The sequence below is a fragment of the Piliocolobus tephrosceles genome, chromosome 14 (genome assembly GCF_002776525.5).
Source record: "Piliocolobus tephrosceles isolate RC106 chromosome 14, ASM277652v3, whole genome shotgun sequence".
Taxonomy (NCBI): Eukaryota; Metazoa; Chordata; class Mammalia; order Primates; family Cercopithecidae; genus Piliocolobus; species Piliocolobus tephrosceles.
This window is the reverse complement of record NC_045447.1, coordinates 83,085,319-83,157,256: the sequence shown is the minus strand read 5'-3', so window position 1 is coordinate 83,157,256 and position 71,938 is coordinate 83,085,319. Positions and strand designations below refer to the sequence as shown.

Genomic DNA, 71,938 nt, shown 5'->3' with positions numbered 1-71,938 from the left:
CCCACCTCAGCCTCCCAACGTGCTGGGATTACAGGTGTGAGTTACTGCACCCAGCCAGAAGAAAGTATTCTCTGTATCACTGCATTCACCTATTGGAGACTTCTTTCCTCAGGTAGCCAAGACCCAGAAGCAAAATGACTGGAAATCAAAGGTGGACATTAAGGGCACATCCATCTTCTTCATCAACTGCTGACAACTATTACTCAGGTGTGTAACATGTAGGCAAAAGATCTCTGCTATACCGGGGGCATGTGAGCAATTCGGTCCTGCCCAGATCCGGATTCTTTTTTTTTTGAGACAGAGTCTCACTCTGTTGCCCAGGCTGGAGTGCAGCAGCACGATCTCAGCTCACTGCAGCCTCCACCTCCCGGGTTCGAGCAATTCTCCTGCCTCAGTCTCCCCAGTAGCTGGGATTACAGGCACTTGCCACCATGCCCAGCTAATTTCAGATCCGGATTATTGATTCCTAGAATCGCAGCTACTCATGAGACTGGATTCATGCAATTGTTTGCTTTTAGGAATTATGGAGAGGAGGGTTACATGGGTCCACAACTCCATAATATAATTCTAAAATTTCACAGTTTTGTCTCTGAAACCAAAAGTTTGATGCCCAAAGTAATTTGGCAGCAAAATCTGACCTGAAGTAATGTAAGTCTATTTATGATTCTTATTTCTTTTAGTTAGTATAAATAGTCATACATTTCACTGGGATATATTCATGTGTTTGTTTATAGGATGTGATTCCAAGTCTCTCTTGGAGGTATTATGTCATAATATACATTATATGCAATGTATTTCTGAAAAAATTCTAAATTCCATAACACATAGCCCAAGAGTTTCAGATAAAGAGCTGTGGAACTGTAAACTTCAACCTCAGGGAGATGAACAGTTACCAGTGAACTATCCTGAATGTCAAATTGCAATTGTAGCACCTTAGAGTCTCTGCATTTCCTGCCCAAACATACTTGACAATATATTTAATCCTAGCCCCAATTGGATACTGTGTCAGCCTTGTAGAAAATTTTGCAAATCATTATACACACCTCAACATTCTAACACTGTGAATTTGCACTGAGCTGTGTTTACAGTGGCTGCCCCTACTTAACAGGCCAAATAACTCCATTTCCTCTTACTGCTTTTCATATCAATAAAAAAACAAGCATCCACCTAAGGCAAACATACTCAAGTTTCTCTGCAAGTTTTCAGGGAAAGAAAATTAGGAGAGTCATTAAAAGGACGACAATATGGTCAATTTCTTTTGTATATCAGCGAATTTTCTTTAGGTGGCTGTGGCAGGGTAGGGCTTGATTTTGTGACTGTAGTATGGTATCACCACAGCAAGTTAATCTTTCAAATATCCAGGTAAGTCAGAGATCATGATTTGGCTCTTTAACTGAGCAGGAATTAGGTGCAGGATGTCGAATTCAGAACACCTGAAGGTTTTACAGATGGCAAAATTATTAGATTGGATGAATGGATTACGGCCTAGAGGTATTTCTGTTGACTGAATAGAGGAAATATAGGCATTTCCCTTTTGTCCTCTGTACCCAGAAAAATGGAATGTGCTCAATGATTTATGGGTAATTGCATTCATCACAGGCAAAACATGTACCAACAGGTTAAAGGACATTCCAAAGGAAACTCATGACTCCGTATTCATATCTAATGGAAGAAAGCCATACAACTCAGAAAGGAAACTTGGTAGGGTTCACAGTCTCGTACATCTGTGTTCACAATCACCACGTGCTCTTTGATGTAGGATCCCAGGACAGATACAAAAATCCTCTCCATGCTTAAAGCACAGTTCTTGTGCAAAGCACTGAATTGTCTGTCTCATGGATCTGGGTTGGCTTTTCTGCTGCATGAATTACTTCTGGGAGGAACATGACTTCCCATCTGTTCTCCTTTACTTTCTGAAGATGGGGTTTCAGCTATTGTATCATCTTTCTCCTGGGCTATTATGATAGTCTTAACTATTTCCAGGACCAGGAACATACTTCCCTAAACTATGCACAAGTCTTCTTCTCTCACTTCATTCAAGCTTCTGCTCAGATGCTACTGTGTCACAGAGGCCTTCAATTACTCTATTAAAAAGAGCTCCACTCAAAAAAATTCTGGAGACGGATAGTGGTGATGGCTGCATAACAATGCAAGTGTACTTAATGCTACTGAGTTATATTATTATTATTATTATTTGAGACAGAGTCTTGCTCTGTTGCCCAGGCTGGAATACAGTGGTGTAATCTCAGCTTACTGCAACCTCTGCCTTGCAGGTTCCAGTGATTCTTCTGCCTCAGCCTCCTGAGTAGCTGGGACTACAGGCATGTGCCACCATGCCTGGCTACTTTTTGTATTTTTTGGTAGAGACAGGGTTTCACCATATTGGCCAGACTGGCCTCGAACTCCTGACCTTGTGATCCGCCCGCCTCAGCCTCCCAAAATGCTGGGATTACAGGCATGAGCCACCATGCCCGGCCTTCAATTGTATTCTTAAAAATGGTTAAGAAGGTAAATTTTATGTTATATACATTTTAAGACAATAAAAAAAAAGGGAGAAAGGAAGAAAGAGAAAAGAAGAGAGGAAGGAAGGAAGGAGGGAGGGAGGGAAGGAAGGAAGGAAGGAAGGAAGGAAGGAAGGAAGGAAGGAAGGAAGGAAGGAAGGAAAAGCAAATAGGTTTTACTCAGCATGATCCATCTCACCTGCTTCATTTCTCTATTAGCACTTACCAATACTGTGGATGCATGTGTCTACTATCTGCATTCCCCCAGTGAAAAGTGAGCTCCAGGAGAGCAAGTGCTTTACTTTATTCAATCCTGTATTTGTGACTCCCAGAACAGTGCCTGAGCTTTGTAGAACCACTAAATGTTTTCTAAACGAGAGCAAGCAACCAAGCGAAGTCCCAAACTAGTATTCCCATCTTTAGTTTTTCTCCCTTGGTCTAATCTTAAACACTGACCTTAGGGTTATCTGGGTTATCTTTTTAAAACAGATCCAGCCAGGTGTAGCGTCTCTTCCTTTAATTCTTTTAATTCTGTGAGGCTGAGGTGGGAGGATCGCTTAAGAAAGATATTACTCCTAATATCGCAGTAGGTGTACACCCTGTGATATTATTTGTAATATCTAAGGGAGGTATCACTTGTAATATCACAGTGGGTATACACACTGTAATATTATTTGTAACATCATAGGGAGGTATTACTCCTAACACCACAGAGGGTGTACACCCTGTGATATTATTCGTTATATCGAAGGGAGGTATTACGCCTGTAGTCTCAGCTACTCGGGAGGCTGAGGCAGAAGAATCACTTGAACCCAGGAGGTGGAAGTTGCAGCGAGCTGAGATCGTGCCACTGCACTCCAGCCTGGATGACAGAGCAAGACTCCGTCTCAAAAAAAAAAAAAAAAGATATGTAGGCCTGGTGCAGTGTCTCATGCCTGTAATCCTAGCACTTTGGGATACTGAGGCAGGAGGATTGCTTGAGCCCAGGAGTTTGAGACTAGTCTGGGCAACATAGCAAGACTTCATCTCTACGAATTTTTTATTTTTCTTTTTTTAGGCTATGTCCTGCTCTGTCACCCAGGCTGGAGTGCAGTGGTGTGATCTTGGCTGACTGTAATCTCCACCCCCTGAGGGATTCTCCAGCCTCAGCCTTGTGAGTAGCTGGTATTACAGGTACCTACCACCACATCGGCTAATTTTTGTATTTTTTTTAGTAGAGATAGGATTTCACCAAGTTGGCCAAGCTGGTCTCAAACTCTTGACCTGAAGTGATCCACCCACCTCAGCGTACCAAAGTGTTGGGATTACAGGTGTGAGCCAACGGGCCCAGCCCCTACAAAAAATCTTAAAAATTAGCTAGGCATGGTGATATGTACCTGTAATCTTACCTATTTGGGAGGCTGAGATGGGAGGACTGCTCAAGCCCAGGAGTTCAAAGTTACATTGAGCTGTGATTGCACCACTGCACTCCAGCCTGAGTGACAGAGACCCTGTCTCAAAAAAACAACCAAAAAAAAGATGTGTTGAAGTACTAACCCCCAGTACCTCAGAATGTGACCTCATTTGGAAATAAGGTTGTTGTAGATGTTTTAGTTAAATTAAGACAATGAGGTCATACTGGAATAAGGTAGGCCTCTAATCCAATATGACTGATTTCTTACAAGAAGTCAATGAAGACAAAGACACCAAAAGAAGAATGCCATGAGCTCACACTTGTAATCCCAGCAGTTTAGAAGGCCGAGGCAGGCTGATCACCTGAGGTCAGGTTTTCAAGACCAGCCTAGCTAACATGGTAAAACCCCATCTCTACTAAAACTACAAAAATTAGCTGGGCGTAGGGGCGCACACCAGTAATCCCAGCTACTCAGGAGCCTGAGGCAAGAAAATCGCCTGAACCTGGAAGGCAGAGGTTGCAGTGAGCCCAGATCATGCCACTGCACTCCAGCCTGGGTGACAGAGCGAAACTCTGTCTCAAAAAGAAAGGGGAAAAAAAGAATGCCACAGGATGATGGAGGTAGAGATTGGAGTTACACAGATGCAAGCCAAGGATCGCCACAGATTACCCGTGAAACCAGAAGCTAAGGAAAAGACATGCAACAGATTATCTAGAGCCATCAAAGGAGCAGAGTTTTGCTTATACCTTAATTTTCTATTTCTGCCCTCCAGGACTGTGAGATAACAGATTTCTGTGTTTAAGACCCCAGTTTGTGGAACTTTGTTACAGCGGCTCCAGGAAACTAATACAGGGTTGGTGATAAATTGAGAGCTAATACGAACAACAGCCTGGCCCTGCTAACCCTCCTCTACTGGGCCAAGGACTCCCAGACAGTGGGGTGCTGGAGGCCGCTGCTCCTGGCATGAGCTGGTACCATGTGCACATCTCTGCCCAACTCCTCGTCTAGTGCTGTCATATCGGGAGCTTGCAACCAGCCATTAGGGCCACCAATCAACCTATTTCCTAGGGAATGAGGAATTTTCTGGGATTCAGGACTTTCAGGCCTAAAAATGGGAAAGTCCCTGGCAAACTAGAACAAGTTGATCCCCCTACCAGCCATGGGGTATTTATACCATGGAAACCAACAAATCCTACAAATCAGGGCTTTTCCCCTTTGGAGAACTTCTTAAATATTGACCAGTACACCACTCTGCCGGTATGCTCTTGCAGTTTCAATTAGTCAAAGCCAAAAAAAAAAAAAAAAAAAAAAAGCTAAGTTTTTGCCAGGTAAGTACTATAGCTACAACCGCAGCATTATGAATCACCTTTTGTTTTGTTTTGCTTTTGAGACAGAGTCTGACTCTGTCACCCAGGCTGGAGTGCAGTGGCACAGTCTCAGCTCACTGCAACCTCCGCCTCCCAGGTTCAAGTGATTTCCCTGCCTCAGCCTCCCGAGTAGCTGGGATTACATAGGTGTGCTGCCACACCTGGCTAATTTTTGTATTTTCACTAGAAATGGGGTTTTACCATGTTGGGCGGGCTGCTTTCAAACTCCTGGCCTCAAGTGATCCACCTGCATTGGCCTCTGAAAGTGCTGGGATTAGAGGTGTGAGCCACCAGGCCCGGCCCATGAATCACATTTATAAAAAATTTTCAATATAAAGCTAAGAAATGGCCTCTCCCTAAACTTGACCTTCTCTTCCAGATCAATGGTATTTATTTATTTAGAGCTACCAATATCAAAGTTCTTCTCAACTGGAAACATATAATTGTAAAATCTTAGAATTGAACACAAGTTAGGAAATGTTAAAAATGGCCATTTTTAAGGCCCCAACATCCTTTTTCCTAATAACTACATAACAGAAATACAGATGCTTCACACCCTCCTATGGACTTACACACCTAGGTCTAAGCCTTACAATCAATTGTACTTGTCACAATAACTTATGGAGAATCAGCAGTGACTCATTGAACATTGGCACAGCGCTTAGCCCACCACATCTATGGCATAAATAAAATAACTTCTAGGTTGCACCCTAGCGGCAATAACACCACCCTTCTCTTCCATGAGAGAAACTGTAGAGGAATTTGAGAGACTGAGTGAATCTCCACTAGATGCAGCAGCAGCCTAGAGGTCTCCCTTTCTCAAGGAGGCACAGGCATGAAGATGTTCTTGTCAGAGGTGTGTGAACCAGAGCAACTTTATCTTAAATAGGAGCTGGGTAAAATAAGGCTGAAACCTACTGGGCTGCATTCCCAGACAGTTAAGGCATTCTAAGTCACAGGATGAGACAGGAGGTGGGCACAAGATACGGGTCATAAAGACCTTGCTGATAAAACGACAAATCGGTTTTGGAGCCAACCAAAACCTACCAATAGTAAGATGGCCACGAGACTGACCTCTGGTGATCCTCACTACTACACCCCCACCAGCGCCATGACAGTTTACAAATGCCATGGCAATGTCACGAAGTTACCCTATATGGTCTAAAAAGGGGAGGCATGAAAAATCCACCCATTGTTTAGCATATCATCAAGAAATAACCATAAAAATGGGCAACCAGAAGCCCTCAGGGCTACTCTGTCTATGGAGTAGCCATTCTTTTATTTCTCTACTTTCTTAATAAACTTGCTTTCACTTTACTGTGTGGACTCGCCCTGAATTCTTTCTTGTGCGAGATCCAAGAACCCTCTCTTGGGGTGTGGATCGGGACCCCTTTCCAGTAACACTCCGACAGCACCCTCCCTCCCTAACTCTCTAACTCACTCATCACTCTCCCAGTTCATCCTACTCACTACTTGTAGCCAGAGGATCTGTTTAAAATGTTCAGCTACTGGATGGCATGATCTCCAAGGTATATGGTACAGTAAAACAAAAACAACGAAACCCAAGCAGTTTGTACTATGTACTGCCTTTTTTATTTCTGAGATGGAGTTTTGCTCTTGTTACCTAGGCTGGAGTGGAATGGTGCCATCTCAGTTTACTGCAACCTCCGCCTCCTGGGTTCAAGTGATTCTCCTGCCTCAGCATCCCAAGTAGCTAGGATGAGGCGCCCACCACCACATCTGGCTCATTTTTTAAATATATTTTTAGTAGAAACAGGATTTCACCATGTTGGCCAGGCTGGTCTCAAACTCCTGGCCTCAGATGATCCACCCGCCTTGGCCTCCCAAAGTGCTGGGATTACAGGTGTGAGCCACCGTACCTGGCCTATGTACTGCATTTTACAATTTAAAAAGCAGTCTTATGTATGTTTGTACAAAGGCAGCCTCTATAAGCTTATAGTATACCTATGACCATAACTCTTTCCACAATGCATTTTATCGATGTACTTTTCTATTTCTTTTCTATCTCTGTATTTCACTAGGCCATGAATTCCTTGAGGTGAGGGAATGTGTTTGTCAACCTTTGTATCCTAGCACGTGGCCTGGTTCAAAATAGGCAATCAATAACAGTTGGTTGAATATATGAATTATTAAATAAAGGCAAAAATACAGTCCTTCACAGTTTCTTTGTCCCAGTTAAATTTACGAAGCCAATTCTTTAATATAAACACAGATCCATCAAGGGTGTGTGCCACTTCCTACCATTTTAAGTATTTTTTTTTAATCAGGAAGAGCCAGAGGCAAAAGTCAAGAAATTAACCACATGCGAGCGCTCACGCGCACACACATACACACACATACACAGATAGGCCCAAACATCTCATTAGGAAAACCAAAACAAAACCAATTTACAAGCCTTGGCTCATCATCTCAATAGCTACTTGCACTAATCCTATAATTTATGTCTACTAAACACTGTGATTTTCCTTCTCTGGGCATTAGGCAACTTGGGAAAGGATTCCAGAAAAATTTCAACACTACTGACACTCATGATTATTAATGTTATTAATACTGTTTTTTATTTTTAATGGCCAGTCTTCTAAATGCTTGTATCCAACCTTAGAAAAGAATGTATTTTATAGGATTGCTGCCAAATGCAGCCCTGAACGCTATCTACTGGGAGTCTCCAGCCTTCCCAGTACTAACCTGACTTCCCAAAGCCCCTGGAGATCTCCCTTCTTTCCAAAGGAAGCCTTAAGATTCCTTCTTTTTCACATATCCTTGTAACTGACGCACCCCTGGAACAGGACAAGGGAAGTGTCCACCTACCCTACCTTCCTCCTTTCTCAGGCCAAGTGTCATTCTCGGAGGGGTGGGAGGCAGGAGAGGAGGGGAGGGGAGGGGTACGGGAAAAGGATGTAGTGGAGGGAGAGTTAAGGCCCGGTTCTGCCTTCCTGCCTCCCCCTAGCCCAGCGGATTTCCTTCCCAGGGCAGTAGCCAGTGGCTCCAGGAAATAATTGTCCTTATCAGCCCTCACTCTGAATAGTAAGAAAGGAAAGGTCTCAATTCTTCCCTGAAAAGGAAGGGAATCTCAGTCTACTTTTTGGTTTTTCAAATAACCCTTCTTAGCACCTCTAGGGCTCATCCTAACATCCCCAGGGCTCTTGATTTCTCTCCTGATGCAGTTCCTGAATCTTAGTTTACATAAGACTGCCCCAGTGGAGTTAGTCAAGAATGCAGCTTTTTCTTCTGCCCTGGAGTTTATCAGGTGTTTGTATGGTTAAATGACACTCTCTAGGAGTCTGATGAGTGTCTACCTTTTCGTACCACTTATACTTTTTACCTTGGGCATGGAGTGGTCCTGACAAATCTTTCTGAAACTCTGGTGAAAAATTCTAAGCAAGAGAAGGGGAGCCTGAACAGAAGCTGGGGTTTTCCTCCTGAGTGGTGAGGGGGCAGTGGACCACAAAGATGAAGACTGGATCTGGTTTGAAGGGATGGAGGCTGAGCTCCATGTACGTTCCAAAGGGCATCTAGAAAGGTGTTTGTTTTACTGGGATGTTTTTATGGCACCCTGCAATCTTTTAATTTTTCCCTTATTCATTCTTTTCTAAAACCCTTGAAAGATCCCACTAGGGCTGTTCTTGCCTTTAGAACTGTGAGCCTAGTGAAGCAGGAAAGCTTCTTTGGGAGTAAATAGCAGACTAGAACACCCCCACTCCACCTCAACCCATCCAGACGCTGCTAACACAGAGAGGAAGGCTGGGTTGAATGTCCCCCTCCCTATTCTTCCTCTCAGGATTGGGCACACACCTGGCTGGGATAAAGGAGTCAGGTCATTTGAAAGGCCCATCTCTCTCTTACCAGGGGAGGGCATCCAGGTTCTTGGCGTCTTGAACAAAGAATTGGATAAAACGCACAAACAAAGCAAGGACAAACAAAGCAATGAAGGGATTTACTGAAAATCAAAGTACACTCCACAGTGTGGGAGTGGCCCGAGCACAGGGGCTCAAGGGCCCTGTTACGGAATTTTTGGGAGTTCAAATACCCTCTAGACGATTCCATTGGTTACTTGGGGTACATCCTATGTAAATGAAGAGGATGAAGTAAAGTTACAGGCATACACCCTATGGAAAGGATATTTTCTGTCATACCTGAAGTGTGAATTGGCCTGTGTTTCCTGCCTTCAGATGCTATTTTCCTGCCTCATCTCTTTGTTTCTTCCGTTCCCTGTGCCACATAAAAGGGTTCCTTTGGGTTTCCAGGGACTGTCAGGTGTCCTAACCAGAGTGACTCCATCTTGAATAAAGGCTAAATAAAGCCAAACCTGCTGGGTTACATTCCCCAGGAACTGGGCACTCTTGGTCATGAGATGTTTATGATTGAGGGAATGAGTTAAAGTTGCTAACTAAAGACCCAGAACTTATGGAAATGCCCCAATATTTTAAGAACAAAAAGCATTCTTAGTTTAAGAATAGGTTCTGCTTTAAAGATAACAGTGTACTCATAAATTCTTGCTGAAATCAATAGTAACAGGAAAATAACAGTACCAGTAGCCTGTCACAAGCTGATCACAAGCCTTTGTAATTAAGTACACAATTGTTATACAAACTACATAAGCAAACACTACATTTAAAGTAGTGCTTTCCTCCTCTTTTTTTCTGAGGATGCCCTACTCTGTAATTGAGTAGTCTCTAATTAACTATCTTAACTTCATTATACTCTGCAACTTACCCTGAATTCTTTCCCGGGCAAGATCCAAGAACACTCTTGGGGTCTGGAACAAGACCCCTTTTCTGGTGTCAGGACTGAGCACCAGATCTGGAAGAAGCAGGACTCAGGCCAGGTGCGTTGGCTCATGCCTGTAATCCCAACACTTTGGGAGGCCAAGGCAGGCGGATCACCTGAGGTCAGGAGTTCAAGACCAGTGTAGCCAACATGGCAAAACCCTGTCTCTACTAAAAATACAAAAATTAGTCACTGGGCACGGTGGCTCACGCCTGTAATCCCAGCACTTTGGGAGGCCGAGGCAGGCGGATCCCGAGGTCAGGAGATGGAGACCATCCTGGCTAACACGGTGAAACCCCATCTCTACTAAAAATACAAAAAATTAGTCGGTCATGGTGGCAGGCGCCCGTAGTCCCAGCTACCCAGGAGGCTGAGGCAGGAGAATCACTGGAACCCAGAGGGCAGAGGCTGCAGTGAGCCGAGATTGCGCCACTGCAATCCAGCCTGGGCAACAGAGCAAGACTGTCTCAAAAAAAGGAGAAGAAGAAGGAGAAGGAGAGGAGGAGGAGGAAGAAGAAGGAGGAGGAGGAGGGGGAGGAGAAGGAGGAGGAAGAGGGAAGAGAAGAGAAGAAGAAGGAAGAAGGACTTTGCAGGTGGCACACAAAATTAGATGAAAAGAATAAGGGGCCCTTAAAGGGGGAAGAAAAAAATGGGAAGTCCAGATGGAGAAAGATTCCTTAGATGATAGCTAGGGGATGCTGTGAGGGGTCCCTGAGGGTCTAGAACAGGACACTTCTGCCCAAGGGGAGAACCAGGATGGATTGCGGAGGGCTAGTAGGCTAGGAGAGTGCAGTGGTTCTCTTTAAAGAAAAATCTCAGGACCCTTTATATTCTGGAGTTATAGAGGACTCCAAAGAGCTTTTGTTTGTGTGTTATATATATCCTTTTAATCATATTTAAAATTAAAACTGAGAAATGTTGAAAATGTTCATCTGTTCATTAATTTAGAAATAATAACTGGATGTGGTGGCTCATGCCTGTGGTCCCAGCACTTTGGAAGGCTGAGGCAAGAGAATCGCTTGAGCTCGGGAGTTCGAGATCAGCCTGGGCAACATGGCAAAACCCCATCTCTACAAGAAATACAAAAAAAATTAGCCAGGCATGGTTGCATGCGCTTGTACTCCCAACTACTCAGGAGGCTGAGGATCGCTTGAGCCTGGGAGTGCGAGACTACAGTGAGCCATGATCATGCCTCATGCCACTGTATTCCAGCCTGGGCGACAGAGTGGGACCTTGTCTCAAAAAAAAAAGAAAAGAAAAGAAAAGAAAAAAGACATAACAATCATAAACTCATCTGTTTATATGGTTAAAAGAAAACCTTACACAAATTAAATTTAACAGAGTTTAATTGGACAGTTTGAGAATCAGGCAGCCTCCTTAGCCAGAGTAGGCTCAGAAACTCCAGCACAGCCATGTGGTGGAAGAAGATTTATGGACAGAGAAAGAAAAGTGGCATACAGAAAACAGAAGTGAGGTATAGAAACAGCCAGATTGGTTACAGCTCCATATTTGCCTTATTTGAAAGCAGTGTCAAGAGTTGACCTCCTTTGATTGGCCAAAAGCCAATGATTGTCATAAGAGTAGGTCACAGTCTTGTTTACACATGTAGGTAGGTTACAATTCACTAAGTACGGAATAACCTTTAGGTCAAGCTTAAACTATGTAAGGAGGTGGCTTTAGGCTAAATTTGATTTAACAATATTAATGACATATTTATGATAAATAACTATATTTTTGAAACAAAACATATTTGGTGGGAAGAATGGAATCATTGCAGGACTTTTCCTTAGTTCAGCTAAAGATAAGGCTCTTGTCCATCCCACAGCCACAAAAATTTAGGCTTGCAGATGGTTTAAAGGGTGAGTAAAGCAGGGTTTTATTAAGTGAAAAGGGGAAATAAAGGGTTGGGGGGAACAGGGATCCTCTGCAAAGCCAGAGTCCCCTGCTAGAGTGCTTCCCACCAGGCTGCTCGAATCCCAGGCTCACATAGGAAAAGGAGGCCCCAGGTTCTTCCCTGCTGCAAACTCCCGAGGCTCCACCCCAGTGGGCAGGCTGGTTGGAGTTTCTCCAGGGACCCCCTCCCCTCTGGCTGTCTAAGAATTATTTTAGAGTTTTATAAAACTCTGATAAATAAAAATGACATCCTAAGTTGCCCAGCTGACTAAATGGATGCACCACTTCTTGGCCAAGGGGACCCCAGAGAAATCTTGAAAAATGAGTTCCTGCCATGATGTGTTGTTATACCCTCTCCATTGCTAAACACCATTAGGATTTCCTTCCTACAGGTTAAACAGAAATCAGCCCTTTGGAAGGACGAGCTGCACCGCTGATATCAACCCCTTCTGACACTGCCCCTTCCTTTTGCAGTTTCTGCACAACTAACCAGCATTCCTTCCTGATAATAGACTGCCCACAATGGAGTGGTTCTGGCCAGTTTACAGAGGATGCGCAGTGAGGGTTTCTGTGTCCTCTGTTTCACCTTTTGATGTCAGAGGACAGAAAACTCCACCCTCTGATCATGCTAATGCTGCCAATTTTTGCACATGCGTCCCATGGAGAGGCATGAAGCTCAACTGAGCATGTGCATGTTTCTCCTTTCATGACTATTCATGACTCTTCCTATAGTTTATTGAATACATATATTTGGCCATTCTATTCAACATAAATGCCCGTCTTATTCTTCTGACCCTCAGTGTCTGTTTTTGGCTTCTGGCCAGAGACTACATTTCTCAGCTTGTCAGAATGACCACCCTGTAGGCTGCAATCTTTTAGGAGAAATAAAGCTCTTCTTTGCAAATTTATTAATCTCAGAATTCTTCAGCTGACAACTGTAACGTTTGGCTTAATAGAAAACAGCTGGATTCTTCTACTTGTCTCTTCATTCCATCTGTTGCAATATGTTGTTTTCATTGGAGTATATGAAGAAAACCCAGGCTCACAGAGTTATATATTTGGAAAAAGGAGAACATTACATATCTCTGAAGAGATCTGGGGGACCCAGAGGTTCACTTTTTTTTTTTTTTTTTTTTTTTTTTGAGACAGAGTCTTGCCCTGTTACCCAGGCTGGAGTGCAGTGGCACAATCTTGGCTCACTCCAACCTCCACCTTACGGGCTCAAGTGATTCTCCTGCCTCAGCTTCCTGAGTAACTGGGATTACAGGTGTGCGCCACCATGCCCAGCTAATTTTTGTATTTTTAGTAGAGACGAGGTTTCATCATGTTGGCCAGGCTGGTCTCAAACTCCTGACCTCAAGTGAACCACCCACCTCGGCCTACCAAAGTGCTGAGATTATAGGCATGAGCCGCCGCTTCATTCTGAAAGCTGTTGGGATGAAGACATGCTTCTCATACTCCAGCAACTCCATATAATATCTGTAATAATGGGTGAAAATGTGTAACTCAAAATTAATGCATAAATAATATTTTATAAATTTGTATTCAGTGAGCTATCAATAAAATGTTGTTTTCTTTTTAAAGTTTTGAATTTATTGTTTATAATTTATCAAATAATAAACATATGTTGTTTAGCAAGGTTTTTTTTTTTTTTTTGAGACAGAGTCTCACTCTGTTGCCCAGGCTGGAGTACAGTGGCACAATCTCAGCTCACTGCCACCTCTGCCTCCCAGATTCAAGAAATTCTCCTGCCTCAGCTTCCTGAGTAGCTGCGACTATAGACACATGCTACATGCCCGTCTAACTTTTGTATTTTTAGTAGGGACAGGGTTTGACCATGTTGGCCAGGCTGGTCTCGAACTCCGGACCTCAGGTGATCCACCCACCTCAGCCTCCCAAAGTGCTGGGATTACAGGTGTGAGCTACTGCGCCCAGCCCATTGTTTAGCAAGTACTACAAGGCTTGTTTACAAATGTCAAAAGACAAAATTACAACAAATTTAATTAAATGATCTAATTGGCTTTCATTTCCAATTCATGGATCAGGGCAACATGTCTTCTAAAAATTCAGAAAAAGTACTCCAGTGAGGTGGGCAGAAGAGGTTAGAAGAAAACAGAAACAGAGACCAAAAAGTGGATTGGTCTTTTCAGAGTTACTCTCCTAATACAGTTAAAACAGAGAGGACTTCCTTGTTATGCCAGCGAAAACTGGTCCGTTTGGGGATTTGTCTATTATTTCTCTCCCCTTATTTCCCAGAAGGTAAGATAAACTACTTAGCTTTGGCTTGGTGACATGGAACTTCAGCAAGAGTGACTCCATTTGGTTTGGTCTATTGGGGCCTAGTGCAGGAACACAGTGCAAATCAGTGGCCTCCAACAAATTTTATTTGACATAAATACTAACAGTTCTCCCCTCCTCATGGGCAACCATTTTCAATTTTTCTAGCTGATTATTCTGAGATTTCACTTAATGTATCTAAACAAAATGAGTTTTCGGGCCAGATGCAATGGCTCACGTCTGTAATCCCAGCACTTTGGGGGGCCGAGGCAGACAGATTACCTGAGGTCAGGAATTCCAGACCAGCCTGGACAACATGGCGAAACCCCATCTCTACTAAAAATACAAAACTTAGCCAGACATAATGGTGTGCACCTGTAGTCCCAAATACTCAGGAGGTTGAGGCAGGAGAATCTCTTGAACCTGGGAGGCAGAGGTTGCATTGAGCTGAGATCATGCCACTGTACTCCAGCCTGGGCAAGAGATTGAGACCCCATCTCAAAAAAAAAGAGAAAGTTTGAGTGTTTTGGGTTCATATTAGGAATGATCAGTATCCTTCCCACTCTAGATGATGAGATTTTTTTTCCTTAACCAGTTTTCTCCCCATTTTCTGGTCATAAACATTCACATTCCTCCAAATGTTTAAACTAGATTATTGGTCAAATCACTCTTTAGTGTTTACATTATAATAATGATGAAAACAATACCCACTGTTGCGTCGTGTAACATAACAGGACGTTTCCTATCCTGTACAATGCCTCGTGTTTCTTAGTGTTATTAATTGCTTTTCTGTTTTGTTTTCTTTTTCCTTTGTTTTTTATTACGTCACTTTTTTTAAATGTTGAGGCTAGTTTTATTACGGAATGTCCCTTCACCATGTAGGAGAGGAAAAATTTCTGTTCTACCCTCTTAAGTTTCCAGCTAGGCCTAAGAATGAAACTGACACAAGACAGATGAATAGGAGAAAAGCATGCAAGTCTTATTACAATTTTACATGTGCCTGGGAGTTCTCACAAGCAAATGTAGACCCAAAGAAGTCACCAGAGCAGACAAGTTGATATATGTTTTAGACAAAGAAATGATAAATTTGTGAAGAAATGATAGGACAAAGGGGCTTGGGGAAATTACTAAGAGCTATATTGGGAATAAGTAGTGGAAGATAAGGGTTATTCTAATAAGTATCTTCAGATCCATTTTGGCATTGATTCCCTATCTCTGGTTATAAGGATGTTTTTCTCTTTCTAGTAGAGGAGGGCACCTTTATCACGGGAAATTTTTCCTGCCTGTTTTTAGGTGGAAAAGAGGAGGCTGGAAAGCCCTTCCTGTACAGTCTACTGTTTCTCAAGTGCTTTCAGCTAATAATAATCAGTATGACAAAGTGGCATATTTTTGGGTGATGCTATTGTCTGAACTGCTTCAACCAGAATTTTCAAGGCTTTTTGTTATTATTGAGAACTATGACGCTATTGTGATGCATATTACTTTGTATATGACCTATTTATCTTGTTTTGTTTATTTTTCCCTCTCTGGTTACTTGTATTATCTTCTTTTGTCCCTCATGTTATGAAAATTCATAACGATGTGATTATATATGGGATATTTTTCTATATGTGGAATATACCTGGAATCTCATGCCCTTCATTTTGAGGAAATTTTCTTGAATTATTTCTTTGATAATTTGTTTCTATCTTTTCTGTTCTCTCTTTTGTGATTCTTCTCATTTTGAAGTTGACTATTTCGTATCTTAGTATTTTTACTGTAATTTCTGAACAATTCCAACTCTGCCAACTCTTCCATTGTATTTTTAAAATTTCTGCTTTCACATGTTTAAATCTAAAGCCTCTGTTTTTCATTCTGTAAAAAATTTAAGAGCCTGTAGTCCCAGCTACTTGGGAGGATGAGATGGGAGCATTGCTTGAGCCCAGGAGGTTGAGGCTGCAGTGAGCCATGACCATACCACTGCACTCCAGCCTGGGCAACAGAGTGAAACGCTGTTTCAATTAAAAAAAAAAAAAAAATCTTTTACTTAGGGAATGACTGAAACTTCATGTCCAATCCCTTCCCTACAGGTTTGAAGGCAAAATAATTGAAAGAGGGGATTACGATGGGACTAAATGAAGACTAGTCTAGTACAGGCTCCTTAGAACTTGAAAAAGGGAACTGCCAATAGGCTGAACTAAGACATGGAGACCCCAACTCAGGAGATATTTCTTTTTGTTTTTGTTGTTGTTTTCCTTCAACTTTTATTTTAGAATCAGGGGTACATGTTCAGGTTCAGGCTTTGTGTATACACATTATACACAAAGGTATAATGTGTGATGCTGAGCTTTGGAGTGCTAATGACTCTGTCACCCAGATAGTCAGCAGAGCACCGAATAGGTAGTTTTTCAGCCCTTGCCTCTCTCTCCACTCTAATAGGCCCCACTGTCTATTGTTCCCATCTTTATGTCCATGTGTACTCAGTGTTTAGTTCCTACTTTTAAGTCTGAACATGCATTATTTGGTTTTCTGTTTCTGAGTTAGTTTGTTTAGAATAATAGCCTCCAGCTACATCCATATTACTGCAAAGTACATGATTATTTTTTTATGGCTGCATAGTATTCCACAGTGTATATATATACCACCATGTGGTATATATATACACAATCTAATCCACCATTGATGAGCACCTGGTTTGGTTTCATGTCTTTGCCATTATGAATAGTGCTGTGATGAACACATGGGTGCATTTGTCTTTTTGATAGAGCAATTTATTTTCCTTTGGGCATATACCTAATAATGGCATTGCTGGGTCGACTGGTAGTTCAATTCAGTTCTTTGAGAAATCTCCAAACTGTTTTCCATAGTGGCTGAACATATTTACATTCCCACCAACAGTATATAAATGTTCTCTTTTCTCTGCAGTCTTGCAACATCTGTTATTTTTTGACTTTTTTAATAATAGTCATTCTGACTGGTATGAAATGGTATCTCATTGTGCTTTTGATTTGCATTTCTCTGATGATTAGTGATGATGAGGATTTTTTCATGTTTGTTGGCCACTTGTATTTCTTCTTTTGAGAAATGTCTGTTTGTGTCCTTTGCCCACTTTTAAATGGGGTTATTTGGTTTTTGCTTGTTGATTTAAGTTCCTTATAGATTCTGGATATTAGACCTTTGTCAGATGCATAGTTTGTGAATATTTTCTCCCATTCTGTAGGCTGTTTACTCCCTTCATAGTTTCTCTTGCTGTGCAGAATCTCTTTAGTTTAATTAGATCCCTCTTGTAAATTTTTGTTTTTGTTGCAATTGCTTTCTATGATTTAGCCATAAATTCTTTGCCAAGGCAAAGATATAAGAAAGGTACTTCCTAGGTTTTTTCCTAGGATTTTTTTTTTTTTTTTTTTTTTTTTTTTTTTTTTTTTTTTTTTGAGATGGAATCTTGCTCCTGTCACCAAGGCTGGAGTGTAATGGCGTGATCTGGGCTCACTCTACCTCCTGGGCTCAAGTGATTCTCCTGTCTCAGCCTCCTGAGTAGCTGAGTTTACAGGCACACACCAACATGCCCAGCTAATTTTTGTATTTTTTAGTAGAGAAGGGGTTTTACCATGTTGGCCAGCCTGGCCTCGAACTCCTAACCTCAGGTGATCCATCCGCCTCAGCCTCCCCAAGTGCTGGAATTACAGGCATGAGCCACCACGCCGGGCTCTTCTAGGATTTTTATAGTTTGAGATCTTACATTTAAGTCCTTAATCCAACTTGATTGAATTTTTGTATATGGGGATAGGTAGCAGTCTAGTTTCATTCTTCTGTATATGGATAGTCAGCTATCCCAGCACTACTTTTTGAATAGGGAGTCCTTTCCCCATTACTTAATATTGTTGAGTTTGTTGAAGATCAGATGGTTGTAGGTGTGTGGCTTTATTTCTGAGTTGTCTATTCTGTTCCATTAGTCTACCTGTCTGTTTTTTGTACCAGTTTCATGCTGTTTTAGTTGCTACAGCCTTGTAGTAGAGTTTGAAGCTGGGTAATGTGATGCTTCTGGCTTTCTTCTTTTTGCTTAGGATTACTTTGGCTATTTGGGCTCCTTTTTGGTTTTATATGAATTTTATTTTATTTTATTTTATTTTATTTTATTTTATTTTGAGATGGAGTCTCACTCTGTTGCCCAGGCTAGAGTGCAGTGGCGCAATCTCAGCTCACTGCAACTTCCACCACCCAGGTTTGAGCAATTCTTCTGCCTCAGCCTCTTGAGTAGCTGGGACTACAGATGCCCACCACCACGACTGGCAACTTTTTGTATTTTTAGTAGAGACAAGGTTTCACCATGTTGGACAGGCTGGTCTTGAACTCCTGACCTCAGATGATCCTCCTGCCTCCACCTCCCAAAGTGCTGGGATTATAGGCATGAGCCACCTTGCCTGGCCGCTATATGAATTTTAGACTAGTTTCCTCTGATTCTGTGAAAAATGACCGTGGGCCAGGCACAGTGGCTCATGCTGTAATCCCCGCACTTTGGGAGGCCGAGGTGGACGGACCACCTGAGGTCAGGAGCTCGAGACCAGCCTGGCCAACATGTTGAAGCCTCGTCTCTACTAAAAATACAAAAATTAGCCGGGTGTGCTGGCGGGCACCTGTAATCCCAGCTACTTGGGATGCTGAGGCAGGAGAATCACTTGAACCTGGGAGGCGGAGTTTGCAGTGAGCTGAGATCGTGCCACTGCACTTCAGCCTGGGTGACCATAGCGAGATTCTGTCTCAAAGAAAAAAATAATAAAGTAAAAACGACCTTGGTAGTTTGATAGAAATAGTATTGAATCTGTAAATTGCTATGGGCAGTTATGGCCATTTTAACGATATTGATTCTTTTTTTTTTTTTTTTTTTTTTTGAGGCGGAGTCTCGCTCTGTTCCCCGGACTGGAGTGCAGTGGCCGGATCTCAGCTCACTGCAAGCTCTGCCTCCCGGGTTTACGCCATTCTCCTGCCTCAGCCTCCGGAGTAGCTGGGACTACAGGCGCCCGCCACCTCGCCCGGCTAGTTTTTGTATTTTTAGTAGAGACGGGGTTTCACCGTGTTAGCCAGGATGGTCTCGATCTCCTGACCTCGTGATCCGCCCGTCTCGGCCTCCCAAAGTGCTGGGATTACAGGCTTGAGCCACCGCGCCCGGCTACGATATTGATTCTTTAAGAAGATATTAGAATGCCTGTTATACCAACAACTGTAGTGAGCCCTGGGAACCAAACATGAAAAGATGTGGACACTTACTCTCAGGGAACTTTCAGCCTAATTGTTGCAATGTACCTGAGTCATGCAGTCTGAGCGTCTTGCCCTCCACATCCCCATCAAGGTAAGGTGGATAATTACCAGGACTTTGTTTTTCAGAATGGGAAACCTACCCAAGCTTAAGAACAAACCCTAAAGGAATTTTTGAGGAAGTGGAGTGGTGGAGAAGAGAGAAACGCGACCAGACAACAGGAATCCAGGAGAGAAAAATGGGAAAGAGAGAATAAAAGTGTCCTTAGGAGGTTCAAGTTTTCTGTGCCTGTGTGAGGTAACTGACTCCATGGACACCCTCCTCATCTCCAGCCATTCTTCTGTAAAATTTGTATTTCTTGCTAACACTCTTGGAGTTGAGGTTATTTAGAGTTTATTTGAACAACAATCTTAAACATATAATTATAACACATTTATTTGACATTTATAGAGCCCTAATTGTGTGCAAGGAACTGTGCGAGATGCTGGGGCAACAACAGTCAACAAAGGAGACACACAGTCCTAGCCTCATGGATGGCACAGCCCAGCAGGGGTGACACATGGTAGGTCAGTGCTGGGAAAGACAAATATGATATGCTGAGGACATGGAACAATCAAGGGTGTCCAGGCAGAGGCTGAGTGGAGGAGGAGTTTGCAAGGCTGTGCCAAGAACATTTTTCAGGGTAGAATCTACCCCCCAGGCAGAGATGTGGGGAACAAAGACCAAAATGGAAACAGCACCAGCCAAGTCTCAGAGCCATGTGAAATAGCACAGCACACTTAGGGATCTGGGGATTTGGGATTGTTGGAGTCAAAGTGTTGAGCCTGAGGGGGTAGAAAAGCATAATTATATGTACAGTCAGTGTCTGAACAGTTCAGTCAGAAAAGCACATTTTTCAGGCTAAGAAACTTGGCCTTGGTCCTGCTTACGTTTTACAGATAAGAGATTGCCTTTCTGAAAGCTTACTCTGGAGACCATGTAGATAGATGACGGGCCGAGAGAAAAGGAGGAAGGTGGATATAAGAAAGCTCCTGCAAAAATGCAGGTGAAAAATGATGAGGCCCTCCACTGGGGATGGGCAGGAGAGGGCATATTTAAGGGATGTTTGGTGAAACATACAAGGGGAATTGCTGATGGATTGGCAAGAGAAATTCCAGCAGGATCAGGTGGCTATGCTCTGGACTGTTTGCATAGCTGTCAGTGGCACCATTCACCTCACACTGTAGTTATAATCTCTGTGAATAGTGACACCTGGAGTTGTGCAGTACACAGCCTAGACAACCTTACGCAGAAATCCTGACTCCAAACTCATCTGTTTCTATTACTTTTGAGCTTTGGAGAGTTTTAAAATTTTTCTTTCCCTTAGGGTTTTATTTAAGCCATTTTCTTTTGGAAAAATCTCAACTAGCATTGTAGAGTGGGGTAGGAAAGGAATGTAATTGGGAAATGATATTGTCTTATTTTTCTATATAATTTAGCCACCTTTACACTTAAGATGGCAGATATGGGAGCTACATTTGTTTCTTTCTCTTTCTTTCTTTCTCTCTCTCTCTCCCCCTCCCTCCCTCCCTCCTTCTCTCTCTCTCTTTCTTTCTGTTTTTTGAGATGGAGTTTCCCTTTTGTCGCCCAGGCTGGAGTGCAATGGCATGATCTTGGCCCACTGCAACCTCCACCTCCCAGGTTCAAGTAATTCTCCTGCCTCAGCCTCCCGAGTAGCTAGGATTATAGGCTTGCGCCACTATGCCCGGCTAGTTTTTGTATTTTTAGTAGAGACGGGGTTTTACCATGTTGACCGGGATGGCCTTGAACTCCTAACCTCAGGTGATCCACCAGCCTCAGCCTCTCAAAGTGCTGGGATTACAGGTGTGAGCCACCACGCCCGGACAGGAGCTAAAAAATTTGAGGTCAAGATGTGGCATTAACAATGTTTCCACAGATCACAGAAACACAAGTGGACAGCAGAGGCCCTTCTTGCACTAGTATTTCTACCTGGATGGGGCCTCAGAGGTCTGGCTTTTCACAGAAGAAAATCTTTGAGAGCCAATTTTACTACTGGGTGTTGGTGTTTTCCTCAACTGTCTAAATAAATATTCAGCTAATAAACATTTCAATAAATCTGTTCTGGTGCTTTCCATTCCTTAAACGATACAGCCAGAGAAGATGGAACATATGAGCTTGGATTCTGTCTCTGTGGCAGATGCAGGGATATAAATGAGCTGAGTTTCACACTCCAAAGGGGCTACTGATCAGGTACTTTGGGATGCACTCCAAGGGTCCTGGCTAATTAAGTGAAACCAAAGATTAAAAGGCATTTCTGGCTGGGTGCGGTGGTTCATTCCTGTAATCCCAGCACTTTGGGAGGCTGAGGCAGGTGGATTACGAGGTCAGGAGTTCAAGACCAGCCTGGCCAAGATGGTGAAACCCCTTCTCTACTAAAAATACAAAAATTAGGCCAGGTGCAGTGGCTCATGCCTGTAATCCCAGCACTTTGGGAGGCCGAGGCAGGTGGATCATGAGGTCAGGAGATCGAGACTACCCTGGCTCACACGGTGAAACCCCGTCTCTACTAAAAATACAAAAAATTAGCCAGGCGTAGTGGCGGGCACCTGTAGTCCCAGCTACTCGGGAGGCTGAGGCAGGAGAATGGCATGAACCCGGGACGCAGAGCTTGCAGTGAGCTGAGATTGTGTCACTACGCTCCAGCCTGGGTGACAGAGCAAGACTCCATCTCAAAAAACAAACAAACAAATGAAAAAAAATAAAAACAAAAATTAGCTGAGTGTGGTGGCGGGTGCCTGTAATCCCAGCTACTCGGGAGGCTGAGGCAGAGAATTGCTTGAACCCAGGAGGCAGAGGTGGCAGTGAACCCAGATCGTGCCATTGCACTCCAGCCTGGGCGATAGAGCAAGACTCCATCTCAAAACAACAACAACAACAACAACAACAACAACAACAACAACAAAAGCGAATTTCTTACTGTATACACAGAAAGTCATGAACTCGTCGTTTTGAACAGCACCATACATTTACATGAAATTTCAAAACTTCGCCCCTCCTTCCCTTCTCCCTTGCTGGCATGTAGCTGTTTTAGTTTGCAGAAGATAACTGTGCCAAGAATCCAACTGGACATGGACTAAAATTACTTTAATCTTAGTGTGTACCTTGGAAGTGTAAAGCGATTTTTCCTTGGCAACCTTGCATGGTTAATCCACACAAACTCCATCATTATGAACACGGGTCTTCCTTTAGAGGTGGCAAAAGCATTTATCAGAATTTGGGGCAAGTATAGCCAGACAAAGCATATTGTAAACCTATAATTTAATGCAAACTGTCAAATTTTAAATTGGCCAAAATATTTTTATAAGGTGTACAGAAGATGGAGTAAAATATAAGCACGGTAAGGCACAAGATAAATGGTTCCAGGGAACCAGAATCTACTACGAAGTTAACTAAAATGAATATTTTGATTACTACGAAGTTAAGTAAAATGAATACTTTGATTAAGTTCAAGGTTGAGTAGAGAATGCCATCCATATTTTGGGGGAAGTCCTCCAATGTGAATATGAAATTACGCTGTGCACGCGAGAACAACAGTTATCATGAATTGAGTGCTTCTCACATCAGGACTGTGTTTTGCCTGTGGGTCCAGGCTCATCATGTTAGATATCTCCATTTTATAGATTAAAAAAAAAAAATGAGGCCTGTGTATCAACAAACAAGAGGCAGAGTTTCAATTAAATTCTAGAATTTGTGATTCAAAAACCCAGGTTCTCTTTTACATACCTCATTGCTTCTTTGCAACTCGAGAGAGCTAAATAAGTCATGGTAAGTCATGCCGGCATGTTTTATTTTCTATGTGGCTGAGGGTCTACCCACTCAAGAAGGTAAATATAATAGAAAAAGCTTTCTGATGCACACCTGTGGCACACACCTGTAATCCCAGCATTTTGGGAGGACGAGGCAGGCAGATCACTTGAGCCCAGGTGTTTGAGACCAGCCTGGGCAACATGGTGAAACTCCATCTCTATAAAAAATACACAGATTAGCCAGGTATGGTGGTTCACACCTATGGGAGGATTGCCCAAGCCCAGGGAGGTCGAGGCTGCCATGAGCTTTGATTGCACCACTGTCCTCCAGCCTGGGTGACAAAGTGAGATCCTGTTTCAAAAAAACAGAAAAGAAAAAAAAAAGTTTTCTAAGATTGTATTATGCAATTCCTCACCTCCCCCAGTATGTTATAGTGAACATTTTATAATCTTTTCCTGGAAACTCATCCTTCACGTGGATGACTGGACCATACCATAAATGAGGCGATGTTCCCAGGGTCTGTGGTGGGGGGGCGATTGGTCCACACGGTGGTACTTTTCCAGTTTGCTTGTCAGAATATGATTTTGATTCTTCCCCCAGCTGCTGTTCATGTGTTTGAAGTCCCTTTTCTTCCTTACTTATTTATTTGAGACAGAGTGTGCCTCTGTTGGCCAGGCTGGAGTGAAGTGGCATGATCTCATCTCACTGCAACCTCCACCCCCAAGGCTACAGCGATTCGCCTGCCTCAGCCTCCTGAGTAGCTGGAATTATAGGCATGAGCCACCATGCCCAGATAATTTTTAAATATTTTTAGTACAGACAGGGTTTCCCCATGTTGGTCTCAAACTCCTGACCTCAGGTGATCCACCTGCCTCAGCCTCCCAAAGTGCTGGGATTACAGGCATGAGCCACTGTGCTGGGCCCCTTTTCCTTCCTTAAATGGGGATCTCCCACTGCCTTGGGAACTAGATAATCAAACCAATTAGAGCTATATGTAAAATAAAAGTAAATAGGCCTGAAGGGCTTGCCCACAAGGACCCCATAAGAGCCCAGATTCCTTAACTTCCACTTTCATGTCACAGCAGCCCCACTGCATACCTCTTAAGTTTGTGCTGTGTCCCAGACAAAGGAGTACATTATGTCACCAAGTTCTAAGTAAGTGGCGTGCACTGAAACTTTCAGTAGAAGCAAGATGCACACACACACAAACATGTATGATTTTATTTGTTTTCTCACTGGCACTGGCCTACTGCACTTAAACATTTCCATCAGACTCAAAAAATAATTTTATTTCAGAAGAAAGAAAATATTTTACTTATTTAGCTGTTGTTTATACTGTTTTATTATTAAGAGGTTTTTTTTTTCTTTTTTTAAGAGATAGGATCTTGCTATGTTGCCCAGGCTGATCTCCAATTCCTGGCTTCAAGCAATCCTCCTGTCTCAGCCTCCAGAGTAGCTGGGAATATAGGTATATGCCACTGCTCCCAGCTTAACTTAACAGAATGTGTTTTTATTCACCCATTGGAAAAACCTTTGCTACATATTAATACAGACTTGTCACTAATAAACCCTTCTTTTTTATTTTTGAGATGGAGTCTCACTCAGTCGCTCAGGCATGATCTCGACTCACTGCAACCTCTGCCTCCCGGGGTCAGGCAATTCTCCCGTCTCAGCCTCCCGAGTACCTGGGATTACAGGTGCGTGCCACCATGCCCGGCTAATTTTTTATCTTTAATAGAGATGGGATTTCACCATGTTGGCCAGGCTGGTCTCAAACTCCTGACCTTAGGTGATCCGGCCACCTCGGCCTCCCAAAGTGCTGCGATTACAGGCGTGAACCCGGCCACTAATAAATCCTCCTTTAAGTAAGAAAATAATATGAGCATAACTTTGTGTGAATTTTAATGTCCTGGAGGCTTGTTGCTTTATGTATAAAGTGCAGGTCAGTAAAAATTAAAATGAGGTAGTGTGGTATAATAGGCTTAACCCAGTAAGGCTACAATAAAGGATGGCTAATTATTATTATTATTATTGTTATTTTGAGATGGAGTTTTGCTCAGTCACCCAGGCTGGAGTGCAATGGCACGATCTCGGCTCACTGCAACCTCTGCCTCCGGGTTCAAGCGATTCTCCCGCCTTAGCCTCCCGAGTAGCTGGGATTACAGGCACCTGCCATCATGCCCAGCTAATTTTTGTATTTTTAGTAGAGATGGGGTTTCATCATGTTGGCCAGGCTGGTCTTGAACTCCTGACCTCAGGGGATCCACCCACCTCGGCCACCAAAAGTGCTGGGATTACAGGTGTGAACCACCATGCCCGGCCAAGGATGGCTATTATTCTCACATGAATTCAACTGAAATCTCAGTGGGGCAACACCACTAACAATGCTTCCTATATAACTTAAAAACTATTCTTTGTCATCCCCTCATCTACCCAATGGGAATTAGAGCTCGCCTGTTAGGCTGCTTGACAGGACCACTGAATGCTGGGAATCAACCATACTCTATCTTCTCATTTAACAGATGGGGAAGCAGAGGTCCAGGGAGTTTGGGAAACTTGTCCACAAAGGGACAACTACTTTGTGGCTGAACTATGTCTAGGACCACGGCTCTCTTTATCAACATGAGTATCTCTTTCATTTATATGCCCCTTTACATTTACAAGGCATCTTCTCAGCTCCATGATTTTGTTTATTACACTATATCACTCAGCTCATGAAAATGGCTTTTTTTCCTCTTTTCTTGACTTTGGAAGATTTTTTGCATTCTTGTAGCAGCTGATTCCATACTAACCCCTAAAGTGAAAATATATATATACACACAGACACATATGTGAATATGCGGAAGGAACAGCACTGGGTCTTCCTGGACAACCCAGTATAGGCCACACCCTGGCAGCCACAAATCACAAATAAGAAACGGTCTTTCCATGTGAGTTGCTTTCGACACTTCAACGCTAAAGAGCTCAGAAGTGCTTACACTTTGAAAGAAGCCTGAAAACATTTGTAGGCTACCCTTTAATCTGTCTCATTTGGAGACAGAACAGTGAGCAGGTTGACCAGCTGCTCTTCATGTACTTTTTGCAGTGACTCCTTCAAAGAATGAAGAGTGAAGACAATTCATTTTTCCTCCTGGAATTTTTCCTTCTTATTATTTTGCTTTTTTTAACGGTTGTTATATTCAGGGATAGGCATAAGACATTGTAAAAGATAAGGGATATCATGTGAGGGAGGAAATCAGACAATCCAAAAAATCTTCTGTAGAAATAAAAAATCAGAACTTGGGGGCAAGATAGGAGGCAATACATTCTTTCTACAGAGCTGTGACACATAGCCCAACTGTCCTCAAAAGCAGGAATGAAAAAAATAACAACAACAAAAAAACAGACCTCAGCTGCATAATGAAGCTGGGGTATTGGCCTAATAGCTTTTAAAGTCCTTAAAACTTGGCTGGGCATCAAGCGTCTTTTCCGGAATAGGCCAAGGAAGACAAGTCCAGTTTGGTTTTTAAGGCTTTAGTGAGCTCTGCGCCCAGGAGCTCATGGAGGGAAACGCCGTCGTGGGAATACACCCAGTTTTTCCCAGTCCAGTCATAACGCTTGGGTCCACTGGAAGACAAAACAAATACATAGTAATTCCAGAGCACAGCCCTTCAGATGAACCGCTGATTCCACAAACGCTGCCCCCAAGAAATTGACTGGAGTAAGGCTCTAGAAAATAACACAAAATGAGCTACAGTGTATATCTGACTTCTTACCTTAGCATCTAAGAAGAGTTATACAATAGATCTTCTGGAACAATTCCCAGAATCATTCTCAAAACCTGAAAAAACATTTGACCCTTACTGATAAGTCTCCAGGTATCACACTTTGATCTCCAGGTTTTGCTGCCTCACATGTGATATCTGCTATGCTAGAGTAGTGTTTAAAAATTAGGGCCATTTTTGTGCCACTGATGTAACTTGTGCCTTACCTATACTATTATTAGTTGTTAAGGTGAAATTCACATAACATAAAATTAACCATTTAAAAATGAATAATTTGGTGGCATTTAGTACATTTACAATGTTGTGTAACCACTACCTCTAGCTCCAAAACATCTGCATCACCCCAAAAGGAAAGCTAGCGCTGTTGTTCCTTGGTATCTATGGGGAAGGGGTTCCAGGATCTGCAGATACCAAAATCCGTGGGTACTCAAGTCCCTGATATGAAATGGTACAATACACGCATCTAACCTAGGCACATCCTCCCACATACTTTAAGTCATCTCTAGGTTACTTATAATGCCTAGTACAAAGTAAATGCTATGTTAATAGTTGTTATATTGGTTTTTTATTTGTATCATTTTCATTGTTTTATTGCTTTTTATTTTCAAATATTTTGATCCATGGTTGGTTGAATCAGCAGATGTGCAACCCACAAATACAGAAGGCCAACTACACCCATTAAACAGTTATTCCCTATTCCTTCCTCTCCTAGCACCCCAGCAATCACCTAAACTATTATTTTTTAAAAATCTTTTTCTTAATTCAATGTTAAATTCATGACATTGAGAGCCTGGTGGGCTAGTTCATCCACCTCAAGCTCATCCAGTGAACAACGGCACATGCACGTCGCTTTGGGAATGCCGTATTCATGTGGACAGATTGGAGGCTGGCTTCCGCCATGTCTTGGTATACCAGATGTACATTCCACTTCTTCATGGCCTCATGGATGAATGGCCATGGAATCAGATAACACTGGTGCATGTGGCACCCTGATGGAGGTAAGAACAGAGTGCACAGGAGCCCAGAAGAAAGGGCACCTGAATCTGCCTGAGCACTCAAGGAGGGCTTTTCCAAAGACTGAGGCTAGGAGGAGGTCACCAGAAAGGGAAGCTTGGGCAAGAAAGGTATCAAGGATTCCCGCATTATCAACCAAATGCTGGGGCTTGAACCTGTTCCCAGTATGTAGATAAAAAAATGAGTGAACCAAACCATCAGGGTCACATAAAAATAACTAATAAACCACACCAAGCCCAAGGATCAGGACCTTGGCCCTATACTTTGATGCTGCTATTGGGTTGCCAGGCAGAGCCTGAGAAACCTCTAGACCCCTTCACACTGCTTGAGATGCTCTGAGCACAGGCACTGATGCGCAAGTGTCCCTAGAACTCTCCTTTATTCCATCCTGCAACCTCCTCAGGGTGGGTAAGGTGGGAGGAAAGACTACTGATCCCACAGAACCTGAAAAGTTATCAACTTCAAAAAAAACAGGCCGGGTGCAGTGGCTCACACCCATAACTCCATCAGTTTTGGAGGCTGATGTGGGAGGACCACATGAAGCCACAAGTTTGAGACCAACCTAGGCAACAAAGTGAGACCCCATGTTGACAAAAAAATTTTTTTTAATTAAAAATAAATAAAATTAAGGAAAACAACAACAAAAAATCAGAAATGTAGCTGGATGAAAGAGATTTTGAACCAATGTGAAAGGCTGAGAGGAAAAAAACAAAATTTTTTTTTTAATGTAAACAATCTTTATTTGAAAAATAGTACCTTATGATCCTAACACTATCAATCAAACTTCAATAAGAGCAACTGCAGCATCAACTAATAACAGTTGCTAAATTAACAAGAGATTAATCAAAAGTGCTTTAAAGGGAGCAGCACCAGCTGGTGTTTCCGAGTCTCTGGGCATTCAGGACCCAGGTACAGGGAAAACAGAATCAAACCGGCTGGTGCTCTAGCCCCAAGCCCTCACATTGTGACCTGCCTCCCTCCTGGGTGCCCTGGCAGCCCATGGTCCGTGTGGCACTTCCAGACCCCTGTCAGCTGTGGGCGGGGCCCCAGGAGCCAAAAGCCACTTGGAAAAGGCTGGAACTTGGCCTCATAGTCAGCCAATTTCTGCTTGTTGTGGTCATTTTCTTTTTGGAGCGCCTGGAACACTCTCTCAATGGACACGGCAGCCCTCCAGACTTCCTGGGCCATTTTCTTCTTCTTTTTTTTTTTTTTTTTTTGAGATGGGGTCTCACTCTGTCACCTAGACTGGAGTACAGTGGTGCCATCTTGGCTCACTGCAACCTCTGCCTCCCAGGCTCAAGCAATCCTCCCACCTCAGCCTCCCGAGTAGCTGGGGCCACAGGCATGTACCACCACACCCGGCTAATTTTTGTATTTTTGGTAGAGTCGGGATTTCACCATGTTGCCCAGGCTGGTCTCGAACTCCTGAGCTCAGGCCATCTGCCTGCCTCGGCCTCCCAAAGTGCTAGGATTACAGGCGTGAGCTACTGTGCCTATGCCCTGGGCCGTTTTCTTATAGCAGACCATCTCTCTCTGAAAACTGGAAGTGTCTTTCTTCAATTCCTGGGCCAGGTTTTGGGCCATATTCTTGTAGTGGTCATGGGTGTGACACATGGGGTTCAAGTTTTCGTGCCCCTTGCTTAGTCTCTGCTAGAGGTCAGGCAGTAGGTATCCTCCTCCGTGGACTCCCTCTATGGTCTCATCACATGTCTTTGGTGCAGTTCAGGCCCGCAGGGGCCTACTCCCTCAGCACACTTTGTACTTGTGCTGTGAGCTCTTTACTCCTTTGGATTTGTTCCCACATTTGCATGTTTGCTTCTACAATTGTCCCCTCAGGACATTAGAAAGATGCAACTAAGGTCACCATTGTCATCCACATTCTCCAGAGGGACTTGTGGCTAGGACGCTGGGGAAGCACCATGTCCAGCTTCCCTGTTCCCCTCCACTGCCAAGTCCCCATTGTACCACCCTTGAGCAGAGGCAGGACACTCAGTGGGGTGAGTGACAGAAAGTGACATTATTTATGCGATGCCTTGGGGGAATGGAAAGAGCTCACAATAGCCCCTTAGCACAGGGAGGCTATTTGCTTCACTACAACATTCCTGGTCTGTTTCATTCCTCCCTTGGCCTTTCCTCCTTCTCCATTTTTTGAGACAGAATCTCGCTCTGTCGCCCAGGATGGAGTACTGTGGCAGGATTTCAGCTCATTTCAACCTCCACCTCCTGGGTTTAAGCGATTCTCCTGCCTCAGCCTCCCAAGTAGCTGAGATTACAGGTGCCTGTCACCACACCTGGCGAATTTTTTGTACTTTTAGTAGAGACAGGGTTTCACCATGTTGCCCAGGCTCGTCTCAAATTCCTGACCTCAAGTGATCCACCTGCCTCAGCCTCCCAAAGTGCTGGGATTACAGGCGTGAGCCACCGTGTCTGGCCCCTTCTTCTTTGCCTGCAAACATTGCTTCTGTCTCGCAATTTCTTGGTCAGGCAGCTCTGCAGTTTGCTGACGGTCAGTGCCATCATTCAGATAGTTTGCAGTTTGCCCCTGAAGATCCTCTCCATGGTGCTGTAAAGCACGCAGGACGCGCTTTGCAGCAGTCGCTCAGGGAAGTTCAGGAGGTCTGCTTTTCATGCTTTTTCAGAAACTAACCTAGGTCCTGACAGGAGGACCTGCTCATTTCATTTGGAACCCTCCAGCCTGAGGTGCTGGCCGCATCTTGTTCCTGGCCTTTCTGTGGATCTCACCCTGGGCTGATTCTCCCCTTCTCAGCATGTCATCTTCTAACTGTGAAGGCCACCACAGCAGTGCACGCCTGGGTCACCCAGGGTATCTATAGGTTCACTGGCACTAGTCCCAGGATTCTGCACATCACTAGCACTGCCACCCACAGGAGGGCCAGCAGCAACTGAGTTGGCATGTCGTGGCAGCCAGCAGGCCCTCTATGGCTCCCGAGGGCTCCACAGCTCTGCCTCCACTTGCCAGTGGCCTGTGGGCCACAAATGACCACTCGGAACCCTGCGGGGTGTTCCATCTCCAACAAAAACAAGGCCCCATCAGTCATTGTAGACCTTCTGTTGGGCTGAGGAGAGGGGAGGCACCCCATGTTCTAGAAAATTGTGTCCTTGATTTTGCTGTGCAAACAGAAAGTGACATTATTTATGCAATGCCTTAGGGGAGTGGAAAGAGCTCATAGTAGCCCCTTAGCACAGGCCACTCCAGGCCCCACCTGGCCCTACAGCACAGCTAGTGGGTCAAAGCAGGGCCAGGTCATAGCCCCGTGTCCACATGCAATCCTCTCAGGGTAGCATGGTGGCCTACCTCTGTCCCTGCTGAGGCTCGTTACCAATTTCAAGCTTCCTTCTGCTGCAGGGAAGCCTGGTCCCACCTACAAAGAGTCTGTCTCCCTTGCTAGATTGAGCTCCTTGAAGATGGGACTGTGTTTTCTTCATCTCCGTATTTCCAGTAGCTCATCAATGCCATTATACACTAGAGGCTCAGTCCTTTTTGGTCCTGTTTTCTTGTTGACTCTACTCTGACTTAGGACATGTCACTTTCCCCACTGGACCTCCATATTCACATCTGTCAATAAGAGTAAGTCAGTAAAGATCCTTCTCGTTTTAAAGCCCCTCCAATACAGAGAGCTCTGAAACCAGAAACAGAAGCTGAGGAGTGGTAAATGGAGCATTTTCCCTGGCATGATGGCCGGTACCTGCAGATCTGGCTGAGGGTGGTATCTTGCCAGTAGAATGCTTCTGTAGAATTTCATCCTACTTTTCAGATCAGACTCAAGGATGATCTTGTTGATAATTTTATGTTTTTTTTTTTTTCCTTTTTTTTTCTGAGGCTTTGTTATTGACACAACAGCTTCTGGAAATCTTTTCCACAGAGAGTATGGGGGCTTCTTTGGCCAAGTTGGGCGGGTGCAGGCTCCAATGGCTCAGCAGCCACTGTCCGGGCCACAGCATGTCCACAACCTTACTCCTCTTCAGAAGTTTCTCCAGACATTACCGTGTGTCTGGTCATGCCATTCACCACAGGTATAAAAACAATGACAACGGCCCGAAGCTGCGGGATCCTCCCACGGAATCCTGTGCCTTTGCAGGCACAGCTACATGGCGCTCCTGTGCTCCGGCCTGCTCCTTCCAAGACAGGAGCGGGACGTCCAGGGTCCTGCTCCCCCAGATCCCGCAGTCTGTGTGGGCAGCAGGCCGGGAGTGGAGAGAGCCGCCCTGGTAGTAAGGGCCTGGAGCGGGACGGCTGTGTTAGGCAGCGTCCTGGCCTCCAGCGACCAGCAGAGTGACTCGGCTTCCATCCCCCGCTGGGAGCTGCCATCTTGCCGCCACTTTCCACAGAACTGAGAGCTTGTCGTCAGGAAACGCTTCTCTGCCTCCCTTCCCCTGACTCCTACGCGGCGGTGGCCTCTCTGGGTCTGCCGGAAACTGGGCACAGGAAGGGGAGGGGCCTGAGGTGGACCCGGGAGCCTGTGGTCTCTGGGTGTGGCCTTCTCCGGCCGAGGCACTTCTTCAGTTTCACCCTGCCCCCCCCACCATATATATATACACACACATATATATATATGTATATATATATAATTTTTTTTGAGGAAGATAGTATCTGTGACAGTAAACAGCTTGCTCAGCAGATCTTTCCAAATTCCCATATTTCTGAACACAGCTAGGGTAAGAGCCTATTGCTGGACAGTATGTCCAAATACGATATGGAAGTTTTCTGACTCCAGATATGGGGAAAATTCTTTTGCGGTAGGTGCCTGCTCGAGATTTACAAAGCCAGTGATCCCCAAAAGTGATCGCTGGACTGAGCTGATCCACTTTGTTCCCCCGGAGACGGATAAGAACACACAGGCTCAAGCATGGCCAGGGTCAGGAAGAGTGACTGAGGCCACAGAGGCTAACTGGCCCACAGAGGTTAAAATCCTCCAACCTCCACACTAACTGGGTCTAAAAACCAATACGAGTTGTGAATTAGGGCCTTCCTAGAATGACAGTGATTTCTAGTGCTGTTTTTGTTGAACTCTAGCACACTTCCTGGATGAGAGTGTGGGGAAAGGAAACATAACACTATTTATTCTGAACAAAGCATTAGAGATCACAGAATGATAAATGGTATAATATTAATTGCCTAAAAATGATGTCAATGTTAGGGGGTAGAGTAAGGTTATAATTTTTTAAAAATGCAAATACCATTAGTCTTTCAAAGAATTCTATGCTGGTTTTATCTAGCCCTTTCCCAATTCATAGTCAACATGCTCTCTTTGGAAGTGCTAATGAATGACTGGATCTGAGAGCTTTTTGTGGGCATTTCTCTTTTACTTTCTTACAACCACTTCAACAGCAGCCAGGCTGCTGAGGGATAAGCGACATCTCTCACTGCATGTTCTCAGGCTTTCAGATGCTATGCAGGCTGCATTGTGTCTCCAACACAATCTTTTATTCCTCTACATTGAAAGCACATCAATGGAAAAGGCAGGAGGGATTAAATGCCCTAGAACAGCAATATAAAACACTCTGCCACCTCCACAGGGTACACAACCCCATCCTGCAAAGGGAATTCAAATAACCCTTTACCTGAGAGGCTCAAAACAAGTAGAGGTCAAACTTTAACTTGCTTTGAAGACAAAGTGCAACTTGCTCAAATGCTATAAGGTCAAAAGTAGCTTTTTTAAAAGTCAGGGCAATGATTTCATAGAGGAAAACTGTCTAGGCTGAATTTGGAAAAGTTATAAGCTATTCACTTCAGATCTTCTTAATATCCTGATGCCTGCTTACAGTATCCAAATTGTCAGCAGGGAGAAGTTATATAACTAGAGTAAATTTTTCTACTGAGAATGAGACAGGCTGCAAAATATCAGGAAAGACTCAATTATAAGGATACTAACGTAAGACGGTGACTTGTTTTTTTCAGGGGGAGAGGGGACAGGGTCTGGCCCTGCTGCCCAGGCTGGAGTGCAGTGGTGCGATCTTGGCTCACTGCAACCTCCACCTTCTGGGCTCACGCTGAGGCTTAACCTCAGCCTTCCAAGTAGTTGTGACTATAGGCGTGTGCCATCACACCTGGCTAACTTTTGTATTTTTAGTACAGGCGGGGTTTTGTGGCATTGCCCAGGCTTGTCTCAAACTCCTGAGCTCAAGTGATCCACACTCTTGGCCTCCCATAGTGCTGGGACTACAGGTGTGAGCCACTGCACCCGGCCGTGACTTTCATTTTTCTTTTCTTTACAGAGCCAGGGACTCACTATGTCGCCCAGGTTGGTTCTGAACTGTCCTTAAGTGATCCTCCTACTTCAGCCTCTCAAAGTGTTGGGATTACAGGTGTGAGCCACCGTGCTCAGCTGACATTTCTTAAATAGTCCACAATGTTGCATTTTGGAAGTCTTTAAGAATTACAGATGTTGACTTCTGAACATACCTACATACCTGGATGGAGAAGATAACCAGATTTGCTTATTTGGCGTCTGCTTGTTGATCACGTAGGTTCCTAGATCTCCACCCAGTTTAACAGTTAAGACACCACTCTAGGGGATTAGGTGGAAAAAATCATGAAGAAATTAAAACAAGAAAAAGTTAGCACTTTGTCATCATTGCTTCATGTTTTATCTCAACACTTTCCATTTCTATAAGTACACAAAATATACCATAAAGAAATGTCTTTAATTTAGTATTTAGAAATAGGAGTTTGTGTAGGACGAGCTTTGCTTTCAGAATCAGAATAGGATTAATCCTAATGATGTTGTATCTCATAGAGCTTTGCCTGTTCCCTGTGAGGTCTGCAAGGAGAGAACGGTGATGAAGCTTGGAGAGTTAAGTGACCTGTCTGAGGTCTTGGTGCTGGCATCTGGGATTCCTGGTTTGTTGCCCTCAACCATCAACCAGAACATACTAGAGGACATAAAAAATGCAGACTCTAACTCTATTAGAGTACCACGTCAGCCCAAACATCAGACATGACAAGTCTATTACAGAAGAAGTAAAAGCAAGGAGAGGAAGTATGCAAACCATCTGTTTTGCTTGTTTTAGAATAGCATTAGCTTCAGCTCTGTTGGTAGAAGGTAGAAACTCCAGATAAAGTTTTTATTTCCAGACCCTTCCCATGCATCTAACAAGCTTCTCAGATACTCCTCCAAGGCTTTATTTTTCTCTAAAGAGCCTTGAATTCTTCAAAAGACTGGTTGGCCCATCTTTGACCAATAAATGCTCATTTAAATTTTAAAGCACTCCTTCAACAAAAGAGTCCTTTACTTCTAAAGCCTGTGGTCTCTTTAAAATGGGTGAGATATGAAAGAAACAGCTACAGGGCTCAGTTCCCTGTATTGGAACTGGTAAGCAAGAGGGAGCCTGCTGTTCCCCATCTTGTGCATGACTTGCAGAGATACACAGCAGCAGCCTTTTTCTGTGCATTCTAGAGCCTCCATCCAATCAAGAGGCTCTGAATGATTCTTACAACACACTTTTGCAAATATAGAGAGCTATTTAGGCCAGGCGTGGCTCATGCCAGCACTTTGGAAGGCCGAGGCAGGCAGATCGCTTGAGCCCAGGAGTTCCAGACAGGCCCAGGCAACATGGCAAAACCCTGTCTCTACTAAAAATGCAAAAATTAGCCAAATGTGGTGGCATGCGCCTGTGGTCCCAGCTACTTGGGAAGCTGAAGTGGGAGGATCGCCTGAGCCCAGGAGGTTGAGGCTGCAGTGAGCTGAGATCATACCACTATACTCCGGACTGGGTGACAGAGTGAGACCCTGTCTCAAAAGCAAAGCAAAACAAAACAAAAAACCCAAAAAACAAAGAGCTATTGAAATTCCAGAGGGTAGTAACAATAATAATACAACTGACAGCAGTGAGACAAGGGGCACTACTGGGTTATTTTTTTAAATAACATCTTTTTCTGATTCAAAAATAAATGCATAGAAATGATGGAGATGTCAGCAATGCAGACACTGATAAAAATATTAACCACTATTTACTCAGTTCCTACTGTGCCAGGCTCGGTGTTTGGCACTTTGTATAAATTGTTTCCAACTTGACTACAATTCTTGGAGGTAGGATTCATTATTCCAGTTTCACAGATGAGGAAAACAGAGGTTCATAGTAAAGAGTACTTAGTAATTGGCAGAGCTAATCTTAAATCTAGGTCTGTGTGGGTCCAAAGACACTGTTCTTTCTATAACATGAAGCATTCTCTCGATCCCATTAACCAGAGATAAAAGATACCCACTCTCAGGTATTAGCTGCCAGTTTCTGTTTGTTTGTTTTTACAACAGGATCTTGCTTTATTGCTCAGGCTGCAGCAGTGGCAGGATCATGGCTCGCTGCAGCCTCAAACCCCTACTCTCAAGTGATCCTCTGCCTCAGTTCCTGCCTCCGGAGACCTGGGACTACAAGTACCATACCTATCTAATTTTAACATTTTTCTTTTGTAGAGATGAGGTCTCACTATATTGACCAGGGTGGTTTCAAACTTCTGGCCTCAAGTGATCCTCCCACCTCGGCCTCCCAAAGTGCTGGGATTGTTACAGGTGTGAGCTACTGCACTCGGCCCCATTTTTTTTTATTTTACTATAGTAAAAAGCACATAATGCTAAATTTATCATATTAACCATTTTAAGTGTACAGTACAATAAACCATATTCACACTGCTGGGCAGCATAACTCTAGAACTTTTCATCTTGTAACACTGAAACTCTATGCCCATTAGATACTAATTTCCCCATCCCACAGCCCTTAGTAACCACCTGTCTACTTTCTGTTTCTATGATTTTGACTTACCTTTTTTAAAATAGAAAATAAAAATTATACATTTATGGTGATGTTTCTATGATTTTTGACTACTTTTGACTACTTTATGAGTGGAATCATAAGTATTTGTCCTTTTATGACTTGACTGCCAGTTTTTGAAAGCATTTTTTTAAAAGGACTAGGATTATACCATACATAAGTTTGTTTTAAAAACATTTTTTTTCCCGAAACCCATTTTTACTGTTTTGGTATGACTATATTTCATTTATTTAAAAGTTTCTTAAACCTGAGGCCGTGTGTGGTGACTCATGCTTGTAATCCTGGCACTTTGGGAGGCCGAAGTGGGAGCATCGCTTGGGCACAGGAGTTCAAGACCAGACTGGGCAACATGGTAAAACCTTGTTTTTACAAAAAATTACAAATTTGCTGGGTGTGGTGATGCGCACCTATAGTCACAGCTACTTGGTAGGCTGAGGTGGGAGAATCGCTTGAGCCTCAGAGATTGAGGCTGCAATAACCGGTGATCATGCCACCACACTTCAGCCTGGGTGACACAAGGACTTTGTCTCAAAAACAAATAAAAGTTCCCTAAGACTGTACAATTCAGGAGTTTTTAGTATTTCACAAAAGTGTGCAAACATCACCACTATTTAATTCCAGGCTGTTTCCATTGCCCCAAAAAGAAACCCTGCACCCATTACTACTCACTCTCTATTTCCCACTCATCCCATACACAGAGTTTTAGAAATGATTTTTCCATGAGATAACAGGCTCAAAGAATCAACACACAATCATTGGTAATCTGTCCTCTTTGTGGCCCTTAAATGCTCCAATTGTGTGTTGCACCCTATACTGGGGGGGCATCATCCAGCAGAAAGGGCAGAGGACTGAGTAAAAGATGCGAGTTCCACATCTGGTCTCATCACTGATCAGCGGTGCCTGTCTCCCATGTCGTCTCTCCTGCCTTCTTTGAGGACTCAGGGCAAGAACTAGAGGCTGATACATGCTCAAGGTCTCTGCACTTGCGTCCATCACCACAATGCCTCAGCACACAGCAAATCAGGGGGTGCACATGCAATCACTGAAGTCAAAATAGACTCTTTCATATTGCAATTGGAAATCTTTTGAGTGACTCCAGGCATCAGGCCACTCTTTTGCAAAGGGCATATTAATAAACGAATGTGAGAGCCCTTCTAGCTCCACACCTCTCAAGCTATTTTCGCCCCGTCACCTTCCCTGCAGTCCACTTCCTCCCTCCCCACACGAGACCCGCTCATCTCTACCCTGATACCACTCTGTGGGTCCCACTGCCTTGTGGTGCTTCCTGTCTGCATTCACAGCTGCCTGTCTGCTTGCTCGTCCCCTGACCTCCACTACTTTAAGCACCTTGGCAGCAGGAGATTTGTCTTTTCATGCTAGCATCTGCAGGTCTAGCACCTTCATTCCTCCTGCAAAAAGGACATTTGTGGATGAATGACCACCTGGTCAAACAGTGAATGAGCGGATGATGCCAGGTAGTGTGATACCGTCTGCCCAAGTTAGGACAAGGTTACACAGGGCAGAAAACCCCAATGCTCAACTTCCTCCCACCAGTCCTTTCACTGTAATTAGATGTTTTCCCCCACAGATCTTGAAACTATTTTAGAAGGAAAGTGGTGGCAGGAAAGAAACTAGCTGCATTAGTTCAGCAGAAATTCTTAATGCTTTTGGGACTCCAAATAGACCAGATAAAGAGGGCCTTCTCTTTATCATTATTATTCCTTAGACAATCTGAGTCTATTTTGGGAGTGTGCATACCCTTAAGTGCAGAGGGAATAGTCAAAATATGTAGCAGTTTCTGAGACACAGGCACTAGCCAATCAGCACAGACAATGGCCACAGCTGGTGAGTCTTATTGACTCCTCCTAATCAAGATCAGCCCTACCCATGTATGAGCCAAAATAGCGATTACTGTTGTCACCAGCTCACTTGTAGAAACAGACACATACAAGATGGCATGTTGAGTCTGGAGACTTCACATACATATGATCTTCTTCATTTCTAAAGTAGATACCAACTTGCTAGGATGCGGTTTTTACCTATGTCATTTTAATTGATCCTCATATAAACCTGAAGAGCGGAGGTTAATGTCACTAATTTCACAGCTGAGGAACTTGTGGCTCACAAAAGTTAGAAATTCATTAAAGCACTCTTGGAAAGAAAATACAAATCCAGGATGCTAAGCCAGATTCTTTGTCTCCATATCCAATAAGACGGTGCCTCACTGGGCCGGGAGCAGTGATCTACGCCTGCAATGCCAGCACTTTGGGGGGCCGAGGCAGTTGGATCGCTTGAGGTCAAGAGTTCAAGACCAGCCAGGCCAACATGGTGAAATGCTGAAACCCCATTTCTACTAAAAATACAAAAAAAATTAGCTGGACATAGTGGCGTGCGCCTGTAATTTCAGCTACTTGGGAGGCTGAGGCAGGAGAATCCCTTGAGCCCGGGAGGTGGTGGTTGCAGTGAGCTGAGATCGTGCCACTGCACTCCAGCCTGGGCAACAGAGTGAGACTCTGTCTCAAAAAAAAAAAAAAAAAAAAGATGCTGCCTCTGAGCAGGGGTTTTTAACTTGGGATTAAGTAGTCTCAGGGGGCTGTAAACACTTACAGCTTGAAGCTGAAATGGTACTCCTGAGTGTGCTAAATTAAGTGTCGCCTAAAACTGCCTCCTTACATATTTTAAGTTTGGATCTAAGGGCTTCTCTGTACACAGTGAACTGTAATCCACTCTTCTACCAATCACCGAGTTTTGGCTAATCAAAGGCGGCCAACTGTTCAAACCATGTTTAAGGCAAACACCAAGCTATAACCAATCCGGCTGTTTCTGTACCTCACTTTTATTTTCTGTATGTCACTTTCCTTTTTCTGTGCATAAATTCTAAATCCTCTCCAACCACGTGGCGCACTATGGAGTCTCTCTGAACCTGTTCTGGTTGCAGCCTTCCCAATTTGTGAATCATTCTTTGCTCAATAAAACTCTTGTTAAATTTAATGTGTTTAAAGTTTTGTTTTGTTTTGTTTTGTTTTTTAACAGGTGAGTATGGAAGTTTTTCTTGGGAGAGGGACCGGAGCAGTCATCAGATTCTTAGAGGGAGGTCCTGATCCAAAAAAGATGAAGAAACCTCAGCTCTAAGACAGTAATATGCTGACACCTTAGTGAATAAAGAACATGTCAACAAGCAAATCCTCATTAAAATATCTAAGAGGCCAGGACTCCACCTGGGAAAAAAAGGAGGGCAGTTTGGAGGTAACTTCAGATAGTGTGATGACTCTAACAGTCTCTAGGCAGCTTTTGCTAGGTCAAGTGCAGTAGACTCCACAGCTGCCTAGTGACACGAGGTGCTTTCAGCTCTGGTGCGGTGTCTTCTGTAATGACCAGTGCCAATACGGGGTGAAGCCTGGGGCCAGACATTGGCATCCACCCATTACATGGACCACTTGATCAGATGATACACCAGTTAAGAAGCCACTTAAGTCTCCCCCTCCACAGGGAGCCAAGAGAAGAACAGATGTCTTCTTGGGTGTATCTGGATTACTGCTTTCATTTGTCTACTCGGCCAGTAGTAAGTTGGTAAAAGGTGTATAAATGCTGAGAGGCATCAATGAAAGCATGTTTTGGAAAAGTCTCATTTACATAGTGAATCAATATTTATTAAGTCCCTACTATGTACTTGGCACTGTTCCAGACACTGGTATCACAGTGAGAGGTGACAATGTGCCAGCAGCCCTCACTCAGCGCCTCCTTGGCCTCCGCGTCCACTCTGGCAGTGGTTGAGGAGCCCTTCAGTCCCCCACGGTATGGTGGGAGTCCCTCTCTGGGCTGGCTGAGGTCGGAGCCGCCTCCCTCTGCTTGTGCGGAGGTGTGGAGGGAGAGGCGCAGGCGGGAACCCGGGCTGCACGCCACGCTCAAGGGCCAGTGCGAGTTCTGGTGGGCGCAGGCGCAGGCTCAGGGGTCCTCCGCACACGGAGCGGCCTGGCCTGTGGCGCCGCTGACCCAGAGCAGTGAGGGGCTTAGCACCTGGGCCAGCAGTTACTGAGGTTGCGCCGGTTCCCCCAGCAGTGCTGGCCCGCCAGCGCTGCACTCAAATGCTCACAGGGCCTTAGTTGCCTCCCCGCGGAGCAGGCTGGACCTGCAGCCCACCATGTCTGCGCTCCCCCGCCTAAGGTGGACTCCCCCACCACCAGAGCCTCCCCTAGGGGCGCTGCCCCCACTACCTCCCTCTGCTCCGTGGTGCTGGGTCCCATCCACAGCCCAAGGTCTGAGGAGTGCAGGCACAGCTGGGGACTGGCAGGCAGCTCTGCCTGCAGCCCCAGTGCAGGATCCACTAGGTGAAGCCAGCTGGGCTCCTGAGCCCAATGGGGACTTGGAGAACTTTTATATCTAGCTGGAGGATTTTATGTGCACCAATCAGCACTCTGTGTCTAGCTCAAGGTTTGTAAATACACCAATCAGTACTCTGTGTCTAGCTCAAGGTTTGTAAATACACCAATTGGTACTCTGTATCTAGCTAACCTAGTGGGGACTTGGAGAACTTTTCTGACTAGCACTGTGTCTAGCTCAAGGATTGTAAACGCACCAATCAGCACTCTGTGTCTAGCTCAAGGATTGTAAACGCACCAATCAGCACTCTGTGTCTAGCTCAGGGTTTGTAAATACACCAATCAGTACTCTATGTCTGCTCAAGGATTATAAACCATCAGCAGCTGTCAAAACGGACCAATCAGCTCTCTGTAAAATAGACCAATCAGCTCTCTGTAAATTGGACCAATCGGCAGGATGTGGGTGGGGTCAGACAAGGAAATAAAAGCAGGCTGCCTGAACCAGCCAGGGGCAACCCGCTTGGGTCCCCTTCCACACTGTGGAAGCTTTGTTCTTTCACTCTTTGCAATAAATCTTGTTGCTGTTCACTGCCTTTATGAGCTGTAACACTCACCGCGAAGGTCTGCAACTTCACTTCTAAAGTCAATGAGACCACGAACCCACTGGGAAGAACGAACAACTCCAGACACGCTGCCTTTAAGAGCTGTAACACTCACCATCGAGGTCTGCAGTTTCCCTCCTGACAGTGAGACCATGAATCCACCAGAAGGAAGAAGCTCCAGACACATCTGAACGTCTCAAGGAACAAACTCTGGACACACCATCTTTAAGAACTGTAACACTCACCGCGAGGGTCCGCGGCTTCATTCTTGAAGTCAGTGAGACCAAGAACCCACCAATTCCGGACACAAAAGAATGGACAGCACAGAAGAATGGACAGCATCCCTGCTGTCAAGGAGCTCAGTCTATTATAGGTGGTAGCTAACATGTAAATAGACAATTGTAACACAGAGGGATCAGTGCTCCACAGAGTCATCCTCAGAGTGCTGGGCAAGAGAGAAAGGAAGGACCGTGTCTGCTTAGAGTATCTAGGAAAGCTTCACAAAGGAGGTAACTTCCAGCTATACCTCAGGGGAGGAAAAGACTGCCCTCCCAGAAAGCTCAAATAATATTAATATCAAACATGAAATACATAAATTAGCACCTGAAGGACTCTAATCAGGAATTCACACTCTAGGGTACAGAGTTAGCATTTCAATGTAGTTAATCATAAGTCCAAATTACAGATGGCAGCCACTATATATCTTTAGCTTTCTAAATCTACACTTAAGCATTTGCTAATTAGTAAATGATTTATTAGAAATAATTTTACCCTTGACTGATACTCTAAGCATATGAATTGGCTAGAAAAATATAGGCATCTCTTCCTTGGAAAGAATAGGTTACAGAATCTGGAAAGCCTACCAGCCTAATATTGTCTTCAGAGAGACACTCTCAGGGCAGGAATCAGGAAGGTTCTGTGACCCACTACTGAGAGCAGAAGGTTTTGTCACCTGGTTCAAATTGATTCAATGATGTGAGAAATAAAATTCTAAGCTCCCAACTGACTCAACAAACCATCTCTTGGCCAAGGGGAGCCCAGAGATACCGTAAAAAAATTTAAGTTTTGGCCATGATGGGAAAGGAGTTTCAACAGGCCTTGTTCTACTCCCTCCCTCCCTAACTGCCATCAGTTTCTTTTCCCGCTAAGGGCTAAACAGAAACTAGCCCTTCAAAAGACTAACTTGAGGCCATGTGTGGTGGCTCAGGCCTGTAATCCCAGCACTTTGGAGCTGCCTGTAATCCCAGCACTTTGGGAGGCCGAAGCAGGTGGATTACCTGAGGTCAGGAGTTCAAGACTAGCCTGACAACAAGAGGGTGAAACCCCGTCTCTACTAAAAATATAAAAAAATTAGCCGGGCATGGTGGCAGGCACCTGTAGTCCCAGCCGCTCAGGAGGCTGAGACAAGAGAATCGCTTGAGCCCAGGAAGCGGAGGTTGCGGTGAGCTAAGATCGCGCCACTACACTCCAGCCTAGGCTACAGAGCAAGACTCTGTCTCAAAAAGAAAAAAAAAAAAAAAAAAGACTCACTTCACCACTGGTATCAACCAATCATCTAATTCTGCTCTTCCCTTTTAGTGGTTTCAGCACAACTGACTAGCATTCCTTCCTGATAACCACTGACCACAGAGTGGTCTAAGACAGGGTCTTGCCCAGTCACCCTGGCTGGAGAACAGTGGTGCGATCATGGCTCACAGCTGCCTCGAACTCCCAGGCTTAAGTGATCCTCCTGCCTCAGCCTACCAAATAGCTAGGTCTACATAGATACGCAGTCTCATTTTGTTGCCCTGTAATAAATTTCAATGTTAAGTTTCTGCCTTAAGGTGAACACGGGAGACATGCTGCATACATGTTAGCTTACTCTGCATGTGTGTACCATCTCTTTGTGAATATTCATAGATCCTCCCATAATCTGTTGAATATGTATGCTTAGCTACGCCTCTCAGCATAAATTCACGTTCCCTTTGCCCCTTTCTTGGAAGTGCTTGTTTTTCAGTTATGGCCAGAGGCTCTGCTTCCTGCCTACAGGTAGTGGGGACCCTCTTTAGAAATAGTCCTCCTTTCTAAACTTATAGATTTCTGGCTGGGCGTGGTGGCACACACCTGTAATCCTGGTGCTTTGGGAGGCTGAGTTGAGAGAATAGCTTGAGGTCAGGAGTTTGAGACCAGCCTGGGAAATATAGCGAGGCCCATAAATAAAATAAAATAATTAGCCAGGTATGGTGGCATGTGCCTGTAGTCCCAGCTACTAGGGAGGTTCAGGTGGGAGGATCACTTGAGCCCAGGTTTGAGGCTGCAGTGAGTTATGACTGTACCACTGAACTCTAGCCTGGGTGACAGAGCGAGGCCCTGTCTCTAAAAATAATAATAATAAATATTATATTTTATATAAATATATTTAATTAAATATAAATATATTTGTGGCTTTTTCAATTCAAGAGAAGTAAACCAAAAGATGACTTTTGCCGGGTGCTGTGGCTCATGCCTGTTAACCCAGCACTTTGGGAGGCTGAGGTGGGTGGATCATTTGAGGTCAGGAGACCAGCCTGACCAACATGGTAAAACCCCATTTCTACTAAAAATACAAAAATTAGCCCTGTATTGTGGCACATGTCTGTAGTCCCAGCTACTCTGGAGGCTGAGGTGGGAGAATCGCTTGAACCTGGGAGGCAGAGGTTGCAGTGGGCTGAGATCGCACAACTGCACTCCAGCCTGGGTGACAGAGCTAGGCTTCAACTTAAAAAAAAAAGAAGAAGTAAACAAATGCAGTTGCTAGAATACTGGCATATTTGCTTCTAACAAAACATTCATGCAAAGTACTCTGGAAAACTAGGGGCTTCACTAATCCTATAAAAACAGGTTTCATGACTGTTCTTGTGGCTTGCTCATCAATGTCTGCATGTGTGGGCAGAGTTTAGCCTGTGACTTGGTTTCCCTGCAGTTACAGGCTCTAGTAGAGGCCAGGGGAGAGGAGGCCCTTAACTCCCCCACCGCTAATCAGGCTGTGGATGCTGAAGTTGGTAGGCCAGTTTGTAAGAGTTCCCAAGCATCTTGGCCCTCTAGGGCTGCCTCTGCAAGTACTTTTAAAGCCCTACCCAGACACTACTGCATTTTTTGCTGCTGACAGCAATTACTGAATCTACTTGGAAGGCACTCAATCCTTCCCTGCTCCATTGCTCTTTTTTTTTTTTTTTTTCCAATTCCCTCACCGTCCTTATAGTCAGGCTTGATACCTTCTCGAAGACTTGGTTGCTTGCTCCATCATGTGGAGTGCCTTCTCCATCCAGTGCTCCCGCTGCAATTTCCAACACCATTTCTATCGCTTTAGTCTGATGGCTGATTGCCCTCAACAATTCCATAATTGAATCCAAAATGCACGCTTCATGACATTTCCTGGTATTAGTTAATTGCCATCAAGAGGATTAACATCTTTGAGGGGCTGGGCACCGTGGCTCACATCTGTAATCCCAGCACTTTGGGAGGCTGAGGTGGGAGGATTACTTGAGTTCAGGAGTTCAAAACCAGCCTGGCCAATGTGGTGAAACACTGTCTCTACTAAAAATACAAAAATTAACTGGGTGTGGGGGCGTGTGCCTGTAATTCCAGCTACTTGGGAGGTTGAGGCAGGAGAATTGCTTCAACCCGAGAAGCAGAGGTTGCAGTGAGGTCATGCCGCTGCACTCCAGCCTGAATAACAGACGGAGACTCTGTCTCAAAAAACAAACAAACAAACAAACAAACAAACAAACAAACCCAGAAAACCATCTTGGAGGGATTTTCTGCCTCTGGCAAAAAAGAACTACTCTAAGGCCTAAGCAATAATTCTAAATCCAAAGGCAGACCCTTGCCCAAATCTGCCACCTGGTGGCCAGTCGATAAAGACCAGCACTTCCCTGGCTTCTAGGATCTGGGCTAATGTTTCATCCAACTCAGAAGTTCTCACACCCAGCCTGATGACTGTAATCCCAACACTTTGGAAGGCTGAGGAGGGGTGGACCATTTGAGGTCAGGAGATCGAGACCAGCCTAACCAACATGGTGAAACCCCATCTTTACTAAAATATAAAAATTAGCTGGGCATGGTGGCAGGTGCCTTTAATCCCAGCTACTCGGGAGGCTGAGGCAGGAGAATTGCCTGAACCCAGGAGGTGGAGGTCACAGTGACCCGAGATTGTGCCACTGTACTCCAGTCTGGGCGACAGAGTGAGACTCCCTCAAAAAAAAAAAAAAAAAAAAACAACAAGTTCTCATACTAGCTGCACATTGGAATTATCTGTGGAGCTTAAAAATTCCAGTGCCCTGCCCAGGCCATGCCACACCCCAGTCCAAGTAATCAAAATCTCTAGGAACAAGACCTAGAGAGACACATTAGAATCCCAGGTGAGCTTTTCAAAAATATGCTTCCCAGGAATGCACCCGGCCTACCCCATCACTGTCCCACAGGAGCAGGGCTCAAGTCTCTGTAATCTGAATAACTTTTGGGCAGTTATCTTACCCCTGCTGAAGAACTGCAGGTCTAGTTTGTTGTTTGATCCATCTGCCTGCTGGACAAACACACACTCTGGCCCCTCTCTGATTTGTCTTCATGGGTATCCACTGAAGCCAGAAAATGAGGCTCAGAGAGGCTCAGTGACTTGCCCAGGGTCGCAACAAGCCTGGTAGAGCTGGGCTGCAGCTTGAAGCCTAGTCTTATCTATTTATTTATTTGAGACAGAGTCTCGCTCTGCAGCCCAGGCTGGAGTGCAGTGGCGTGATTTCGGCTCACTGCAACCTCTGCCTCCCGGAGCCCTAGTCTTTTTTTTTGAGACGGAGTTTCGCTCTATCGCCCAGGCTGGAGTGCAATGGCCGGATCTCAGCTCACTGCAAGCTCCGCCTCCCGGGTTCCCGCCATTCTCCTGCCTCAGCCTCCTGAGTAGCTGGGACTACAGGCGCCCGCCACCTTGCCCGGCTGGATTTTTGTATTTTTTTAGTAGAGACGGGGTTTCACCGTGTTAGCCAGGATGGTCTCGATCTCCTGACCTCGTGATCCGCCCGTCTTGGCCTCCCAAAGTGCTGGGATTACAGGCTTGAGCCACCGTGCCCGGCCAGCCCTAGTCTTTTAATCCTTCCCACAACTCCATGCTACTTGATGCTTAGCTCTGCTGCAGGGGAATTCTTCATTTTAGTGAACTAAAATTCTTAGAAATTCTTAGAAAAATTAAAAGAAGTCAAGAGGTACCCCAAAGGAAACATCATAGTCCTCAAAGGTGTATGGCTTGTCTGCAAGGTCTTCAAAAAACTCTGCTAAAGAGTCCAGCGTTTCTTCTGCTAGTCTTTCATAGGTGGTGTCATCTAGAGAGCTGCAGGGGAAACACAAAACCCAAAACACATGATTACCAAACGCTTCCATTTTACTAATACCAAATTTACACACTTGTTATTTAAGTTCATTAAACTGATGAAAATAACATGTACAAAGTAAAAGTTTGTCCTTTTTTTTTTTGAGACGGAGTCTCACTCTGTCACCCAGGCTGGAGTGTAGCGTCTGCTCTAAACTCCTGATATCAAGTGAGCCACGTGCCTCAGCCTCTCGAAATGTTAGGATTATAGGTGTGAGGCACCATGCCCGGCCCAAAGTAAAAATTTAAACAGCACGGAAGGGGTTACAGAAAGAAGCAGGCAGACCCCATTCCCAGAAGCAACTACAAATAATAGTCCTTTCTGGGCCAGGTGGCAAGGTGGCTCATGCCTGTAATCCCAGCACTTTGGAAGGCCGAGGTGGGTGGCTCACCTGAGGTCAGGAGTTCGAAACTACCCAGGTCAAATATACAATCATGTCATCTGCAACCAGTTAGGAAAAGAAAAGAAAAAAGAGTTGGCCAAGAAAAGAAGCAACTAGACCTTTCAGATACTGCTGATAGGCAAGTAAGTTGGACAATCACTTTGGAAAACTGTTGGACAGTATCTACTAAAGTTGAATGCATTTACATGCTATGACCCATCAATTCCACTCTTAGGGGCTATACCCAACAGAAATGTGTGCCCAGGTTCACCAAAAGACATGTACTACACTAAAATATTTGTATCATAACTATCCTATAGCCCCAAACTGGAAACTGTCCAAGTACTCCTTTGTAATACCATAGATAAATAAATTACGGTATATTCATACAATGGAATACTACACTGCAAAATAGAATTGTCTATAGGAACAGTATGGATGAATCTCACAAACATCATTGTGATAGAAAGAAATACACAAGTATACACAAACATGTTTATACTTAATGAGACAGTTTATATAAAGTGAAAAAACAGGCAGAACTAACCTATGCTATTGGTAATCAGAATAGTTAAACTCTGAGGGGTTAATGACTAGAAGGAAGGGAGGGAGGGGTTAATGGCTAGAAGTGAGCAGGCAGCTTGCTTGCAGGGGCTGGTAACATTCTATGTCTTGAGCTTACAGGGTGTGTTCACGGGACTGTTCAATTTTTTGCAAATTCATCAAGCTGTATGCTTGTGACTGGACACATTTCCTTACAGATACTATTTTCCAAATTTAAAATTACTTTAAATCCACAGAGACAGAAAGTAGATTAGTGATTGCTGGGTTTTAGGGAAAGGCAGAATGGGGGAGTGACTGCTAATACGAATAGCGTTTCCTTCTGGAGTAATGAAAATGTTCCGGAATTAGATAGTGGTGATAGCTGCACCACCTTGTGAATATACTAAAAAACGCTTGCATTATACATTTTAAAGTGGTGAGTTTTATGGCATGTAAATTATAACAATGAAAGTATTATTATAATAAACATCCTTGTAAGCGCTTTTGTGCCCCTGTGAGGATATATTAATACCTGCAGGTTATAAGATATGTAACAGACAACTCCACTATCTGAAAGTTTCCAAGGGGCCTAAAGTAAGACACCAGGGGCTGCTAGACAATTACTGTAAGACATACAGATTTGCCACATGACCCTCTTCCCCACCCAGCCCATCACCCACTTCCAGGATACAATGTGGGGAAGGCTACCTGACTGGATTGGTGAGGAGATGTCCTTTAAAAGGAGTGGTTGGCCTGATAGGGTGTGTTTTGAGAGTGAGCTGGAGAGACAGGGTGTGTTTTGAGAGTGAGTTGGACAGATAGGGTGTGTTTTGAGAGTGAGCTGGAGAGAATGGGTAGGAGAGGTTGGTTGACATGTGTCTTGAAGAATTTGAGAAACATAAAGACACAACTCACTTTATACCTGACAGTTATAAAGTCCAAAGTGAAGAGGTTGGAAGGTGCTACCTGCCAGCAGAGAGCTGGACCCTGGCAGAAGTGGGCTGTCTTCCTACACATGGCAGGTCAAAGGTGTGCTTCCCAGAGGCCAGAGGGAGCTGGACTTGGGGCATCCTGCAAGGGCCCTGTGCAACCTCCCAGGACTGCCAGAAGGAGTAAGGAGAAAGCGACAGAGAGTCTGTTGGGGGAGGAATGCTGGAAGCCAAGGATGGAAATGGATGCCACCAAAGCAAAAAACTCAAACATGCAGCATGCTGTGCCGCTTTGAGACTGTGGCAAAGTCAATGAACAGACACCGCAGGCTGGGAGGCTCAGAGGCTCTTCAGACCTTGTGAGTCATGCAAAGCCCTCTGGAAATCTGAGTCTCAGACAACCTGGAGGGCCAACTGTAAGCCCACTGAGCATATAGCTCTGGGGACAGTTAGAATGTTCCTGAATACGGGTGGCTTCTTGTTGTTTTTAGTAGATGTGACAAGAAAAGAGTAAGCCAGCAGATGGAATGAAATGGAGCATTGGAGATAAAAGGCTGCACAAACGTGGAAAGTCAAAGGGAGAATCTAAGGCTTTTTTCTTCTTCTTCTTTTTTTGAGATGGAGTTTTGCTCTTGTTACCCAGGCTGGGGTGCAGTGGCAAGATCTCGGCTCACTGCAGTCTCTGTCTCCCAGGTTCAAGCGATTCTCCTGCCTCAGGCTCCCAAGCAGCTGGCATTACAGGTGTCCGCCACCACGTCCGGCTAATTTTTTGTATTTTTAGTACAGACAGGGTTTCACCATGTTTGCCAGGCTGGTCTTGAACTCCTGGCCTCAGGTGATCTGCTCGCCTCAGCCTCCCAAAGTGCTGGGATTACAGGCGTGAGCCACTGCACTCAGCCAGAGAAGCTAAGGCTTTGAACAGCAAAGGCTTCCCATTGAGCCAAAACAAGAGACCGAGTCCAGCTGCAAAAGACAGGCTGAGGGCATTGCTGGTCTCCAATCTTATTGTTTAACATGACCTCAAGGTACCTGCCCTTAGGCTGAGAGAGCTGGGCATGGGGGCATGCAAGGAGATAAGGCAGCCTGAGGCTCCCATTCAGAGAGGAAATTTGGATGTGGTTCCTGGCACATAGGACTGCCTGAAAGTGAATAGATCAGAAGCCTACTTTTGGGAAAAGCGTACTCTCAAAGAAAAATGAGTCTGGGTCGGGCGCAGTGGCTCATGCCTGTAATCCCAGCACTTTGGGAGGCCAAGGTGGGTGGATGACCCAAGGTCAGGAATTTGAGACTAGCTTGGCCAACATGGTGAAACCCCGTCTTTACTAAAAATACAAAAATTAGCAAGGTGTGGCACTGCATGCCTATAGTCCCAGCTACTTAGGAGGCTGAGGCAGGAGAACTGCTTGAACCCGGGAGGTGGAGGCTGCAGTGAGCCGAGAGTGCACCATTGCACTCCAGCCTGGGTCACAGGGTGTGATTTCATTTAAAAAAAAAAAAACAAAAAACAAAAAGAGAGAGAGAGAGAAAAAAAGTTGAGTCTGGCCTGAATTAGCTGATTGGAGTCTTAAAACAGCCCGTGGAACCCCAAACTGTTACCAGCAGGAAGTGGGCTGTGAAGGCTGCTCACCCCTGAGGAGGGCACACTTCCCACTGCCTGCCTCCCCTGTGGCCAAGGAAAATAACAGACAAGGAGGAGAAGGAGGAGCCCCCCGGGAAGCTGAAGCAGGGATTTGTGGAGGAACATGCTCCTCTGCCAGGGTAAAGGTTGACCCAGTGCTGCCCAGCAAGTCTCCAGGGCTGCGGGTGGTCAGCACTGTGCCTCTTTTCTGAATGGAGTTACGGCTGCAGTTATCCTGCCCCGCTCCATCGTGTGTGTGTGTGTGTGTGTGTGTGTGTGTGTGTGTGTGTGTGTCTGTGTCTGTGTGTAGGTTTTGAAGAAGCCATTACTAAAGCTGACAGAGAGGAGACTGCATGTCACCTGGAAATCTCGGACTTGGAGGTGGCTGTGGTGACCACATGGGCATCGGTTGGCTCTCTGGGGGCTGGGGATAAATGCATCTGAGCGTGGAAGGAGGGTTCATGCAGATACTGGTGGGCAGGGGGTAGACTGTAGCCATGCCTGATAGCTTTCCATGGGGAATGCAGTGCTGGCTTCTTCCAGGACACTCGCTGGACTATATTTCCCAGCCTCCCTTACAGTTAGCAAAGTCCACGCCACTAAGTTCTTCCCACCAGAACGTGAGTGAGGAACAAATGCCACTTTCAGCCCTTCTGTGCTTCTAGCCCTTTCTGGCAAATGGAACTTGGATAAAGTGAATAGGACTCAACAATGCAGAAGATAGTAAGGCACTGTCAGATAAGGACCAAACTGGAAGCTGGAATGAGTGTAGTTCCTAATTCACTTCACAAGCCATGCCAACCTTGTACTGCCCGGAGAGGAGGACACAAACATTATCGGTTTGAGCCATTAAATATTTGGGTCTATTTGTGATAGCAGCATGGCTTGCCCTAACTATTAGGATATTGAATAAAATACTATTGAAACTCTGGAAACAACCTGAATGTCCAAAAATAGGGGATGGGTTAGATGGATTATGTAGCATCCATACGATCTAATACTATTTCATTAAAAAGAATGTGGTGGATACTCAGTCACACGGAAAGATGCCTAAGATTGTTGCTGCTCAGGAAGAAAACCAGGTTCTAATGGGAGAGGCAGGGAAGGAGGGAGGAAGAGAGCTGTGAAGTGGAAGGTGTTTTATCTTACCCTGGGTGGCCCAAAGTTCCCGATTTCCTCAAATTCATCAAATAGACACTCTGCTTTTTGACATTCCGAATCTGGCTGAGGCCACGGAGGTTCGAACTCTGAAAGCCAAAGTTAAGAAGCACGTTACTATTTTCAGTGAATTATAACCCATTAATGCATAATTTATATATTGCTACTTCTACATTCAAGAGTGCCTATAACCGGGTGCTCCACTTTTTCTAAGAAAAAGAGAATATGTTACTTTTCTTAAAAAAAAAATCTCCTCTCTTCTCTTCTCCTCTCCCCTGGTTCGCGGTTTCCTACTTAGCCCTTCAGAAATGCAAATATAACCTTTCACCTCCCCCTCTCCACACATTCCCCGCAGGGCAAGCTTTTCTAACTGTGTGCTCTTCCAGAGCACAGATCTCACCTCCGCTTGACAGCAGATTTGCAGACCAAAGCAAACCCACCACAGAACTTTCACCTCCAGTGGGTGGTGGCCTGGAACTTCCACCCTCGGGGATTGCTTCAGGACTCTCTTTCACTGGGAGGGCATTTTGAAAGCAGGCCCACTTGGCCACTGCTACAGCTTATTTCTAACCAGGAAGGTGCCAAGTCAACTGTCCTGTAGAGTAGGCACAGAACTAGCAGAGGGACCTCCCTACTTGCGCTTGCACACTTCCCCCTTACCTTGTAAAAGTGTCCACTTTCTGCTTCAAAGGGGAAGCAGCACTTTTAAAGAAAGGCAGGATGCTTTGTACCCTTTACCCAAGCTAGTTTCGGAATAAATTCACTTTTTTTTGGTACCAGGCCTTGCTGTTGTTAATTGGACTGTGCATCCGGTGAACAACTAACCCGCATTTTGGTTACATAATCATGCTAAAGTGTTTTTTTTGTTTTTTGGTTTTTTTTGGTTTTTGGTTTTTGTTTTTGAGATGAAGTCTCACTCTGTCACCCAGGCTGGGGTGCAGTGGCGTGATCTTGGCTCACTGCAACCCCGGCCTCCCGAGTTCGAGTGATTCTCGTGCCTCAGCCTCCTGTGTAGCTGGGACTACAGGCGCCCGCCACCACACCCGAGTTTTTTGTATTTTTAGTGGAGACGGGGTTTCACCATGTTGGCCAGGCTGGTCTTGAACTCCTGGCCTCAAGTGATCTACCCTCCTCAGCTTCCCAAAGTGCTGGGATTACAGGCGTGAGCTACCGCACATGGCCCTATGTTAAAGCTTTTTAGGAATATTTCTTAGGATTTTTTTTGACCTTTTAGTGCATTACAGTGAGGTCTCCCTGTGTCTCTCTAAGCCCGTGTTGTCCAACAGGCTAGCCAACAAGCCACATGTAGCTATTTACATTTAAATTTAATGAGGCAAAATAAAGTCAGCCCCTCAACTGCACCACCAGTTTCAAGAATCCTGTGGCCATATGCGGCTAGTGGTGCAGACACAGCATTTCCATCACATCAGGAAGTTCTAAAGGGCAGGGCTACTGCAGGCTGTTCAGGTCACAGAATGGTTAGCAGGAGGCTGGGAGGCATCCACAATGCTCTTAAAAGGTCACTAAGAGAAGCAACAGGAAATAGCAAGAGGCAGAAGCCTGCTGAAGTCCAGAAGATTGGCTCTGACTGCTGACTGCTGTCTGACAGATCTTATTAGCAAGATCTGCAGGAAAGAATGTGACCTGTTGATTTTTTTTAGTCCCTAACTGCTGAGCATCCAGGCGACAGGGTCTGAGTTGATTACCACCAGCTCTGCTGACCAGCTGGGGAGATGAAGGAAATAATCAGACAAGAGCCAGTGGGGTACAAGAGTGGTGCAGCTGGAGTGGAGAGATGCAGGGGAGTTGATGGAGGGAGGCGGGGTTGGCCTAGGTCTTGCCAAGGACCTTAGCTGGACCTCATCCTGGGAAGGCACTGAAGGGCTTTAAGAGATTGGAGATAAGATTTACATTCTCCAAAGGTCACTGGTTGCCGTGGAGACAAGAGGTGAGAGACTGTTACTACTCTTGAGCCAGCAGTGCCCTTAGCAAACTCAGAAAAGGGAAGGCAGAAGGCACAGGGCTGGGAAGTGAGTGGAGGAGGAAACGGGCTGGTGGACAGTGGAGTGGGAGGTTAGGGCAGAGCGCAGACCTTAGAAACACATGGCTCTGAAGAAGTGAGAGGGCAGCCATGATAACCACTGTTGGAGCTATTGCACATTCTAGAGTGTTCACCGTCTGCTTGACACTGCTCTCAGCCTTTACATAAATGGACTCAGTCCTCATTACAGTCCTGTGAGGGACGTACTCTTATTACAATCCTTATTCTCAACAGTTATGTGCTACAAAGTTGCCACAAACACTCAAGGAGCAAATTATTTATAGGAGAAATACAAGGCTAGGTCCTCCTAAGCTGCTGGTCACAACATTGTTACCAATCGATCAATATATAACCTAATTTCTGTTTAAAGACACCTTATGAAATATATAGTTGATTCATTAACACTGATCTTGGCTGGGCATGGTAGCTCACACCTGTAATCCCTGCACTTTGGGAGGCCAAGGTGGGAGGATTACCTGAGCTGAAGAATTTCAGACCAGCCTGGGCAACATAGAGAGACCTATTTCAACTTGAAAAATAAAAAACATGAGGCTGGGCGTTGTGGCTCACGCCTATAATCCCTGCACTTTGGGAGGCAGAGGTGGGTGGATCACCTGAGGTCAGGAGTTCAAGACCAGCCTGGCCAACATGGTGAAACCCCGTCTCTACTAAAAACACAAAAATTAGCGAGGTGTGATAGCGTGTGCCTGTAATCTCTGCTACTTAGGAGGCTGAGGCAGGAGAATTGCTTGAATCCGGGAGGTGGAGGTTGCAGTGAGCCAAGATTGCACCATTGTACTCCAGCCTGGGCGATGAGCAAAATTCCACCTCAAAAAAAAAAAAAAAAAAAAAAAATCAAAAACATTATCTGGGTGTGGTGGGGTGCACCTGTAGTCCCAGCTACTCAGGAGGCTGAACCAGGGAGGTAGAGGCTGCAGTGAGCTATGATTACACCATTGCACTACAACAGCCTGGGCAATGAGGGAGATACTGTCTCAAACAACAACAACAAATTAATTGACCTCAGGACAACAGCACCTTAACTCATGCCTGACAAAGCTTCTCTAACACATGCATTTTCTCTGTAACGAACATCACAGCCTCCCTGTGCTGAACTTTGCACTACACTTGGAGACAATTTTAACAGAGAAATCACCAGAAAAAAGCGTAAAAATGTGAAAAACATGGCATTAACCAGACTGTGAAAAGGACACTGTTTACACTATGACAGCTGAAATAAGAAGGCAGGGCAGCACTTTGTCGAACCTTGGCTGGGAACATGAGCCTGGAGGAGCTCACATTTTTTTGCCGCTCTGCACACATCTTTGAAACGACCGCAAAAGGGCCAGGGGTACTGACTTTGGGGGAACAGATTTTAGCAAGTGGGCAAATTCACAAGTACAGAATCTTAACGAATCAGGATCAACTATTGTGTTTTACAGATGAGGAAACTGACGCACCAAAGGGTAACTTGCTTACACAGACACAGAGACATTAAGTGGCAGAGCTGGGATTGAACCCAAGCTGTCTGGCCCCAGAGTGTGCGCACAGTGGAAGGACCTGTTTTCCCAGCAATCAGAGCAGTGCTCAAAACATCCAAGGAAAAGTGTCTGAGAATGTCAGGCTCACCTCGGGGAAGTTCCCGAATCTCCAGGATCCTGGCCCCTCAAACCTTAGTTGTCTTAGTCGCTGATACCTTCACAATAGCTGTTTTTGTTTGTGTGTGTGTGTTTTTAATTTAATAGAGATTTGATGGTTGTTATTGGTGAGAGGTTTGGTCAAATATAGGTTACTCATTCAAAGGCACAAGTTGAAGTCTTTCTTCGGCTGTTTTTAATCATAAAAAAGAACCATTGCCAAATACTCCTTGCTTTATATCCTACCCGCTTTTGTCAATTTAATATTCCTTGGGCAACTGCTAAATCTTTTGGAACCTCAGTTTACTCCTCTGAAGGAAGGGATCATGGTACTCACAACAAACCTCACAACCATGATCATAAAACAAGAGAACAGAAATACCCCAAGTACAGAGCCTGAGGGTGTTCAGGCTCTGAACAAAAGCGTGGAGACCTAGGTCAGAGGCGAACGTCGGCCTCTGCCTGAGGGAGGCTCCATTCTGTTCTGCTTAAGGGAGGCAAAGCTTGGAGGTCAAGGTCATAGGATGAGTGTTTTCTTTCTTTTTTTTTTTTTTGAGACGGAGTCTCACTTTGTCACCTAGGCTGGAGTGCAGTGGCATGATCTCGGCTCATTGCAACCTCTGCCTCCCGGGCTTAGCCTCCTGAGTAGCTGGGATTACAGGCATGTGCTACCATGCCCAGCTAATTTTTATATTTTTAGTAGAGGTGAGTTTTCACCATGTCAGCCAGGCTGGTCTTACTCTTGACCTCATGATCCACCCACCTTGGCCTCCCAAAGTGCTGGGATTATAGGCGTGAGCCACTGCACCTGGCCAGGATGGGTGTTCTTTCTAAAGCCACCCGGTGGCCACCTCTCCCTCTAACTCCAGGTCACTCGTGAGCCCTTGGACCACAAGTCATGGTAGGCCTGCCCAGCTTGAGTCTTCAGATGTGTGTGCTTGCTCACACAGTGCCAGCTCACGGGATGCATTTGAGGAAATACTAGTTTCTGGGCCTAAAGTCTCAGGCCCATGGGTCAGGAACCACTTGACCCAATCATTGCCCATCCCCTGGTAAGGACTGGCCTGGGTGGCCAGCAAGGAGCCCAGCTTTCCTTCCCAGGTGTCCCCTTGTCGCCCCCGGCCCCGTCAAGCCACAGCACTTAAAGAGTGAATCAGGACTCATGCCTCGCAGGGGGAGGATGAACTGGTACAACCACTTTTGGCATCAAATGAGTTGACTATTGGCTGGCCCTTTGCCCAGCAATTCCGTTCTGAGAAATTCACCTGAAAGGAACTTCTGTCCATGCACAAGAACAGTCACAGCAGCACCATCATAACAGAACACTGCAACCAACCAAATGTCACCTAAAGGAGCCTGGGGAGAGTGTGATACAGAATGTGATATATTCACCCAACCGGACACTATCCAGCAGTGAAAACAAATAAATGACAACTGCATGCATCCATACAGATGACGCTCAAAAACAGCGTTGAACAAAAGGCGGCAAGCCACAGCAGAACAGCTTGTACATAAGCAAGTTGTACAAAAGGCGGCCAGCCACGGCAGAACACCTTGTACATAAACAATACATGGATTGGGGGAGATACAGAGGAGGTCAAACTCTAAGAAAAGGAGCGTATGATTAACAGAATTCGGGCTGGCAGATTCCTCTAGGGAGGACGGGGCAGTGATGGGGTGAGGACAAGGGCCTCCTGAGGAACAAGTAAATTCTATCTCTTAACCTGGTGTCAGGGATACAAGTATTTGTTATTTGTCTTAGTCTGGGATGCTATAACAAAATACCAGCCACTGGGTGGCTTATAAACAATAGAAATGTGTTTCTCAGAGTCCTGGAGGGTGGGAAATCCAAGATCAATGCACCAACAGCTCTGGTGTCTGGCGAGGGCCAGTTTCCTGGTTCATAGATGATGCCTTGTCACTGTGTAAGGGTGAACAAGCTCCGCTGGGCTATTTTAGAAGGGCACTAATCCCAATCATATGGGCTCCACCCTCATACCTCATCACCTCCCAAGGGCCCCACCTCCTAATATCACTTCAGTGATTAGGTTTTAACATATGAATGGTGAGGTGACACAAACATGCAGACCATAGCATTTATTATTAGTTTTTAAGCAGTATAAATATTTACTTATTTATTTTTCTGAGAGGAGTCTCGCTCTGTCGCCCAGGCTGGAGTACAGTGGCGCCATCTGTAAGCTCACTGCAAGCTCTGCCTCTCGGGTTCACACCATTCTCCTGCCTCAGCCTCCCAAGTAGCTGGGACTACAGGCGCCCACCACCATGCCCGGCTAATTTTTTCTTTTGCATTTTTAGTAGAGACGGGGTTTCACCATGTTAGCCAGGATGGTCTCAATCTCCTGACCTCGTGATCCACCCGCCTCGGCCTCCCAAAGTGCTGGGATTACAGGTGTGAGCCACCGTGCCTGGCAGCAGTATAAATATTTATATATCCTTTTCTGTGTGTAAACTTGTGTAAATTGTCTGCAAGACAATAAAAATGATTTGAAAGTGAGTAAGGGTATAACTTGCTTGTTAGGCCTAAAGCCAAAAGGTCATAGGATCACAGGTGATGGTCTTGTCCCTCTAGGAAAATAGATGTCTAAAAGCTGTCCAAGGCATGTAGAAGTGGATGCCACAGGAGCTTATTGAATTATTTAAGAGGCAGCATGCTATGGTTTGAATGTCTGTCACCTCCGAAACTCATGTTGAAACTTAATTCTCAATGTGGCAGTATTAAGAGGTGGGACCTTTAAGAGGTGACTGGGTCATGAAGGTTCTTCCCTCAAGAATGGATTAATCCATTCATAGATGAATGGGTTATCATGGGAGTGAAACTAGTTGGCTTTATAAGAAAAGAAAAGAGGTAACACAGTCAGCCCCTTACCATATGACGCCCTGTGCCACCTCAATACTCTGCAGAGTCCCCACCAGCAAGAAGGGACTGGACCTTGGACTTCTCAGCCTCCAGAGCAGTAAAAAACCATTATTTTACCATATAAATTGCCCAGTTTCAGGTATTCTGTTACAAGCAACAGAAAATGGACTAAGACACATCTAGTCATCTCCTCCTCGAAGCTGTCTCCAGTATTTAAGAGGAAATGTTAAAGACGCAGGCCCTGTCACATCCCTCCATCAAAAAACACAGGCTGCCTTGTGGAACCAGAGTCCTTCCCAGCCTCCGGGTAAGTAAGGTTGGGGCTGGGGACTTTGGGGTTGTGCTCTTAAAAGCCATTTCTGTGGATTCTTGATTCTGCTGAGTAGCCAGATCTGAGAACCAATGATCAGGCACTAAATACGCTGTCCCACGTGGTGGTCACCAGCCCCCTTGGCTACTGAGCACTAGAAATGTGGCTAATGGGACTGAGGACCTGGATTTTCGACTTTATTTAATTTTAATTATTTGAGGTGATAATAAAGTAATAACATTATTAAGAGACTTTTTTTCTTTTTTTTTTTTGGAGACAGAGTCTCGCTCTGTCGCCCAGACTGGAGTGCAGTGGTGTGATCTCAGCTCACTGCAACCTCCGCCTCCCAGGTTCAAGCAATTATCCTGCCTCAGCCTCCCGAGTAGCTGGGATTACAGGAGCCCGCCACCACACCCAGCTAATTTTTGTATTTTTAGTAGAGACAGGGTTTCACCATGTTGGCCAGGCTGGTCTCAAACTCCTGACCTCAGATGATCCGCCCATCTCGGCCTCCCAAAGTGCTGGGATTACAGGTGTGAGTGACCACACCCGGCCTAGGAGACATTTAAGTGTGTTTGGAACAACTCGACTATGTGAACCATCATTTTCAATTGTCAATTTTATAAAACTAAATAGAGATCGAGCATTTACTTGGAAATTGTGAATTGAGATATGCTGGAAGTATGAGTATGAAAGAGTATGTAAGATATCTGATTACTGATTTTTGTGTGTGTGTGTGTGACAGAGTATCCCAAAATCTTGGCTCACTGCAACCTCCGCCTCCTGGACTCAAGTGATTCTCATGCCTCAGCCTCCCGAGTAGCTGGGACTACAGACACCCACCACCATGCCGAGCTAATTTTTAGTAGAGATGGGGTTTCACCATGTTGGCCAGGCTGGTCTTGAACTCCTGATCTCAGATGATCCACTCGCCTCAGCCTCCCGAACTCCTGGGATTATAGGAGTAAGCCACAGTGCCTGGCCTCATTACTGATTTTTAAAATACTGATTACATGTTGGAACGATAATATTTTGTATGTACTAGGTTGAATAAATATGTTGTTGAAAATGATTTTTTTTCTTTTTAACTAGAAAATGTAGAATTATGTGTGTGGCTCCCATTCTGTTTCTGTTGAACAGCTGCTCTAGAAGTAGATGTAAGGGATAGAGAAAAGGGTGGGGAAGAGGCCTTCAAGTGAACTCAGTTTCTGACGAATTTTGGAGACCAAGGGGACCTTAGGGTCAATTCAGGACAGTCAGGGCTTTCAAATAATTAAACAGGATGGTGGCCCCAATTGCCACTGCCATCCACCCAACTCCTCAAATACCCAAGATGTGCAAGGGAACTGTGGAACAGACAGGTTAAACATTTGTGATTAATTCAGTATGGAAGAAAGACGCCCAGCTGGTGACAGAGGTTGCTAACCATCTATCCATAAACCCAGTGTCCACCTCCTGGGCGCCAGCGCCAAGTTGGGTGTGTTTGTCAGTCAACAGCCCTTAACAGCTACCAGGTACCATCCAAAAAACTGTACCACCTCTTGTCATTCTCCTAAATTAAGAACTCTGCTGACTGCCGGATGCGGTGGCTCACGCCTGTAATTCCAGCACTTTGGAAGGGCAAGGCGGGCGGATCACCTGAGGTTGGGGGTTCGAGACCAGCTTGACCAACATGGAGAAACCCATCTCTACTAAAAAATTAGCCTATAATCCCAGCTACTCAGGAGGCTGAGGAAGGAGAATCATTTGAACCCGGGAGGCAGAGGTTGCAGTGAACTGAGATTGAGCCACTGCACTCCAGCCTGGGCAACAAGAGGGAAACTCCGTCTCAAAAAAAAACAAAAAAAAACAACAACTTTGCTGACACCCCATGCTGTCCACACAGCCAGGGGTGGAAGCCCAATACGCAGCAGCTCAGGTAGTGCACAGAAACCAAGTAATAAATGTCTGCTTTCCTAGAGGGGGCCTAAGGACCATCATGACCACACTTGCCTATTTTTCCAGAGATGCTGGGAAATCCATTTTATTTTTTATTTTTATTTATTATAATTATTTTTTGAGATGGATTCTTGCTCTGTCACCCAGGCTGGAGTGCAGTGGGCGATCCTGGCTCAATGCAACCTCCGCCTCCCGGGTTCAAGTGATTCTTCTGCCTCAACCTCCGGAGTAGCTGGGATTACAGGCGTGCGACACCACGCCCGGCTAACATTTCTTTCTTTCTTCTTTTTTTTCTTCTTCTTCTTTTTTTTTTTTTTTTTTTTTGTATTTTTCAGTAGAGACAGTGTTTCACCATGTTGGCCAGGTGAGTCTTGAACTCCTGACCTCAGGTGATCCACCTGCCTAGGCCTCCCAAAGGGCTGGGATTATGGACATGAGCCACCGCGCCCTGCCAGGAAATCCATTTTCTAAGTCCCAACTTTTAAGCACTGGCAAACAATCCCAAAGCTTCTTCAAACACAATGCGGGCCAAATAACACATGTAAGTGGGAAGTTTAAGCCTAAAGTACAAACTCTGGGGAGCAACACAAACATGGCTTGGACTTGGCCTGCCTCTTTCATCTCCCCTAATACATGCCCAGCCACTCAGAAGGGATCCTTCCGCCTTCCTTGCCTTTGCCCAGACGGTTCCCTCCTCGTGGAACACCCTCCACCACTTCCTTGGCATCTTCAAGACCCTCATTAAATACCCCGTCCGCCCCTTGAGGAATCTTCCTCATCCCCTCAGCCATTCTTTGGGTTTCCTCCTTTCAAGTCGTGGCATAACTGGGCCAGATATTTCTTTGTATGCCCAAGGGAAGAAAGGGGAACTAATTTGAAGTTCTTAAGACTTTATCTATGTTATTACCATTTAATCCTCACACCAGGTCCGCAAAAACGGGCGTCGCCTTTATCTTCTCCCTACAGAAAACAAAGCCACGTCTCAGAGAGGTTAGGGGATCCCCCAAGGTCACACAGCTCTGTGGAGTGGGGCAGAACTGGGAATAAAGGTCGGGTCATTTTCCAGAAGCCAGGGTCCCTGCTGCTCTAGCTACTCTGCAGCTCTGAAAGTTTCACCTCGCTCCAGGAAAGCATTTCGTTCAAAAAAAATCCAGCCTTAAAAATATTAGGTATGTGCGTGCCCGTGCGCGCCAACACACACACACGTTATACATAGATACACACAGACACACACGATGTGTATGTATATACTAGCAGATACCACCTATGAATATTATCGAAACAAGTTATCGCTGAGAAGTGACAAGCATGGAGACAGCCGCAGACCCCTCGGACCCGATCCCCTCCACCAGCCTGCCCTGCCTTCGCCCGTGCCGTGCCCTGCAGTCGCACTGCAGGACAAAACGTCCCCTTTTCCATCGGGAAGCAGAAGCCAGTGCAAATGCAACCGGGAGAACTAGATAAGCGAGTTGCAAGGCCGCTACTTCCGGACCGCCCTGAGACCGAGCAGGGTGAGCTAGACCTGCGCGCGTCCCCGGAGCGTCCCCGGCGTGCGCGGCGCCTCCCTACGCAGGCGTGCGGCCCGCGGCGGTTCCCGGCGCGGATACTCACGGCGTGGTGGGTTGTGCAGGTCGCATCGATGCCAGTGCGCAGGTCCCGGCGGCTGCAGAGCGGGGCCAGCTCTGCCGGAAGCGGGGCCCGGGTGAGGGTCTGGGTCTGGGCCTGGGCCGGGCTGGGGGACGCCAGGAGGCCGGCGACTGCGCGGCGCCCGAGAGTCCACATGCTGCTCCGGGTCTGCCGCCCGCTCCGCCCTCCAGCGCGGGGTGCTGCGGCGACCCCTGGTGGCCACTGGCCGCAGGCACTCTTCTGTGGGGAAACAGCCTGAGGTTAGACCTCAGGAAGAACTTCCCAGTTTAGCACTATTCGTGCATTTAACAAAAATGGAGAGCCTGCTTTGTGCAAAGCACGGAGTGCAACCAGGACCCCTGACCCCAGGGAGACTACAGCCTGGTGACCCGCCGCTTAAAAAATTCTAAACAGGAGGAACTTGGGAGCTCTGTCTTGCTGGGAAGTGGGTGCATGCACGAATTGAGGCTGCTTGGCCGCCGGTATGGGTTTACAGCAGTTGGGTATGTGGGGCCAGGAGACGGATGCCTTGTGTAAATCTGTACTCTGCCCACTTCCTAGCTGTGTGACCAACGGGCAAGTTAATTAACCTCTCTGTGCCTTGTTTATAAAATGCAGTTTATAAAAGTTCCTGCTTCATAGCATTGTGGTAAGGATAAAATGAGTTAAGCCCTGTAAAGTTTTTTTGGACAGGGCATGGTTCCTGTTAAGTGCACAATAAATATTGTTTATAGATTTTGTTTGTTTGTTTATTTTTTTTTGAGACGGAGTCTCGCTCTGTCCCGTAGGCTGGAGTGCAGTGGTGCGATCTCGGCTCACTGCAAGCTCCGCCTCCCCGGTTCACGCCATTCTCCTACCTCAGCCTCTCAAGTAGTTGGGACTACAGGCGCCTGCCACCACGCCCGGCTAATTTTTTTTTGTTTGTTTGTTTGTTTTAGTAGAGACGGCGTTTCACCGTGTTAGTCAGGATGGTCTCAATCTCCTGACCTCGCGATCCACCCGCCTCATTTATTTGTTTGAGACAGAGTCTCACTCTGTTGCCCAGGCTGGAGTGCAGTGGTGCAGCCCTGGCTTACTGCAACTTCCCCCTCTAGGGCTCAGGCAGTCCTCCCATTTCAGCCTCCCAAGTAGCTGGGACTACAGGTGTGTGCCACCACTCCCAGCTAATTTTTGTATTTTTTGTGGACAGGGTTTCATTATGTTGCCCATGGTGCCCTGGAACTCCTAGGCTCAAGCGATCCGCCCGCCTGGGCCTCACAAAGTGCTGAGACTATAGGCATGAGCCACCTACCGTGCCTTGCCTATTGTTGATAGATTTTAAAAGAGAATTTTATTTCCGTTACATATTACAAAAGGATGCAAATTGTGAAAGTTTTCTTCACATTTTATATATGCTTTAGATGATGTCAAATGTGAGCCGACTGTGGTAGTGCATGCCTGTGATCTCAGCTACTCAGGAGGCTGAGGCAGGAGGATCACTTGAGCCTGGGAGCTCAAGGCTGCAGTGAGCCAAGATTGTGCCTGTGAATAGTCACTGCATCCCAGCCCGGCCATCATAACAAGATACTGTCTTAAAGAAAAAAAAAAAAAAGAAAGAAAATGTCAACCGTGTACACTTTTCATGGCAGAGAAGATGGGAAGGTACCAAAGTTCTTCCAAAGCCGCTTTGTGAATCGTGGAGAGAGACATGTTTACATACTTAGGATGCTAAATGACAAGTGTTGAGAGGAATGTAACAGGTATGAGTGTTGAATGGGAGATTTATATAGAGCTAGGGATGGGGGAACCAAGGAAGTATTCATGGAAGAAGTGGCGTTGGCACAGGGCCTTCAGAAATAGGGTGGAGGAGTTGAGGATCTGATAGCCTGTCAAAGAGGTGGTCCAGGGCGTTCTGGATGAGAGACATCTTTCTGTGTTTAACTAATTCTAGGCAGCTGCTTAAATACTGTTATGTATATGCCAGGCCTGGAGAAATCATTTTCCCCCTGCAAAGTATCTGGAGATGCTTTTGATTGTCACAGTGGGCAGCTGTGGGGTGGGTGTGTTCTACTGGCATCTAGTAGGTAGAGGCCAGGGATGAAACGTCCTGTGATGTGCAAGACAGCCCCCAACCTGTGCAACAAAGAAGTGTCCAGTCCAAACTACTGCCAAGATTGAGAAGCCCTCCTTGAAGCCATAAAGGGAGAGCCCATAGGCATCAAAGGGGAGTGTTTTTGTTGCCAGCAGTGGTCTCAGACTCTGCCACACCAACAGGAAGGCCCTTCCTCACATCATCAGAACTGCATTATATACTCAGAGAGAGAGAGCTGCATCATTAGTTATTATTATTATTATTTTTTGAGACAGAGTCTTGCTTTGTTGCCCAGGCTGGAGTGCAGTGGTGCCATCTCTGCTCACTGCAATCTCCACCTCCTGGGTTCAAGCGATTCTCCTGTCTCAGCCTCCAGAGTAGCTGGGACTACAGGTGTCCGCCACCATGCCTGGCTAATTTTTGTATTTTTAGTAGAGATGGGGTTTCACCATGTTGGCCAGGCTGGTCTCGAACTCCCGACCTCAGGTGATCCGCCCTTCGGCCTCCCAAAGTGCTGGGATTGCAGGTATGAGCCACCGCGCCCTTGTTGTATCGTTATTAGCTAGCATGCTTAGCAAGTTCTGACACAGAAAGGCCACTAGGAAATGCTCCAGCTGCCTGCAAAGTTGGTGTCGTTGCCCCAACTTTTTGGCCAAAGAAATAGACCTAGAGTAGCAGATCAGAGAAGATGAAGGCTTCGAAAGAACTCGTCCTTCTCCAGTTCCTTGGAGGTAGTCAAGAGGAATCAGGCACACTTGGTAAGAAGCTGGGGCACTGTGGCGTGGGCAAAGATGTTGAGGGACCCTCTAGTACACTGTACCTGTTCCTCTCTTGGTTGCTTTTAGCCCCAGGTAGGCAGATCCTAACAGCTGTCAGGTTATGGGTAGGGGAGGATTTCACCAGAATTGCCATGCTCTGCCATTAGGATATTTTGATAGGATTTATCATAGGGCAATGATTCTCAAATATGGTCCCTGGACCAGCAGCCTCAGCATCACCTGGAAACTTGTTAGAAATACAAATTCTCAGGCCCTGTTCTCGACCTACTGAATCGGAATCTCTGGGGTTTTGAGGCCCAGCAATCCATGGTTTAACAAGATCTCCAGGTGATTCTAATGTGCTTTAAAGTTTCAGAAGCACTGCGGTAGCGTAGGCCTTGGGCAAAATTGTGAGTTAAGCCAGTGTCACGAGGGTGATCATTTTAAATCTAAAAATCTAAATCTCAAATGTGAATCTAACCATAGCCCTCCGCTTTCACCACCATCAAGATAAATTCCAGCTTTTTTAATATGACAGGAAGCTTTCCTGCCCACCTTAGCTCTGCCAGCGCCGTTACCACTCTCTTCTGTAAACCCCACTCTGCATATTGGGAGGCATCTAGACATCTTTGCTTCTCCAAACTATTTGTAGTTCCTAGAACAAGTGATGCTTTTTCCCTCTCTGGCTATCCCTCATGTTGTTCCTTAGTCTTCCATCCCTTTGCCTGGTATGGAAGATTGGATCTTCCAAAGAGGGCCACACCAATATTTGTCATATGTCATATGCTATTTGGGACTTTGACATTCCTGTCACCCAGGGATGTTATCTATTCTCCTCCCTTCGAATTCGGGTTGGGGCTATAATTATTCCAACCAATAGGGTACTGCAGAAGTGATGCTTGGTGACTTCCAAGTCTAGGTCTTAAAAAGGATGCAGCTTCCTCCTAACTCCCTCTTTATGTGTGTGTGTGTGTGTGTGTGTGTGTGTGTGTGTGTTTGTGTAGGTGTTTGTTTGAAACAGAGTCTCATTCTGTTGCCCAGGCTGAAGTGCAGTGGTGTGGTCATAGCTCACAGCAGCCTTGACCTCCTGGGATCAAGTGATCCTCCTGCCTCAGCCTCCTAAGTAAGTGGGACTATAAGTATGCATCACCACACCTGGCTAATTTTTAAAATTTTAAAAATTGTTGGTAGAGACAGAGTCTCGCTATGTTGCCCAGGCTGGTCTTGAGCTTGTGAACCCAAGCAGCCTCCCACCTCAGCCTCCCAAAGTGCTGAGATTACAGGTGTGAGCCACTGTGTCCGGCACTCCCTCTTTTTGGGATGCTGACACTGGGGACCAGCCATCATGTTTTGAGGAAATCCAAACTAGCCAAAGTAGAGAGACAATGTAGAGAGAGCTGAGGCCCCCTCAGCCAACAACCAGGGCCAACCAGTAGACATGTAAATGAGTCATTCTTCAGATAATTCCAGCCTCTAGCCTCCCAGTCTTCCAGCTGAATCCTTAGACATCATGGAGCAGAAACAAGGTATGCCTTCTGTGTTCCATGTGAATTTCAGGCCCACAGAATCTCTGAGCAGAAAAGATGTTTTCATAGCTTTAATCCAGTATGTTTTAGGTAATTTATTACACAGCCATAGTAACTGGAACATGGGGCTACTTTCTCCATATCCTGTAGGACTCAACTGAGATGTCAGAGGTGACCTCCTCCAGAATCCTTTTATGAAACCAAACTTCCATATTCCCACAGGTGTGCCTTAGGTACCTCTCAGTGTTTCCACAGCCTGCAATGTAATTGTTAGTTTTCCTGTTTATCTAATATCTCTGACATAGACACTCTACTGGTGAGTGAGTGATATTCTTTGTTGGCCTCCTGTTTCTTCAGGAGCAATCACTGTTGCTAAGGGAATGGGGTAACACAATTGGCCAGCTCAGGGGCAGGGCATATTACCTGATGAAGGACAGTGAGAAAGAAACCTTGTAGGGCACCAAAAAACAAAACAAGACAAAAACCAAAACCCAATCCTCTACAGATGACCAAACCGTAAGTCTCCAAATTCTCACTCATTCTTGCTTAGCCCTGGGCTTCGGCTCAGTGGTATGATTCAGTGCCTAAAGACTTAACTTCCTGCCAGGACGTGACCTCAGCTCTGGGGAAAAGAAAGCCCACTGCATTTGCTTGGATTGATTGGTAAGAGAGATTGATAAAAGGATGTTCTTTGACATTTGCCAAGGGCAATTTTTTTCTATAATGAGGGAAGAGAAACAGCTGTACGTCCCAGGAGACTGAGTATGGCACTGGAGTCAGATCCACACTCTGGAATGCAATTTGATGCATCGCCTTAATATTAATATAAATTAAATTCATAAGATACTCAGCAAAGTAATCAATAATTCCAAAGTCAATAAATATTAAACACATAAATGATTTAGATAATGAGCTAATTATTGAATGTTTCAGTGGCCAGAAAAAAGGAGGTTTGGATTTATTTTCTGAGAGTGGCTCCCTGCAGGGTCCCTTGGGCAGTGTGTGATAGCTTTTGATCTGTGATCTGACAGATTAAGGGAGCTTCAGGCAGAGGCCCCTCTCTCTCGTACAAAAATACTCTTCTTGGTTACTGTTTGAGGGAACAACAGGAAAGAAGCGTGTGATGTATCTGAAATGTAGCCTTTAGAGAGTCATTCTTTGTGTTAACTAAGGAATTTGCATTAATATACCTAATGAAACCACCTTTGTAAAGGTGATGACAGTGAGAGGAATTTAGCTCGGCTGACTCCATCTTGCTTCTGACTCACAGGCTGGCTGTCCTCACTTATTTCTGGGCATATAACAAAGGCCACGCCAAGCTACCTGTGGGAGGAATTTAGTGTATAGTTTAACTTTGAAACAAGAATGGTAATAGTCCCTCCCTAAAACTGAGCCCCTCCTTTTTCGGGGACTGAAACTGCCTTTGTAAAACTAATGAGAGGCCACAAGATGAGGAGTATGGGAGGGATCTGAATTCTGCTAAGATGTAGGCATAGCTTGCCTTCTTATAGTCATGCGCTGGAGGTCATAAGATCCATGACTTCCCCATTTGCTCTTGTAAATAACATCACTATTGTAGGACCTACGATGGGTCTTCTGAGATGATTTTCAGAACTGTGCATTTTGGATACCAACTGACTTCATCTGGACTCGCGACTCATGACTCAACCAGTCCTGTGGCCAGCACCCTATAGTGGACTCAGCACATGAGGATTGTTTGCCATGCTTTATCCCCAATCAACCAGCAGCACCCATTCCCTAACTCCCTGCCTGCCAACTTATCCATAAAAACCGTAGCCTCTGAGTTCTCAGAGAAGCTGATTTGAGTACTAAACTCTTGTCTTACATGTGGCCAGCCTTGCCTTGATTAAACTGTTTCTTTACTGCAATACTGCTCTCTCAGTGAATTGGCTCTATCTGTGCAGCATGCAAGAAGTATAGTATAGTAGAAACAAGTAGACTTTTTGGGCTCAGACAAATGTATTTGCAAAGCATAATTTTCAAACAGTTAAAAACGTAATTCTCATGCAAATGTGTAGTGAGCATTCATCAAAGATTAATTAATTAGAGTGGTTTGATGGACTGAAGTATGTTCTCCCAAAATCCATAGGTTGAAATTTTAACTGCCAGGACACTCAGAATATGACTGTATTTGGAGATAAGGCCTTTAAAGAAGTAATTAAGGTTGGCCAGGCATGGTGCCTCATGCCTGTAATCCCAGCACTTTGGAAGGCTGAGATGGGCAGATCACTAGAGGTCAGGAGTTCGAGACCAGCCTGGCCAACACAGTGAAACCCCGTCTCAACTAAAAATACAAAAAAAAAATTAGCTGGGCATGGTGGCTGATTTGTTTTTCTAAGACCACCAGAGCAGGCACAAAAGAACCAGCGGGTAGGCAAGTGTAGGAGCAAAACGGCAAGTTTATTTTTAGTCACTTAAGGTGTGGGGGAGAGGTCTATCGGCCTCCGGCAAAGGAGGCCAACAGAGTCCCCACCGTGAAGCTCTCGGACGGAGTTCCGGCAGTCCCGACATCCCAACAGGAGTGGGGCTGGGAAGTCCGCATGGGACGCTGGCCAAGAGCGGCTTTTCTAGGAGTGGGAGGGCAATAGGCGGGACACGGGCGTGTCGGGGGCGTTCCACAGGTGCGACCAGGTAAATCTCGGTCTCTTCGGATTGACGTCACCTGGTGCATGCCCAGTTGGTCTGCACCCTCCCTGGGCGCCGGCTGCATTTTCGCGTGCCGGGGGACGAGTTGGTGGTGAAGAAGAACCCGGAAGTGCACCATCCTGCCTCCGTTTGTCCAAACAGTGGCGAGTGTCTGTAATCCCAGCTACTCAGGAGGCTGAGGCAAGAGAATCACTTGAACCCAGGAGGTGGAGGTTGCAGTGAGCCGAAATTGCGCCACTGCACTCCAGCCTGGTGACAGAGCGAAACTCCGTCTCAAAATAAAATAAAAGGTAATTAAGGTTAAATGAGGTCTTAAGTGTAGGTCCTAATGTGAAAGGAGTGGTGTCTTTATAAAATGAGACAGAAACACCAGGAGCACATGTGCACAGAGAAAAAAACCACAGGAAGAGACAGCAAGAGGGCAGCTCCCTGCAAGCTGCAGGGAGAAGCCTCAGAGGAAACCAATCCCGCCAGCACCTTCACCTTTAACTTCCATTATCCAGAACGCTGAGAAAATAGATTTCTGTTGTTTAAGCCAGCCAGTCTGTGGTATTTTGTTATGGCAGCCCTAGCAAAATACAAGAGGGAGCCAGCAGGGAGGCAAACTGGTTTAAAGGAAGCTGGAAGAAACTGCTCTATATAGTCAGTGATAAAAAGAACATTCTGGAGTAAGATTGCTAAGTGAGATACACAACTGGGTAGCATCCTTCAGGTCTATAAAACTATAATCTTTGGGGTTATTTTCTTAGACAAGAGTCATTTGCATCTTACCAGTTTTCTGCAAGTTGACATTCTTTTCTTTTTTGTTTATTTATTTATTTTGAGACGGAGTTTTGTCGCCCAGGATGGAGTGCAATGGTGCAATCTCGGCTCACTGCAACCTCTGCCTCCCAGGTTCAAGCAATTCTCCTGCCTTAGCTTTCCAAGTAGCTGGGATTACAGGCATGTGCCACCATGCCTAGCTAATTTTTGTATTTTTAGTAGAGACATGATGGCCAGGCTGGTCTTGAACTCCTGGCCTCAGGTGATACACCCGCCTTGGCCTCCCAAAGTTCTGGGATTAAAAGCGTCAGCCACAGTGCTTGCTGTTTATTTAATTTTAATTTTAATTTTTGTTTATTGTCTTCTAAAAATTAACATTCTTGAGACCTAATTAATACCAAATAATAGGTCGAGCATAGTCACATCATACTGGAACAGAGTTTCTCAATGGTGACTATTTATTGATGTTTTCTACTGGTCATGCGCTGCGTAATGCTGTTTCAGTCAGGGATGGACCACATATGTGATCATGGTCCCTTAAGATTATATGTTTTTGCTGTACTTTCTCTGTGCTTAGATATATTAGATACATAAATACTTACCACTGTAGTACAATTGACTCTACTACTCAGTATGGTAACACGCGGTACAGGTTTGTAGCCTAGGAGCAGTAGGCTAGACTGTATAGCCTAGGCGTATAATAGGCTAGACCATCTAGGTTTGTTTAAGTACACTCTACGATGTTCGATGTTCGCAGGATCACAGAATCACCTAATGATGCATTTCCCAGAATGTATCTCTGTTGTTAAGCAGCACATGGCTAACTCTCTGTTGCGGTGGTTGTCCCATACATTGTAAGGTGTTTAGCAGCATTCTTGGTCTCCACCCACTAGATGGCAGTAGTATCTGCTCTCCCATTCAATTGTGACAATCAAAAATGTCTCCAGACATTGTAAAAAAGTCCGCTAAGGAGTAAAATTGCCCCTGGTTGAGAACCACTATTCTGGTCTAACTTTGAATTAAATATCTGAAGCAATCTTTTTGCCTTACTTCCAAGTTTTAGATAATTTTCATGACTGTTCAGATCCCTGCTCTGCCCCTCAACTACCTGTGTGTCCTTGGTCTATTTTTAACCTGAGTTTCAATTTCTTCATCTGTAAGTTAAAGCAAATACTTCTTTACCTCAGAGATTTCCATGAGGATTAAGTGAATTACTATGTGCAAAACACAGACATCAGCGAATACTAGCCCCACACTTGGCCTCATGGTTGGTCATGGTGTCTTTTAAGAGGCATGTTTATACACCTGTGGTCACAGAGGGCAGAGGGCACCCCTGCGGCCACTTTGGTTGGCCAGGCACACACATCCAGGTCTGGGCTTTCAGAGGACTGCAGGCTGGTGCAGATTACCGAGAAGCCAGGACCCTGCAGCTGAGCTGGGCGCCTCCCTTCACACTCTAGACGGACAGAGGAGTGGGTGGCCTTGACAAGAGTTAGGGGACAAGAGGGGAGCCAATATCCGTTCCTTCACCCTTGGCCATCACTGCAGGCCAGCTCTCTTCTCTGCCCCTAACCTGATGCAATTATCAGCCCCATCACTACTTTCTTCCAGTGCTCAGGGACCTGACGTGCCCCTTGCTGGAGGAACCCTTCTTGCCTTCTCTCTTGCGTTTGGCAATATGGTGCCAGAATAGTGGATCAGGAATTCCACATGAAAGTATAACTGGCATCTTTGTTGCTATCCTTCTACCTTCTACATCTGCTATTGAGAGGTGATCTTGTTGATGAACTGAGCTAATTTATGTGTGTCTTGTTAAAATAGGTTGTGGCTTGATAGGCGTTGAAGGAAAAGGAACTTTGATCGCCCTCACCTCACGGGGAGACAACTGCCTTTACTTGGAAAATCACTTTAAGATCAGCCTAGATCCCTCTGTGGGACTGCATTGTCCAGTAGAGAACGTCCATGTCTGG

General features: G+C 45.2%; 1 protein-coding gene across 2 annotated transcripts; it reads right to left on the bottom strand.

Moving 5' to 3' along the window:
* Positions 1-25,275: 25,275 nt before the first annotated feature.
* FXN (frataxin) lies at positions 25,276-62,863 on the bottom strand. Of its 2 annotated transcripts, none has more exons than XM_023213238.2 (5): positions 62,170-62,863; positions 51,746-51,843; positions 46,964-47,084; positions 34,471-34,568; positions 25,276-26,866 (listed from the first exon to the last, which is right to left on the bottom strand). In XM_023213238.2, the coding sequence occupies exons 1-5, from the start codon at positions 62,338-62,340 to the stop codon at positions 26,716-26,718; spliced, it is 639 nt and encodes a 212-aa protein (XP_023069006.2). In that variant the 5' UTR covers positions 62,341-62,863; the 3' UTR covers positions 25,276-26,715. The 2 variants fall into 2 exon arrangements, with proteins under 2 accessions (XP_023069006.2, XP_023069007.2); XM_023213239.3 differs by having other exon boundaries at positions 26,262-26,866; positions 34,463-34,568; positions 62,170-62,395.
* Between the last annotated feature and the right edge of the window lie 9,075 nt (positions 62,864-71,938).

Coding starts and splice junctions, on each gene's coding strand:
- FXN (XM_023213238.2), bottom strand. CDS start 62,340: ATGTGGACTCTCGGGCGCCGCGCAGTCGCCGGCCTCCTGGCGTCCCCC. Junction 51,844..62,169: donor CCTGCACAACCCACCACGCC/GTGAGTATCCGC, acceptor TTTGGCTTTCAG/AGTTCGAACCTCCGTGGCCT. Junction 47,085..51,745: donor GGAACTTTGGGCCACCCAGG/GTAAGATAAAAC, acceptor TTTCCCCTGCAG/CTCTCTAGATGACACCACCT.